This window comes from Xiphias gladius, chromosome 21 (genome assembly GCF_016859285.1).
Source record: "Xiphias gladius isolate SHS-SW01 ecotype Sanya breed wild chromosome 21, ASM1685928v1, whole genome shotgun sequence".
NCBI classification, from domain to species: domain Eukaryota; kingdom Metazoa; phylum Chordata; class Actinopteri; order Istiophoriformes; family Xiphiidae; genus Xiphias; species Xiphias gladius.
Genome location: NC_053420.1, coordinates 4,443,438 through 4,496,629, shown reverse-complemented (window position 1 = coordinate 4,496,629; position 53,192 = coordinate 4,443,438). Strand labels below are relative to the sequence as shown.

The 53,192-nt window shown below is 42.0% G+C and overlaps 1 protein-coding gene across 1 annotated transcript; it reads right to left on the bottom strand.

Moving 5' to 3' along the window:
• Positions 1 to 4,026: 4,026 nt before the first annotated feature.
• ywhaba (tyrosine 3-monooxygenase/tryptophan 5-monooxygenase activation protein, beta polypeptide a) lies at positions 4,027 to 28,604 on the bottom strand. Its single transcript, XM_040159088.1, has 7 exons — positions 28,472 to 28,604; positions 20,107 to 20,267; positions 18,667 to 18,807; positions 12,844 to 12,967; positions 9,802 to 9,965; positions 9,175 to 9,270; positions 4,027 to 6,745 (listed from the first exon to the last, which is right to left on the bottom strand). Exons 2-7 carry the CDS (start codon positions 20,257 to 20,259, stop codon positions 6,689 to 6,691), a joined length of 735 nt encoding a protein of 244 aa, XP_040015022.1. The 5' UTR covers positions 20,260 to 20,267; positions 28,472 to 28,604; the 3' UTR covers positions 4,027 to 6,688.
• Positions 28,605 to 53,192: the final 24,588 nt, after the last annotated feature.

Sequence of the window (53,192 nt, the reverse complement as noted above, 5' to 3'; positions counted from 1 at the left end):
TTCCCAAACTGCTGAACTGTTCCCTGATCGGAGAATAAAGACTGACACAGACTCGGAGCAAACATTCACGCCCTGCTTTCAGTACTAAACAGTCTGATACGAACACGTTTCAGCTGAGACCAGGTTCCACACCCAGTCCAAACACACATTTGACAACAATACGTTTGTAGTAACTTTTATACCTGAAAACGAAAGCAACACAGCGGTCGAGATGCAGCCTCTGCTTCGAGGACATTTCGGCAGGTACGGATGCCTGAACCCTCCGACCGTCCCTGGGATAGTCGAGTCCCAAAACCTACTATCCCAGGGACAGTACGGGGGGGGGGGGGGCGGAAAAAAAAGACCCTTCACCGCTTCTCAGCTGCACATGCAGACAGCTTCAAGACGAAAGCACAATGAAGAAACTGAGATAAGTTTTGTTTGGGTTGGCGGCACACTCAGACATTACTCTTTTCCCAGATGCGGTCCAATTCAAACGGGGGGGGGGGGCCAAACAACTTCATTCTTAAGGAGAAAGCACTTATGAAGGAGACATTCAGGGCACAATTACAACATAGTGTCTACAGTTACAACTACAGTTGAAGTTGAACCAGCGAGATATTTTGTTGGTTAAACGCTAAGTATGAGACTTTGAAATTAAATCGGAACTGGTTTTCCCACAGAAGATTGTTTAGCCTCTATATGGGATCTAAAATAACCCTTAACTCAACACACATTACCCTCTGGTATTTCCTGTATGTTCTAGATAAAAGAGAAGTGACTGTTCACATCGTCGCTCACTGGTCAGCAGCGAGTAGACTTTAGAGTTCTGCACATGCCCAAAATCTCGCCCGAGATCCGACCAGGTTTTAACACTGGCCCTGCCTCTGACTCTCCCGTACGCACAAAGGCAGGCGCCCGCATGCCAGAATAGTCACAGACTACATGACACGTACAAATAAACACCTCTCCCCGCTGACTGTGTTTGCCCTGAAACATTAGGATGGACAGATATATCAAAGTCAACTCACCGAGTTGGCCTTGACATGAGAGGGACCCGGAGACAGTGAGAGCTCAAACCGCTAAACACGCAAAGAACAGAACCTCCAGGGCCTGACAAATGAGGGCGAGTTCTGCTGCCTGACAACGTGGGGTGCTCAAATCGTTGTCAAGAATACACGTACTGTAGCTTCCTGCCCAAAGACAAACCCTCAAAACTTGAATGTAAACAAGAACATAGGAGTGGAGGCGGCTCCGAGCAGCATGGTTATGTCAAGTCGTTCTCCAACCTTGGAGCCAACGAGCTCCATCAGCAGGGTTTATTTCAGCCACTTACTGCACCGGGGACGTGCAAAGCGTTTTATTTTCCGTCTCCTGGATCACTAGAATCAGTTCATTAGAAAGATTTGTTCACCGACTCGTTGAGTGCCTGACCGGAGCTCTGGCCGTGTAGTCCCCACTCACTGAACTGAAACGTGCCCAGCTGGTGTGCGCTCCGCATGAGCCCAGGCTCCTGGAACTGGACGTGCAGTCCCCTTTGACGAACGCGCCAAACTCCGTCAATAAATCTTCATATTTTAAAAGTGTACTCGCTGAACATCGGAGACGAACGGTGCTTTTTAATGACTTAAGTCTTTTTAACTGAGCTACAGTTCCGCATTACTCTTAAAAAATCCCTGCGAACGCGATTTGTTCGCAAGGGATACTCACACCCACGGATTGAGTGATGAGGGCTGTCAACAAGTAGTCTAAATTCAGTTATATAATCCAATACGATTATCTGTTCAAAACGGAACAGATTCAATTGTGAAAATTAATATTTTTTGTAATATTGATGCTATGGCCTCGTGAGTTCCTGTGGGCCTGGACTCTTGCAGGCCCTGAATGCACCGCACGACGGACAAGGGGTCACACAACGTCCCTTTCACCGGCTGAGAGCGAAACGCAGGTCAAGCTGAAACAGGCGAACAATTCAACAACCGCGTGGTAATGACGGCAGAGTTCACAACCCAACTTGGCCGCGGAGAAAGGGATTTGCAGTCCGATGGGTCTAAAAAGTCCGTTTGGAAATACTTCGGATTTCCGGACAGCTCAGCTAAACAAAACGCAAATGCAATTTAGAGACCAGAGGGGTATGCTCGAGACCAACTAGTTCCTACAACAACCGCATCGAAAAGATAAAAGCGTTTCGTGTTTCCGAACTCAAAGGGCAGGGCGGAAAGCCTGCGTTCATGAGTCAGATGTGCGCAAATTTAAACCAGATTTCCAGAAGAAAAAAAGAAAAAAAAAGCTAAAGAAAAAAGGAAACAAATGCGCGTTTCCATTCCACTGCCATTATGTGAATATTGGGAGTAGGGCGCATTAAAAAAAACAGTTAGTGGTGCTAATACTCCAGTTGGGTTCCATTAAAAATCATTGCAGACGACGACGCAACAAGATGTAATTAATAAAACATCAAAACCACATGGAACAAGATGGAAATTACATTTATGTTTATGTTTATTTCATGTGTTAATTTTTTCGTCTGACGCCATTTTTCGTCCCTTAAGCAGAGCAAAAGCTTATGTGACAAATAAGTCACGTGGTCCATGTACCTCAGGATTTATTCTCCATTTGTATCGCACTGTCGCTTTCGGTTTTCAAAATCGATAAACCAGCTTTTCCGCTTCACCAAGGTGTAAACATTTGGTGACATTTGGCCTTTTTTTCACAGCCGCTAAGATTTTTGTTCTGCACAAACTGAAAATGAACGCGAGAACTGGTGGATGGAAAAAAAAAAAAAGCACGCGTGGAGAAGGGTGAGACACGGTAATCATTCAAAAGGAGTTCGGGGGGGCACACGTGAACGATCTTTCCCCAGACATATTCAAAGCGTTGCACTCGTTTATACAGAAGTAGTTGTTTGTCGAATGGAAAAAAAAAAAAAAAAGCTTGAGAGGTTTGGTTAACTTAAGCGAGTTCATACATTTCACTGATAAACCCTAGTTTTACAATTACACCGAATCTAATAACATTTGCGTTCCACCTCTTTCTTTCACTGAGTACGCTCGCTCGCTCGGGCTCGTCACTTGGGGAGTAGGTCAAATTAAGTTTCAACACCGGTATTAAATGATCTCTGATTTCCAAACGAAGCGGCAGCTCGCCCGCATCTGACCCGCGTCTAAACCTTGGTCAAGAAGCAGGATCAGCTGCTGGGCGTTCGCCTCTTCGGGTAGCCTGCCGAGGTGCCGCTCTGCTGGTCTGAGCGGAGTATTAAGGTCCTTCTCGTACGCACAACTGGACCTTCTCATTCCGCTGTTGTGTCCTCCGACCAAATGAGGACAAAAGAAAAATTTGCATCCATCTGCATTTGCATACAACGGTTTTGAAACCAGACCCCGCAACCTTCCGTTATCCTGTTGAATATTTGCATTTTTGCCCCAAATGTCACAACTTATTTCAAACCTAAAATCATATATATATTTGTAGCTTTGTCGTCCGTACTTCCCAGACAGGCTTAGACAACCCCGCATACCACGTGTCTTCGATCAGAAAAAACAGGCTAGTGGTGATAATAAACAGAACAGTGCTGATTCAGAACTGATAAAACCTTTATTTCACTTTAAATTGTCTTTTACATTTTGTCCTGTTTATAACATGTAAGGTGAAACTAGAGCTGGAATTTTTTTTTAATTTTTTTTTTTAAAAGACATACACAAATCTAGTATTACGTCAATAACCAGGGTGGGAGGGGGTGTATTGGGGTTTGGGTTTTTTTTTTTTTGTCATTTTCTCATTTTTATTGGTGTCCTTAAGCTAAGTCTAAAATTTCACAACCACGTGCTCGCTAAGCAATAAAACCGTCACAGAAGCAAACTTTTTTTTTTTTTGTTGTTTTTTTTTTTTGGGTTAATTTTTTTTTTTTTCCTTTTTATTTTAAGCAGAATACTGGTCAGTAAAAACAAAATGATTTGAGATACCAGATATACAGACAGGCTCGGTGCCACATTCACTACTGCATGGGATCATTTTTTTCCTTATAAGGCGGAGAATAACTGCCTTTTTTTGTTCAGCTAACGAGAAAAAGAGCGGCAGGGAGGAATTTTTTTTTTTTTTTTTTTTACCTTTTAAACTTCAGTGCATGAAAACATTTGTCCCCAGCAAAAGAAAAAAAACAAAACAAAACATTGAGACACATGACTTTTCTACACCTACAGAGTGGAATGTTGAGATGGTTGACGACAAGGTTATTGTGACACTGAGTGGAGGAGAAAAGAAAAGAGAAAAAAAATTACTTTACTACTTCTTATGAGGAAAAAAAGGGGCTTTTGACAGACTGCTGGGTCTGCATTCTGGTCGGCTGACACCTGCCAATATTTCTCAAAGTTTGGGACTAAAGGTTTGTCTAGTTTGGGATCCGCATCGTAAACCACGACACCGGGACGAAAACCACATGGGTCCTAATATTTTTTAGCGATTTACCATAATTACGCTTGTAAATATCATAAAGGGTCAGATCTGAATGATGAGCCCGACAATGTACCGTTAGCTGCTGATTGTTTTCTCTTTTCTACAAGATCATCTGAGGGTCACCTTGACACGTATGCATGTTTACGAACTCCAGCCTGAATACAAAAACCATGATCCAAACTGCAGGTTCTCACTTCCACAAACAGATGACTGGCTGATCAGCTGCCGGGAGATTTGGCTCCCTTCAACGCACGTACCTGTTGTGGACTTGAACTGCGCCAAAGGTGACACTGAAAATCACTGCTTCCTTGTTTTGTTTGTTTTTTTTATTATTACAAATCAAATTGTTTTGATTCGGGGATCAGATCCTTTCTGACAGATAATGTTAACTCTAGGTCCACTTACTCGCTACTGAGTGAACCTTGAGTTAAGATTGTTCAGCCTGTTTCCGAGGCCAAGAATAAACTTTGACGCTCAACTGTTGCATTTTTTTTTTTTTTTTTTTTTAAAGAGTTAGCTGATAGTCTAAACCCGATCAGCTTAGACAGACCGATCAGGTTGCAGGATCAGTACCAGACCCTCGCCTCCACAACTGCCGTTCGTATTTTGCAAACGAGGTAGCAGCAAGTTTACCAGTCAGTCCACAGAGTGTAAAATTCCCCATTGGATTTCTGTGGTAGATTTACAGGGTGATAAATGAAGGCATGCATTCTTGTTGGCAGATCACACCATTCAGCAGTGAGTGGAAACTCAGGACTTTTCTAGACTTGTCGGTACAAGTGCCGTGAAGGGGCATACGAGGGGGGGGGGGTAACCAAAAAAAAAAAAAAAGAAAAAGATCTGGTCAAAAATGCCAAAGCATACAACAGCAGCTGACTGTAACGGCTTCAAGGTTTCTTTGCAAGCAGGTGTTAACGAACAATATCGACAAACCGTTTTGTTTTCCAAAAGACAGATTTACAGTTAAGCTCTAAAAATGTTTTACAATTTTACAGTTTTCAAAAAAACAAAGTTTGATTTGTTATTCACACACATTTAAAAAAAAAAAAAAAAAAAAAAAAGCAACCGCAAAGGGAAATGAACACACAGTATGGGGGTTAAGGAATTAACTTTAGGGACAGTAGTACTGATGTTCAGCAGCACCTTGACAGGAGGTGGATCCAAGGAAGCAGGCAGGTCCCATTTGTTGCGAAGGAGGTCTAAAATCTTCTTAAACGTTAGGATGGAATGTATGCCTTTTTGTGTTTAATAGTCATTTTTAAGTTGTTTTTTTTTTTAGTAATGATTTTATTTGATGCTTTTTCCGAACTGGAAATGTGCAGAATGGCGTTGAATAAAACCCCGGGTCCCGCTTAGAAAGGAAAAATAAAACTGAAAAACAGTGAATGTTTGATTACACAGCAGGTAAAACACTTTTGTTTTTAGATTTGTCAGTGTCACAATACAGCCTTGTGGGAGGACCCTTCTGTATAAACCTCAGCAGAATTGCACTGCTGTTCAAACACACCCTCTCTCAGCGGAATATCGGTTTTGCCGTCAAAGGAGGGTCTGGTGGTACGGTGGAGGAAAAACTAAGCATCACAGTGTTTGTTGAAAATAAACGGACAGTTTAATAACCTTTTTTCGTTTTGTTTAAAGTGGAATAAAACCAGCCATTTTGCCAGTACACTAAGAAAAGCCAAAAGAGAAGGGATTGACAACTATATAAATGCATTAACTCGCTAGAGAGAGGAGGGGAGGAAGAGGGTGAGAGAACGTACTGAGATGTTAGGAAGGAGGCAAGAGGAGCGAGGAAGAATGGAAGGAATGGAGGAGAAAGATTAAACGAGGAGGCTAAAAACGGGGCGATGTGGACTCTAAAAACATTAAATTATTTTGTGGTTTCGGATAAAAATCCTCCCTGCGTGCTATAAGACTAGACCGGCCAGTGGCTTGAGCCCGCTGGCCTGCCTTGGAGTGCCATGATCACGGGAGGGAGGGAGGGAGGAGGGAGGGAGGGATGGAGGGATGGAGGGATCTTGGGGTGATGGAACAGTTAATGTCTTTCCCCCCTCCTTTTTTTAAAACTCATTTGTGAAGGTCAGGTACTATTCATGCTGTTGGTTATACAGAAGGGAAGTCGGGAGGCTGGGCTTGAACAAGTGGGACGAGGGAATGAATGGGCTGTTTATGTGTACGAAGAGAGGAAGAAGAGAAGAAAGAGGAAGAGAGGTAAAAGGAAGAGGAGGAGAGTGGGGATGGGTTAACAGTGAAGTGCGCTCTAGTTCTCTCCATCGCCGGTTTCGCCCTCATCTCCCTGGTTTTCTGATGTCCACAGCTACAGGAAGAGAGAGACAACATATCTGTCAGTCAACCTGTGAGCAAGACGCCTCAAAATGTCACCATTCATTTCATTTCATTTCATTTCTAAAAACAGCAGGACGAAGTAGCCCTGACAACTTCCCCAGACCAAAGTTTATGTCAAGAGCAAGTCAATTACATAATCTTTTATTACCATGGACACACAAACACACACACACACAGGTTTATTGCAACTCAGTCCCACACACGCCGTCCTGCTGGTACAAATACACACTAGAGCAAAAAATGTGTTTTGATCCGCTGCTGAAAATAGTCCCCGACCAATGCACCATTTCCTCTTGTTTGAGTAACGTTGGCTATAAACTACAGCAAAGATGGAAATTTAGGAAATTACTGAGCCTGTGTTAAAAATGAAACCTGACATTAATGACCCATTAGAAATCAATGAGCTTGGAGCTGAGGCACACATTTAGGGTAGGGAGGTTGGAAAGCATTAAGCAACAGACGAACACTGTCAGTTTTGGTCTTTTCATTGCATTCGTTGGCAATAAAAAAAGCCTTATCCTATAATTTATATAACATTAAACTTTATAGAATTATATTTTATTCTGCATAATAAAACAACACAGGCCTGCCTGGTTTCTGAGAGTATGCAGTTCAACACTAAACATAAACCATGATTGCCGATTCAAAAATAAATAAATAAATAAAAGACAGGATATCGGCTCAACACCAACAGCCCTTCACAGATTCAGAGAAAAATGTGAATTGTTTGTGAACTCAGTCTGACTCCTGGTGTCTGGTGTGGTGTGCAGGAACTGATCTGTCAGACCTCATGTACGAATGGTTACTGTCAGTGCAAAAAAAAAAAAAAATTGCAGGAAAAAAAAAAAAAAGCCAAACGTCTGTCGCCAACTGCTTTGGATCGCTGAACATTTTTCTATTAAACTTCATTCTTAATGACTCCGTTCATTCCAAAAAAACACTTCTGATTAACACGATTTTGAAGCATGTTTACATGTACACCCACACACTGATCACTAGAGGTGATCAGCTCAAGAGGATGTGCGATATAACTTTGGACGTGTTTTGACGTTAACGCCTGGTTTCTCTACTACTACTTAAATGTCATCAACTTTAAACGGGAGTTTACTGACCACTCCTCTGCAGCATGCGGTTTCCAGCTGGAACAATTAGCCAATCAACAGAAAACTAACATTACAGTCATTTTTTAACTAGTTGGTAACTGTTGGTTGGACGACAAAACAAAATAAACCGAAGGCATCACTGTTTGCTCCGAACAACTGTGAATGGGATATTTTTTAACAATTAACGGACTAACCAATCGAGAAAACAAACGGCAGGTTAATCAATAATGAAAATAATTGTTGGTTGCAACCCTGGCGTGGTTTGTCGTGTAAATACAGCTGAGCTGCAGCAGCTTGTTAAGTTAAGAATTTGGTTTGGACAAAAGAAAGCATGTGTGAACCTAAACACATGACTTAATAATGGACAGGGATTCAGGCAGGTGTGTTAAAGGAGTTTAAAAAGCGATAGAAGTATTTGTAGTGGTAGTGGTAGTATCAGTAGTATGGGATGTTGATTTCTCAAGCATTTCTGAATAAGGATTTGTTCTACACTGGGTGTGGAACCTTTACATGCTTCAGTTCTGTCGACACAACCAGTGGACACAGGAGAGAGATGACAAATATTTACTGGATCTCAACTACTTGGTGTGTTTTGTGGCTGTGGTTGGTCAAGCTGTTAAACACTGAATAAAACAATGCACAAATACACTGTAATTACGGCAAAATGTATGAATGAAAAAACTATTCAGGTCCACACATTTTAATAATCAGCAGTTAAATGCTGATCAGTATTAAATGTATACACTCTGCGTTTCTGTGATTGTGATAATAGGATTCAAACAGTCATCTACACTGTTCTTCAGTATCTGTTCGGCACGGGGGAAAAGAATAGACCGAAACCGTGGCAAGCGCCTGCAAGCTGGACACAGCTGCCGTGTTCCCGCTTGTTGGCCGACACGTACATAAATACACAGCAAGATTCCCTACGAGGACGCTGCACGTCTGATGCATTTTGCAGCCTGTTTATAGTGAAACACTGAGGGGAACAAATCTGCTTTCTTTAGTTTTGGTTGGGATCTATTCCAACCATATCTGACGGGAATTATACCCATGATTATGTGTGTGTAATGTGTGTGTAGCTTAACACAGCAGTCTGCAATGATTAAATGTGCAGTCAAAACAATCACGTCACAGTAATATTTTACAGACAACTCTCACAAGTGAAGTAGTCCTAGAAACTCATCGCCCACATTTTCACCTGCTTTACCTTACGGTCAACTTTAGGACATAAGACAGAAAACTCAGATTATTCCAGGTAAATCCTGGAGTAAAGACGTGAGTCAGAGCGTGTACTCACAGTGAGGTTGTCCCTTAGTAGCTGCATGATCAGCGTGCTGTCTTTGTACGAGTCCTCGTTCAAGGTGTCGAGCTCGGCGATCGCCTCGTCGAAAGCCTGCAGGGACAAAGGGAGAAGTTCGCCGATGTAAATCCTTCTGAAGGCGTAAGTACACACAGATTACCAGGTTTGACTCCGTTAATGAGTTCAATTCCCCCCCCCCTCCTTTGAGTGTTCTCACAGAGTAAAGTTTGAGATCCGTGACATGTAGCTACCTTTTGAGCCACTTCAGCTTTAGTCTTGGCTTTTGTTAGATCAAGCTGGATCAACTTTAAGCTTTCATTTCAGACGTACTTGACTTTTGTTTGTGACGTCCAGACTGTGGGCACAGCCTGTGCATTTGAGCTACGCCTTTTTCAAAACAGGCCTCATGGGTATGATTTTTGACAATCATGCCCCGAAAATGGCCGTCAGATGCCTCGAGGACTGCAGGTCTGCCAGCAGCTAGCGAGACACCGCTCCATCTTCACTGCTAACTGGCGGACTGTTCTGTGGAGGAGGGGCCACCTGTCCATAACCTGGCATTACCATGAAACATTCTTAGATTCAGAGCCCTTACATGAATAAAACAAAGTGAAGTGCACCCACCTGCTTGGCCAGAGAGCAGGCCTGCTCGGGGGAGTTGAGGATTTCGTAGTAGAAGACGGAGAAGTTGAGGGCCAGGCCCAGCCGGATGGGGTGTGTTGGCTGCATGTCCTTCTTGCTGATGTCGAAGGCGTTCTGGTAGGCCTGCTGAGAGTTCTCCACCGTATCTGCACAACACAAATAACCACAAGTCACTTATTTTGCTACGCACTGTGATCCTGAACCATAGTCTCAGTGACACCTCTTACGTATCAAACTTTGTTGAAAGACCGTCTTCACAAGAGGACCCCGTTTAGTGGGACGTGCGCTGAATATGTAACAGGAACCAGCAACTTTGTGTTACATGGTAACAAACAAGACTAAGAGTACTCAGGCACAGAGGTGCTTTGAGCTAAGTCTTACATGTCTACGATGGCTTTGTTAACAGGCTGATGCTTAGCAGATGTAATGTTTAGCATGTTAACATTTGCTAATTAGCACAAAACACCGTACAGGTGGGGCTGGTGGAAATGTCAGTAGTTTTGCAGGTATTTGGTGATAAACCAAAGAATTGGACACATTTAGAGCTGAAACAGTTAGCTGATTAATCGATTAGTCGATTGAGAAAAATTGGTCACTAATTGTTTAAGCAATGTCATTGTGAACTCAGAATCTTTAGGTTCTAGACAATTGGTCAGACAAAACAAGAAATCCGAAGCCTCAGATTGAGAGAAACTTGGAAATTCTTCTCTGTTTTCTGACATTTTAGAGACTAAACGATCAATCTAGACAATAATCAGCAGATTAATTGATAATGTAAATAACTCTTAGTTGTAGCCCTAGACAAATTAAAATTTTGTTCTGATGCTTCTGCGAAATGTCAGGAGATCACCAAAGTGATTATATTTGATCCTGTGTGGGCCAAATTTTTTTGCCACTGGATATTTGCTTTGACTTTGTTGCTCCTGCCTTATAAAAGAAAAACACAGGGGATCACCTAAGCTTTATTGATTCATCTTCTTGGGAGCATGAATGTTGGTACAAAATTTCACAGTAATCAGACAATTATTTGTTGACATAATTCAGTCTGGACCAAAGTGACGAACCAACCAAAGAGGACTAGCGCTCTCCCAGTAAGCCATTAAATCCATGTTAGACTTTAAGAATTTACTGTATGCGGGGTTTCTGCAGGGTTCATCGAGTTAAATTTACTATGTTGAAAGGACCTTTTTAATACCACACAGAATGATATTTAATACGTTTCATCCTCATACTGTCCAAACAATGAAGGAAAACCAGTAGAGATGACGTTGATTACAATTATTTATTATTAAATCATATCTCTCTAGTGCCTCCAAGCAGTACATAACAGTAATTCCTAGTGACATAACTAATTAAATTAATCCAATCTGGACCTGGATAAGCAGCAGAATGGATAGATGGATGGATTAACCTAATACAAATGATTATCTGTTTTCAGAGCGACGATTAGTTGATTAATCAATTAGTCCGTCGAAAGAAAATATGCAACTATTTTGATAATCAATTAATCGTTTCAGTCTTTTTTTCAACCAAGAATGACAAACATTTGCTGTTTTTAGCTCTAAAATAGAATTTACAATAGTAAATTAAATATTTGAGTTTTGGACTAATGAACAGACAAAATGGGGGGAAAAGTAGGAAGGAGAACTATTAAGGATATTAAATGTATATTAAATTTAAAAGGTTAATACCTTTTTAGGGCCCTTTTTTTTTTAAAAAAGACAAAAAATTCAAAACCTTTTAAGGCTTTTCAAGATCTGCAGATACCCTGTGTAAAAACAAAACCCAGTAGAGAGGAGTGAGTCCTTTCCCAACTTTGTCACCCCCTAGTCACAACTAGTCACTAAACAATGGATTTCTTTGGCTTACTGCCATGACAATCAATGGGATGACCGATAACCTTGGCAACAAACCAGTATGGGTTACTGTCTCTTGGCAACAGTCTGAATGAGTCTGTCTCACCATTAACAACAGGAGCTTTAGCAAAGGATATAAATAGATGACAAAAGAATTGTCTAATCAAATGACTGGGTCATTTTTCTGTAATCCCCATCTGATGATTTGTACGTGTCCTTCTGAAGGTGTAACAAGTATAATTTTCAAATATCAGTATCGCTGTCAGTGACTTGAGAAAGACTGCCATGACTAATGTGAACAAATGACATCATGGCCGAGGCTGATCCCGTAAACCCTGATGCTTCATGTGTCCTGTAACCCCTCCCTGGCATCTCTCTCTTTACTGAAAAGGACAGACGTGTTGAAAATGATTTCTCATTCTGTTCTTTCATTTCCCCTTACCATCTGCAATTGCGAGAAAAAGCTGCAACATTTCTCTCAGTTTGTGCCTTAAAGTAGTCTGGCAAATTATCCAAAATATCCAGGCTTTTGGCACACACTGTAAAATGCTAGGTAGAGACTGCAACAAATAGACAATCTCCTCTCTGATGCTTCTATTTAAAATCCTTTACACAACAACTTTAAAAACATTTCTATGCTATTTTGGAGAATTGAAGCGTCTACCACTGATGATGGCTGGTACACGCTGTAATATCACTAAGTCAGCATTTAAACAGAGCTTCTAGCTTTTTTTCCGAGCAATAAAAGACTCTTTACTGCAAGCAGTAACAAAGTCTTACTATATTCTGTTCATTGAAAAGGAGTATTTATTCTGAACACCACAGCAAACAGTAAGTGACTTTTGTTTAAGCAATAAGAAGGATGTTCTGGTTAGGATCTGGCTGGCACACTATGTAAGGAATCCTCCTTTTAACTGGGGTCAGGCCCCCGAGTCAACAAACATCACTCTGCTCAACTGTGCTTTAACAAGACACTGAATCCCCTTCAGCTTCAAGTCTGCTGCACTGTAGCTCAACTTGAACGGAGTATACCTAAAGGACGATAAACAGTGTAACTTTATCTAATTTCTCCTCATCTAATAACACCCTGCTTCTTTCCCTGATGAAATCAGACTGAAAGAGTAATGAGAAATTTAAGTTTTTTAGTGGCTCAAGCCCAGATACTCACCCTTCTTTGAGTCCCCAGAGGCCACCTCTGACAGGTATCTGAAGTAGTCTCCTTTCATTTTGAGGTAGAACACCTTGCTCTCCGCCTGAGATGCATTGGGAATGAGGAATTTGTCGAGCAGATTCTGAAACAGACAGATGACCAGAACGGTTTATAAACATTCTCTATTTAGAAAACTGTCAGTGGACAAGATAAATGGCGACATGATTACAGATGGTTTTACTATTTCTGGTCATTATGCAGCAGCCTTTGACAAAACCAAACCTGCGACCAGTACAAACAACAACAAACGTTTTTGTACACCCTCGAATTTTGTGGAGTTTTGTGTGAAGGTGGCATTGAGGCTGTGCGATGACGTGGAGGGTATGGGGACACGGGACAGTGATCGACCTAACTGCCAAGTGTAATTTGCATGGTTAGTTTGTACACCTGCAGCGCCGATACTCAGAGCTAACCAGTGATAAGCAGCCACTGATGGGCTTCAGAGTCTCTGGTGGAAAGGCCAGGAAGATGGTGGTCTTTTGGTAGTCATTGCACACATATTTGTGCCCCTACAGAGTGTCACTGAGTGGGTATCTGTGTTGTTGCTAGACTCCTAAGGGAGGCTCTTCTCGTGTGTGCGAGGAGGCCAGTGCATAGTCATAGCCATGATGTTTATAGTGGTCAACGGTATTTGTCAGCCCTGAATATCTAACGAAGCTCAGGATATAGCAAAGTTACTGGCATCTCTCAAGGCTTGCTGAAGTTATCAGTTAAAACACTGTTGCGAGTCAGTTGCACCAGCCGTTTGTAAATTCAAACTTAGCCTCTTTATAACCCAATTGGAATTTTTACGCAGCACTGAATTAAAACACGTTGCTCCACACAAACTAGGTCTTGCGTGGAGTTTAGTTGTTACTAAATATCTACACCCACTAACTGGCAGGTGTTAACTGTTGTGTAGCTAACTGAACCAAATGGCAAAGCTAATGTTAGCCTGCTAACATCTGACCCGTTTAGAGTGAAATGTGTAAGATATAATATGTAATATGGTCAACATGTTTAACCGGAAACTTGATGAATGCTGTTTAATCATGAAGTATATCTTGAAACATTTAAATTTCATTTCACAAAAAACAACATAGACCCCTTCAATTTATGAAATGTTATCCCAACTTTGGCTAAATGAGTAAATAACGTCAGGTTAGAATAATCAGATAGTTCCCTCATTATACAGTGACCTGTCTTAACACTAACTCTGAGACACAGTTTTGTCATTGTACGCACACATAAATAAAACAAGAAAATACTAATTAAAATAAAATGGCTACCTATTTATCTTTGGTGCCTCTAAAACTGTAATTTTTGGAAGTTATGCTAGCTTGTGATGTGACAATGACTTCCTACTCACAAAGTTGATTGTTCTCGATTTGACAGCGCTACAAATGTTTCCTAGCAAACGATTCATACATTCCGTAAGTCTTTACTAATCTATTTTTAAAGTTTTAATGGCGCAACCCGATTTAGTTTGAAACTGGCTAGTAGCTACTAAAAACTTAGGCACGTTCAAACTTAGTGATGGATGAATGAATAGCTGGTGCAACCCAATCCAGGTCTCCAAACACAGTTAGGAGCAGCAGTTCTGGAAATGTAACAACACAGAAGCCACTCAGAGCTGAATAATGATGAATTAAGAACAGCAATCATAGGCTTCAAGCTGTAAATGATCAACTCAATGCTTAAAATCAGATCCCGCCTAGTATGAAATTTAAAAATAAGAGCAGTTTGAGATCTTGATTTTGAAAGCCACACCTTCATCAATCTGCTTTTATGCTGACCATAATACTGTCGGATAGCCTCTCTTTTTTTTAAAAAAATATATAAACAAACATCTCAGAGAGTATTCCTGGTAAAGTATTCCGGGTGGGGGTTTGAGCCAGATTTTGAGGTGAACATTTCCACCAGCACTGTTGACAAAATGACTAGAACTTTTAGAACTATTCTGTGTGAAAAGAAAAACAACAAAGTTTGCTCTGTGTGTTTTATAAATGGATCTGACAGAAAAGATTTTTTTAATAGTTATATACCCTCACTGCCCTGAGCTACCTGATCAATGTGTTCTTATATTATTTGTTTGATAAGGAGGAAAATAAGTCCGGTTTGCTGATGGGTTGTCACTAACTTACAGCATGTGTCCTTCTTGTTCCCTCTGCTGCTGTTGTCCTCATCTGATCGTTCAAAGAAAGCTTTTTAACAGATCATGTGATCGGGCTGACTTTACCCCAGAGCATCTCCTCACTGAGACCAGCTTTGTTTCAGTGGTTACATTTAGACCTTTCAACCACCGAGAAGTCTGATGTGATCTGCTGACTCCAGTAACCTGGCCTGGAAATGTCATGTAGACATCTAAAGCTAACCCAGACTGAAATCACCGGATTAACAACCAAGTCATCAGTGAAATTTTACAGTATGGGTGACAAAGCAGCAGATTATCAGCAGAGAAACTGCTTATGTGAAATAAGACGGCTAGGGATAATTATTTATAACATTGCAGCAAAGGGGGACGACAGACCTCCATTAAAGGAAAAATAAATAGACAATTTCTGTGAATTACAATCAGCCGTTTGCACAACAAAAACAACCCTTTTGTAATTATAGCTAGTTATATTGACAAATAATTTAATTCCAATAGCCATTTGAGTTCAAGGTTCTGAAATCATGTGATCGGTATTTTATAGTGTTATTTTAACTGGTAATAAACTTGACGTTATCTATGTCTGTGCATCAGTGTTTTTGACTTCTGAGTGATTAAAATCAAGCAATGCTAATGTTTTCCATTTGATCTCCGCTAAATTTTTTAAGTTTATCTTCTCAGGTCATTTCATCTAATTCAGCTGTTCAGTAGTTCACAACAAAAAGAAAAACAAAATCAAATTCCCAGGAATGATTAACATTATTACTGAAGTGAAAATGAAAATGAGCAAAAACTTTGAGAGAAAAGTATAAGTTTGTATTAAAAATGTTATTCTTTTCCTTAATGATCTTTAGCCTCATCAGATTTATCAAACATCTCCCAGTTTGGGAAGGACTTTATTAGACCATTGTAGACGACGCTGTAAACCAACAAGCAGGTCTGATTTTCTCACTATATTATATATATATATATATATATATATCTCATCTATTTATATCTATATATATATATCTCTAGAGATATATATATATAGATATAAATAGATATCTATAAAATCTATACGTATAATATCTATATAATATATATATATAATATATAAGATAGATATGTGTACATCTATATATATAGATGTACACATATCTATCCATCTATCGATATCTAGACTTTCTACCCGTGTTGAGTGCTGCTCATTTGTCAAGTTTGTCAAACTGATTCACAAACATTTTTTCTAGAATTTTACCAAACCCTATTCCTTCAACTGTCAAAGTTGCCCGCTCAGCACGACAAGATGGGCAGTCAGAAGTCTGCAGCTGCTAACACGCCGACCAACAGTGCAGTGTACTTGATGTATCCTGCCAACATCCTGGGTCAGTTGTTAAATATGGCAACCATTATAAAATACGCCTGGTTGATATTTTTCCCATTTACTATGTTGACAGCAAATGTACCTAATTTTCAATTGCTGTTTTTATTTTTAGCTTTATAATGAAACATGGTGCTCTTTGTGAACAACAGAAAAACATCAACCCATTTCAATATGGAACAAATAACACATGCTGGGGAATCAATTTAGTTTTTTCTATTGGTCTGATCAAATTGTAATATCTTTTAGGTCAAGGTCACTGACTTATTTTCTGACCTGTGGATGCATCAAGGCCTTCCCTTTCCAGGATTCCTGCTGCTGTAAGGACAGCATGTCTCCACCCGTCCTTCCCTCCCTTCATTCCTAACGCACCACATCACTGCAGAGGCTTCCAGTTTGACCTTGAAGATATTATTAGAAGGCTGCTCAGGCGGTAAAAATTTAACTCTGGTTTGACCTTGAGCAATTTCTGTTCCAACTGAGTCAGGACCTGACAGTGTGGGTGTTTTTCAGGAGGCCTGAATCATATCCAAGGTCTGAACTGTTTAAAGACTGTAGATAATGTATGTCCCAATGTAGTGTTTTATATATAATGTATGGTAATATATGGCATTTTGTGAGTCTCTTAACTGAGTCTAGCTCGAATCTTTCAGGTCATATTAGGTTCAGGCACAATTATAGAGCTTTACTTCGGCCATTCTTTAAATGATGCTCTTAGCTAGAGGGACTGACCATAAACCAAAAGATGTGGATGAAGTCACAATTGGGGTTGTGACCAGTTTATTGGTTGCAAAACATCACCACCGACATCTCTTTCCTGCTTCTCAACTTCAAGTCACTGTATTTCTCCTTACTGTATTTCCCCCAGAAGGTCTGGCTTCGACTTAAAAAGCACGTCAGCAGCATTAAAGCAGCGCGTGGCAAGATCATCAGTGTTCACATTCATTTTTTTGTCGCATGTCTCATTCACTCACTGATTAAAAACGTTTCTTACCAGGTACACAATCTAACACACAATCCCATACTTGGGTTTTTAAAGTATCAAAAAAAAGAAACACACTTTAGGGAAAATGCTTCAGGCTGCACACATGAAGTTGTGTGTTAACCTGTGTGGAGCTTAGGCATACAAATGTGTGGGTCAGTTTGGTTTTGTTCCGACAGATGGATGACTAAAGATATAGCAGAGTCATATCCAAATTAATCAGCCAAGATAAGGGATGGCTGAGCATTTAGTTAAAAGACAACAGTATTAAAGACGTGGGGCGTCCTGGTGGCCTAGGTCAACTATTTTAATAATCAATTCATCCATTCAATTCAATTATTCAAAAAAAATAATATTTGGAATTTTTAAGCAAAAATGCCACATTTTAATGGATTTTTGGTTCTCAAATTTGGGAATTTGATGATTTTCTTTGTCTTACGTGATATCTAACTCGAATAATTCAAATGAATGATTGATTTGAATCCAAAAAAAATGATTTTTTTTTTTTTTTTTTTTTTAAACCCAGCCCTATTATAAACCACTGGGCAGTGTTTTGTCATCTGATAAGCTTTCAAACTCATGGATGTATTACTCAAACTTCTTTTTTTGATACTACTCCCACTTGTACCTGTAGAAACACTCCCACACCAATACAGCTCATTGTTTTTTGTTTTTGTGTTTTTTTTAATGCAGTGCTATTTTCAGTTTGAACACCTGTTCAGGCCTCAGCTGACAGAGGCCACCTCAAAAAACAAGAATTAGTAGTAACAAAAGAGTTATGAATTGTATCCATGTTCAAACACCCTATGTATTCTTAGATTTCTGTATCTACATACACGCAATCCATCTACTCCTCTGTGCGCACACAGATTGTGGGGAATTTCTCATGACTTGACGCAGTGTTGTCTTTCCTGTCAAGCACTTTTTGCTTCTGCAACAAGTAAATACAAAAAAAATTGAAGCCAAGATGCCCAAGTGGGGTAGCAAGGCAAAAAACCGAGAAGAAAATAAAGCTTTGTTTGACAACTCTTTCAACAGCTGCCAGTGCTGCTGCTAGCAACAATATCACTGTTTCCACGAGTAACAACATGTGACTGTTCTTCTCTCATCAGCCAGGAGGGATCGGCTCTAGTGAGCCTTCTTCCACTGTCTCTCTCTCTTCCTCCACTGCTCCCTCTTTATACCTTCTGTCCAACTCCTCCCATTCCTCCCGCCCATCACCCCCCCACGTCTTGTCTTTTCTCCCTCTCCATCTTCACACCCCCCCCTCACTCTTTCCCTGCCCTCTCCCATCCCTCTCCATACCAGCACGTCGTGGCAAATTTCTTGGAGTTCAGACTCGATTTTCACACGGTAATCGCGGGACATCTGCTGTTTCTTCTCGTTCCCCTCCGTCTTCTGCTCGATGCTGGAGATCACGCGCCAGGATGAACGACGGGCCCCCACCTGATGGCAACAAAAACAACGTCAACCTAACTGACTGACATTAAAAGACAAAATCTTTTATAAAATAATGGTTAAACACAACTGAAATAATACATAGAGTGTGAAAGACTAACCATGATTAAAAACAATTATTCAGTGTTGATTTTGGACAAAGTTATTTTACTACATACTTTAAATTGCACCAGTATCATGATTTTTAGATAAATCAACAATATACAAGGACAGTACTGTAACTTGGGTAAATACTTGAGGGATATTTGGCGGTTCCCTCATTATTATAATGACATAAAACATGACTATGCTGAAATGATTTTGAGCAATGAAACACTGGGAAGCTAAAATTTAAGTTGCAGAGTTGCAACTCTTAGTTGATTAATCGATTAGTTGATCAACAGAAACTATTTTGACAGTCAATTAATTGTCTGAGACATTTGCTTTCTGTTGTCATAAGTGACAACAAACTGAACACCTTTGGGTTTTGGAGTTTTGGTCAAATAAAACAAGCAATCTGAATATGTCACCAATAGCACGTAGCAGCAATTATAACGGACATTTCACTATTTTTGGCCATTTAATAGACAAAACAATTCATCAAGAAAATAACTGATAATGAAAATAGTTGTTAGTTGCAGCCCTAATTGAAATCTTCCACAAGTATTGAGGGATTTTATAAGTTTGAAATTAATTAGAATTCATCAATATGTCACTAAGCTTGTAATTCAAGATGAACTTTCAACTAAATTGGCTCTTTACGACAAATGGTAGCATCAGAACATTTAACTGTGCATGAAGGTCTGCTTCCATATCATGTGAGACAACTGTGGCTTATCCTCTTTCCTATGTCCCATCTAAACATACCACAGCAGTGACTCACACTATTGTCCTGGTGTGGTTACAGCTAGTACTGAAACATGCAACAGCAAAGCACTGACTGGTATTCAATGCTGGCAAGCTTTAAAAAAAAAAAAAAAAAAACATAAGTAAACCTCAATAATAAATAGAGCAGCAGTGCTGGAAAACCTGGGGCTGCTCTTACATAATTTGTGTTTTCAAAGTTGGACTATAAAATCTTCATGGAAAAACAAAAAAAAAATTGATTGCAGCACAGCAAGTGAAAGTGAGAGGAGTTTTTGCCTTGGACCAAATGAAGTTTCTGATTATGCCACCTCAAAAATTTTGTTTTGCATTGTAATATCCAACTGTACAACAACATTAATCAAATTTCCTTTCATAATTGCGATTTGTGGTGAACTAAGGTGTTTATTAAGAAATAAGTGAGCCATTAGACGGATGCCATACCACATTCTTGTAGGCGACAGAGAGCAGGTTGCGCTCCTCATTGCTGAGTTCTAGGCCCTGCTCCGTCACGGCCTTCATGGCAGCCGCCATGTCGTCATAGCGCTCAGCCTGCTCTGACAGCTTGGCTTTCTGCACCAGGTCGTTCTTATCCATCTTTTAGGCTGCAAGGAGAAGCACAGGGGACAGAAAGAATGAATCAGCATTTGGACTTCCCATCCACCAGCTTGGACAGGCAAAAAAAGGAAGACAGACTTTGAAAGAGCGAGAGGGGCGATGATACATTAGAAATACAAGTGTGAGAGATATGGTTGTGAGAGATCTGTCGGACCATGAAATAAGCATGTCGAAGAATGGAAACAAGTAACTGGAAGGGAACGCTATTAGCCTGAGATAGAAATTTTTAGAGTAACATTTTAAACCTGAAACATGTATAAAGATATTTGATCGTTCATTAATCAAATCACTAGCAATGGTTTGGCAAAAGTTAATTAATAAACTGAATAGATCCTATTATCACATACAAAAAAAGTACTAAATATACCAGCAAAGACATTACAGCACCTCAAAGTATCAAAAACCCTTTCAGTTCAAGTTAAATGGCTGCTCCCAGTTACTTCATCCTCTAGGGCTTTCTCTCCAGATGACTCTGTAGGTCTAAGTAGGCCACAGCCTCATCGCCATCTCCTTTATATCTACATATCACATCATAAACCCTCCGCAGTCGGCTTTGACCAGCTTTAAGCAATCACATTTGCATATCTAACTTGTGAATACCTTCTTCCTACATTTAAACTCCTAAAGAATAAACTTACACACTATCACGCTAGAATATATTAATAAACTCAGAGCGGAAACCAGTTTTACCCCCACATCTGCACACTGATAAGTTTAATAACTATCCATTCTGGGTGCTTAACCTAATGACTACCCATCCACCAGAGGGAAAATCAAACACAACTCTGTTGTGTTCAAGTAACCTTGAAGCTTACCTGACCTCTAACCCCCCTGTGTAATTAGGGGGATGAGGAAGAAGTTTCCCTAAAGTGGGCAAAAGAGGTATAAGCTATGAAAAATACAACAATAAAGTATTATCATTTCTTAGACTTGTGTAGTTCAACTCATATCTTTATTTCTCTCAATCAGTTAAAAATGGCTTTTCAACCAAAGGTTTTTTTTAAGTGTGAGTTTTTTCCAGGGGATTTCAGTTGCAGATATTAGATTTAACTAGAAATGTTTCAATGAACATGGTCTCCAGTCTAATACGAGTTATTTAATGTTGAGTTGCCACAGACATCAAGTTCTGAGTTAATACTATGAGCATTACTGTGATCGATAGAGATCTAAAAACATGAAAAATGAAACCAAGCCAAATCTAATTTATAAGACAACATAACTGATTGTTTAAGTATTCAACCCCTTCAAGTCAACATTTAGTCAAAGTACCTTTGGCAGGAATTACAGTCAGCATTTCAAATCAGGACAATGCTATTTTTTCCCCTTACTACGCTCTTGTTCTTCATTTGTCTCTCTGAAAAAGCATTATTCAAGTCTTGCCACAAATTCTTGATTGGACCGATGTCTACCATAACCACTGGAGGACATCTCTTGCTTGAAAAATAAATCTTTTAAGTCAGAGTTTTACTCGAGGAAGTCTGTTTTATTGCACTCATGTTCATGTCTCTACTTTTACAAGCAGCATCGTCACAGCATGACATGATAGAACTAGGCTTCATGCTGATGTGTAGCGTACGGCTGCAACTAACAACTAACTTATTTTTATTATCAGTTAATTGATGAATTGAGAAAATATTTCTTTAACAGTTTGATCTACAAAACTTAAAAGAATCAAAAATGCCCATCACAGTTTTATGAATCCCATGGTGATGTCCTCAAATATATTTGTCCCACCGAGAGTCAAAAATCCAAAAGATATCCAATTCCCAATAATGCACAGATGTACAGCTGTGCCATATTATCGCATTTTCTTTATGATTACTCTTAATGCAGTTAAAAGTATACTTGAGGCCTTGGAAAATTTCTTGTATCCTTCCCCTGATTGATAATTTTCAATAACCTTGTCTCTTTTTTTTTTTTATGTAAAATGTTTCCTTCTTCTCTGACATAGGCTATGGTTGGATAAAGGTGTATATTAACCTAAAATTAGAAGTCACTATGTATGTTGAAAAAAAAACAAAAAACTCTTTGGTCCAAAATGATCACTTTATTTCTTTTAGTTTTTTTAGGTTATAATCTGTATATAAAACTCACCTTCATCACGAAGTTTACTTCAATGCCACCATATGGCACTGAGACATCCATTGCAACTAAAACCGCTCCCCATTTAGTGATGGTGTACTTCACATGACGCAGTTATTCCTCATCGTGACATTTGAAAGTTGTTCAGTTGTGGTTTGAAGTTCTCATCCAATTAATCGATGGTGTTAGATAACTTTGCAGAATTCTTTCTGAGCAGAAACACTACTTTGTCAGTTTAGCTGTTCATGCTTGTGAGCCACTGATTATTATTAATAAATCAATAATTGGTCCCAGCCTTACCTAAAATCTCTTTTCACTCTGGGGTTTGGCAATGACAATATTTACTATTACTACTACATGATGATGATTTTGTCACACGGTTATAACCATGGTAGCTATGACTTTAATATCTCTAGTTGTGTTAGGCCATCATAGGCAATATTATAAATTAATCAGCAGGACTCCTTTAGAGCTGTATTCGATTTTTTGTTTAAACTTTGTATTTATGTAATGAAGTACCTGTATTTGTCAGGTACTTAACTTGAATTAACCAAAAAACAGACATTCATGCCTGATTATTGTATCTGGTTAGTAAAAAGTTACTCAATTGTTTTTCCAGAAAATTTGCTAAATTTTGATATGCACTGATACTGTGAAAAAAATTTAAAAAATACATATACAGTTAGCTACATAAGTATTTGAAGACTGACAAATTTTTTGTAATTCTGCCTCTTTACAATACCATAGTGAATTGAAAGGAACCCATCAAGATGCAATTGAAGTGTAGACTTTCAGCTTTAATTCAAGGGGTTTAACAAAAATATTGCATTAGCTGTTTAGGAATTACAGCCATTTTTATACATAGTCCATTCATTTTAAGATGCTCAAAAGTATTTGGAAAAACCATCTTATTCTAAATATGATTTTTTTTCATATTTGGATGAAAATCATTTGCAGTCAATGATTGCCTGAAGTCTGGAACCCATGGACACCACCAAATGCTGAGTTTCCTCCCTTGAAACGCTTTGCCAGGCCTTTACTGCAGCTGATTTCAGTTGCTTCTCTTTTGTGGGTCTTTATCCCCTTGGTTTTGTCTTCAGTAAGCGAAAAGCATGTTCCATTGGGTTGAGGTCAGGTGACTGACTTGCCCATTGAAGAATGTTCCATTTCGTTGCCTTGAGAAACTCTTGGGTTGCTTTCGCAGTATGTTTTTGATCCTTATCTATCTGTACTTTGAAGCACCGTCCCATCGGTTTTGCAGCATTTGGCTGAATCTGAGAAGATAGTATAGCCCTATATACTTCAGAATTCATCCTGTTACTTCTATCAACAGTCACATCATCAATAAACACCAGTGACGTGGTTCCACTGGCAGTCATACATGGGCCCATGCCATAACACTGCCTCCACCATGACTGACAGATGATGTGGTTGCTTTGGATCATGAGCCATTCCTTTCCTTCTCCACACTCTTCTTTTCCCATCATTCTGGTACAAGTTACTCTTGGTCTCATCTGTCCAAAGAATCTTGTTCCAGAAAGGGGCAGGCTTTTTTTCTTCTTGTTTTTTGGAGGTTGTCTTGCAAATTCTTATCTGGCCTTTCAGTTCTTGGGTGTTACCAGTGGTTTGCACCTTGTGGTCAACCCTCTGTGTTTACATTCAAGACTTTGACCATGATACACCTGCCTTGACCGTGCTAGATGTTGTTAAAGTGATGGCCTCCTTCATTTGCATCAACACCTCTTTGGACGGCCTCTTGAGAATTCCCATGAACAGCTACCAAATGCAAATTTAACACTTGGAATCAAGTCCAGACCTTTTATCTGCTTTATTTATCATTAAATATTGAGGAACAGGCCACACCTGGCCACAAAACTGATTGTCAGTCAATTATCCAATTACTTTTGAGCCTCTGAAAATTAGGTACTATGTATAAAAACGTCTGTTATTCCTAAACGTTTAATATAATATTTTCATTAAACCCCTTGAATTAAAGATGCAATTCCACACTTCAAATCTTGATGGCTTTGTTTCCAATTCATTGTTGTGGTGTATAGATGCATTAAAAAAATCGTGTGTTCAAATACTGATGTACCAATCTGTACCATGATAGAGATTTAATCCATATCATCCATTCCTTTTTCACACCTTGATTCTACATGCAAGCAATCTTTATTCAATTTTGACTTTAAAGGCAACTAGGATTTGTTCTTAAATTAGGTAAATTTGTAGAATTCTCACTCTTTGAAATATTATTAAAAAACCTTAATTACATCCAGTGTAATTCAGCCTCAGAAAATTGAAAAAAATGTCCAAGGAGGTGAATACTAATAGGCGGTTTATTAAAAACGGCTGCACAATGTATTTTGACCAACTATTTTTGTCCAGCCTTTGCATCTTGGTATCGCTAACCTGCTTAATCTATATTTTATTTCAAAGTGTCTATTTTGACTGACAAGACTGTTCAGATTAACAGATTACATAATGAGAGTAGTTAAATAGAGTCAAAGTACTGTGAAAATTAACATTTCCTTTATGGAAGCTTAAAGGGATATTAAGATTGAAGAATGGAGAGAAATTTCTGTAAAAAGGGATTTCAATAAACAAAACTATGTCCTGATTATCAACTATTTGTTTTCAAGTAGTTTAAATTTTAGAAAAAAAATTCAGGAGTATAATATGAATGCAACAAAACTGAAAATAAGAGGTCAATAAAACCTCTTTGACCTGAGGTGTTAAATATTTTACAGCTATTGAGATTATATATGTGATGTTTACTTCCTAACTTCTGTGCCTCCATAAGAAAAATGGAATAGAATAATATTACTAGAATCAGTATTAAGTGTCATTTTGAATTGGACCACATTTGCTCAATGTAAGGTATGATAATTATTTAATGTAAGACCGTTGGAAAACTAATGGTTAAGTGTGAAGCAAAAGCATGAAAGCAGAGCTCACAATTGAGTTGAGAGATGCCGGGGGAAAAAAAATTCAAAAACTTTGTTATTCACAATGTTTGATCCTGCTGCCACTCTTATGCATTTCCTATGGTCTGTAATTATTATCAGCCGGGAGCACGCCCGTGGCTCATTCCCAGTGCTGATTCTGAGGGCTGAATCCTAAAATCAATTTATCTGCTGATATTGAGTGCAGTTCCATTAGTTTACTGGAAAAAAAAAAAAAAAAAAAAAAAAAAAAATTGTGAGCTCATTAGTGTATGGGATCACTTTAAATTCAGAAACCCATTTCCTCCAGAATACTCATCCAGAAGAAACCTGAGATCCCTCTAAATTCACTAGTGTTGCGTATTGACCACACCCCCAACATCAGTATCACTACATGGTCAGTTTGACTTCTTTATCTGAGACTGTGACGGGTTTTAGGAGCGCCTTTTGTCACATTAGTTTCAAGAGGAAATTGAAAAATATTACGTGATAATGAGCTACATTCTCTATGTCTTGATAATCATACATATAAAATCATTAAAGACAGATTTTGTATTGAAATACAAAAGCAGTTTTAATAATAATTACGGCGAAGGCGGCATTTACAACTCGCACATAAACCTAAAAATAATAATAAACCATAAAATAAGCTAAGTATTGCCACCTCTTCATGTAATTTAGATTTTGAACATCAGTCGAATAAACGATTGGCAGAAGATTCAGCAAATCTTTGATAATTATTTAAGTCACTTGCCAAGCAAAAATGCAAAACATTTGGTTATTTGCCAACTTTAAAGTAAAAAATAGAAAAAAAGTAATTAAACAAATCTTAAACAAGAAATAATTCATGGAAAGTACTATGTAATTGTGTTTTGAAAGCCATATTAAAAAAATTCTATCATCATCATCATCATCAGCATTATATGATTATATGATAGTATACTGAATATCTAGCCTGAGCTGGACAAAACAAGCAATCTGAATATAAATCAATTTGGGTTCTGGGAAACTGTGGGTATTTACCACCATTTTCTAGAACAAATTATAAATTAACCAATTAAATAACCATAAATTGGCGCCCTACTATGTTGACAGTTTTTGTTTATTAGGTGAGGGATTTTATCTCCCAGCAGCCCCTTTTAATGGCAGATCATATTATTTTAGGGAATTGTAAGATAAGGGATTGCAAGGTATTGTACTCGCTGCTGCCAACATCCACCTGGCTTGTAAGCTTTTAATGTGTGAGACACATTACAGTAATCTGGCAGATGCTTTTATCCAAAGCAACCCACAGTAAGTGCTTTCAGACCCTGAAGAATACCTAGACATCATCCAAAACTGAAAGTGTAACCCTTCTAAACAAATGACTGAATACATGTTCAGTACTACAGTACAAGTGCTTACAAGTTGTTGGGGTTTTTTTTGTTTTAAAAAAAAAGGGAGACATAAGTAACTTCTAAAACTTGTTTAAATTAACAACCAGAGGTTGGTCAGATAGTGTTTGATTTTGAATTTAAATACCACAAGGTGGCTTATTTAATTAGACCAAGCATTATTTTAATAGTCAGACTTTTTTTTTTGGGTGGTTTCAGGTGTGTATACACACACGCGCACACACACACACACACACACACACACACACACACACACACACACAGTTACATTTCTTTACAAAAATTACGTCTTTTTATTTACATCTTTTGGCGTTCTCGCTGATTTCCCCGCTCAAGGGTTTTTCGGTACAAGGATGCAATTAATAGAAAAATATTTACAGAGTTGAGGTTAAAGTGAGTCTTCGGGCTGCATGTGGCATTCACACATTGCTGTCATTAAGACAACCGTGTAATACCTTCGAAGCTAACCTGTCTCATTTTAGCATTTAGCATTAGGGGAAAATGCCGCTTATCACGGTTACAAGCGCATTAATGAAGTGTTAATTAACCGCTGCAGTGACCCACACATCAGTTAAAATCGATCCAACCTGGCCTCTTCGGTCGGCTACAATCATCTGGCACGCCACCAACACACTCAACATTAGCAATGCTGTTGTTACCCAACCACCTAGCTCCGTGTTAAGGTTAACAGGCTTATGCGCACCGAAAAAAAAAAAATGGGGAACACCATCTTCAACAGCAGACCAACATACATTGAACGGCTTTAATAAAACATATAAAACAAAAAAAAATCGCCCCTGCAAACGTTTTAACGCGAATGCTTAACAACAACCCCCCCGCAGGTCAAGAATATTTAGTTGTAGCGTTTAGTTGGCCTGCTAGCAGCTACGCCCTCCTTGTCGCATTCCCCTGCGGAATTTTAAGATGGAGAGATAGATTACCGCCAGCTAGCTAGCATGCTAACTGAACGTCACGGCACGGCCGTTGGCTTTAACTGTTAGCTTAGCCGCTAACCAGACCTGACCCAGTTCAGTCTGAATGGCGATACGGTATGGGCCGACACTGAGCGGCGAGCTGAAATGGCTAAACGGTGAAATACAGCGTCGGAATTACCGCTGCCCCCTGACCGTTATATTTTAATGAGAGACAAGGTTTTTAAAACTGAAATCTCATTTTAGGGGAAACTCCCGGGAAACAGGGAGGGTGTGTTAGCTTCCATATCGTTTCACTACGCCATGACGGAGCTCAGCTAGAGACATCGAGAATTACGCTGTTCTGCGAATAACGAGGCCAATTGTGCCGGTTGTCCCGTTTGTCCAGCAGCTCAGTGCTGGTCTTACGTTATCCCCCGCGAAATTTAGTTAGCACTTGCGGCCAAAATGTCTCGGCTGCTCTCACGACGGCCGCGGTACGGCTGCTGCTAAGCTGTCAAAATGGCCAAACTTGGTTTCTGCTTCTCCCTCCCTACACAGGCGCAGCGCACCACGCATGGCACGGACCGGAGCCGGGGCCTTCAAAAATCAACGAATTTCAGCACATTCGACAGCACAAAGAGCACCGGTAACCTAATGCCAGGTAATTTCTGGGTTATTTTTCGCTATTTGGCCACAAGTCTCGGCCTAAATCCTCGCACCCAGCCCCAAACCACAATAGGCACCTTCCGCCGCAGATGCAGGGAAAGGGGCCACCGCTGGGGCTGCTTTTCCCCCCGCAAGACTCCCCTTATCCTATATATAAGATAATAATCGAGTGATATGCAAGTGAACTCACATTTAGAGCGTACTTGGAATCCCGATTTTTTTCTCTGAACGATGGGAGTTTATCAAGCCGTCCTCCGCTCGCTGCTCAGGGTATTCAGGGCAGTACCACTTCCGCCTGCTCTGACACTTCCGCTTCCTCTAAACCCCACCCCTCCCCCCGCCAGTATCCATGGCGACCGCGCCAGGGGGTTTCCTAAGCATCTTGCGAGGGGCTTTGACGTCAGGAGGAGACCATGGCAACCGCTACAGGATGACGTGCGCCGGTCCCCGTGGCAACTGTCTCCAAGAGGCCGCTGCCGTCGTATCTGAGTTCACCATCGTGTCAGCTGCTTTGTGTGGGTTACACTGATTTCATTTCTTTTTATTATCATTTTTTAATTATTTTTTTTTACAAGTGTTCATACTTCATAACAAGCAGGCTTGTTTCTCCCACCACACCACCTACACAGCCATCGCAAAACCCTGACACATACAGCCCCATCAAAAACCACTGTTTTATCTCTACAACACATTTCGTACCAATTTATCATTCAAACCATTAAGAAGACACTAACAGATGTGACAAGACAGAGGCTGTGTCTGAAATCCCCTTCCTCTTCCCTATCCATTAAACACGCAGTCGTTTACGCTGCAGCATGGGTCTCAGACTACCGGCCCACGGGCCAGATCCATCTAAAAGGAAAATCTATTTATAATCTATCTAAGACCTCGATTTTTACCCCAATCTTTATTTTCAAGTAACCATTACATTTTCTGGCAAGGCTGCAAATTGACAGCATAACAAATGCTTCTTACATTGAACAAAGCAAGCAACACCTAACTAAGCAACCTGTCGTCAACATAAAACGATTTAGCTTTCTATTCATTTATTTATTTATTTATTTTTTGAAGGCACAGTGTTCAGACGGTCCCTCGGAGATTGTGACCCTTGCGCTGATAGTGATCGGTACAATACTTGTGAATGATCAACACTTTTTTGTTCATCACCGACAACTAGAGTGTTGAGACCCAGTCACACAGCCGAAATACAATTTTCACACCTATCCAATTAAATGCTTTGCATTTTTCTAAAAAGTACTGCACATGCAATGGAAACATCTTTTTTTTTTTTTTTCCCATTGGTGACAGTTTTCGCCACATTATGGAGAACTTTAACTCTCAGAATTCAGACAAATAAAATGGTGGAAATCTTAGTGCACTATATAGTAAATGAGGAGTGATTTTGGATACAGCCCCAAAATTGCAATTAATTCTCTGTGGAACATGAATGTCTGCACAGATTTCTATGGAAATCCGTCTGATATTTGTCCACGCATTTCACTTTGAGCCCAAATTAGGGCGAATCAGGATTCCCAATGTGGGAAACCACCTCAGTCGGTGAGTTCCTCAGTTTGAACCAAAACAGAACTCACCGACCACACGACAGATTTCCACCCTCGGAGCCACTACACTAGTGTTTTCGACATCAGGTACCTGGAGTTACGTGACTTGTTTAAACAACAAAGACTGGAAAGTGATGTTGAGGAACATTGTGTGTTTCCTTCAGTTGTTTAAATGATGCACATTTTCCATCTTGAGTTGGTGAGTCCTCTATCGTTTCCGGCACAGGCGCACTTTATCCATATAAGAGAATTAATGATTTCTGCAAACTGGAGAACAAGCTGTATGAAAAAACTGTGTGCGTTGCTCCTCCAAATACGATTGAAGATTGACAAGATGCATTCTGTGTGTAACATAGGGTCCCCTTTAGGAAGGCATATAAAATAGGCAACCTTGTACCACAGACGGTTGAGTCAGCTAATTTTCTTTTTAACGAAAGACAGCGTCAGAGCCGAAACCGCTGGTAATCTGAGCACTTCTTGATAATTCCCCACAGTGAAACTAATCATTTTAATGAGTTTACTTTGTAATAAGCGGTAAATTAGACATTTTGTCTGCTCAATGCAGTTCAGTTTGTACTAAATCAGTGGAGCTCATCACGCTCAGCTGAACTGGAATCACCATTACCCGAACGCATTCGGTCAAATACACCAGTTAATCAGCCTGTAAATCCATCAGCCCCTTTAGCTCCCAGTAGATGAATTTATTCCTTCATTCATTCATCAGGTCAATAAAAGCGTATGTCAGTCATCATTTGGTCAGTCGTGCAAAGTAATCAACCAAGACGGCTAGAAATTAGTCAAATATTGTAAACAAATTCATTCATGAATGCTCAGTCAGTGAGTTGGTCAAGCAAGCAACCAGGGAATCAATCATCAAATCAGTTAAACAAACAGTAAATCGATAAATCAAATCAGTCGGTAATTCGCTGATTGAAAGCCAAATGTCTCCGTGTATCTGAACTGTAACAGAGTGAACTGACTGCTTGTTTTTATTTGGTGTTGCGTTGCTGAGGGTGTGTTTGATGTGACTGGAGGTACAGGTGTGTAAATACAGTCAAAACCAGGGAATGCGTCTACCCCCATCTGCACTTTTACACCGAGCATGAATGGAATAGTGAAAGGGCCTCGGTCTGAAGTGACTGGAAACATGTCTAGTCGGAAAGTCACGGAACAAGTTTATGTGAAAGTGTGGATGTCCCGATCGTGCCTTTTGCCTCCTGGTCCCGAACCGGAAGGCTGCAAAGAGACGCAAGTAAGCTACAAAGAGATGCTAGGCGACTACACGGACACCAAAAACCACGGCAAAGAGATGCAAAATAACTACAGAGTCACACAATACATCTTCAAAGAGACAAGAAAAGACAACAGAGATGCAAAGCCACCACACAAAGAGATACAAAGCAACACGGAGGAACTACAAACAGATGCAAAGCAACTGCACAAAGAGACACAAAATGACTACAAATGACACAGCCGTGTGTCTGTTTTATGAAATTTTTTAGCCACGCATACCCACGTGTGGGTCGTGGAACGATGGGCTGCTCGGCACACGTCTAAAAGACGCCCCACCCCTCCTACACAGACCCCAGACCGGTGGCGCAGTCTGATTGCCGTTCGCTCCCAGTTCATTTCCACGTGGAGCGGGGCGAGACGCATTTTCTTCTGGTCGTGAATCGACCCACCTGCTTCACCTCGCGCAGAATTGAACCCGACTGACCTCTGACACGCGAAATCGCCGGGCTCTCCAGCGTCCGGTGGGTCTGAGAGAGGGGGGGGGGGTGGACCGACCTGTCATTCAGGTCCTTCGAGTGTTTGTTGATACTGGTCTTTCATTACCGCATGGCGGAATAATACAAGCGGGAGAGACGAGGGAATGTGGCTTGTCAGCGACAGTGATTAATGACAGTACAATGTTTGATGTATAATTGAAAACTTTGCAGGCTGCAGTCGTTTGCATTGTTGACGTGTTGAATTTGCGGTGTCTGACTCACTACACCACCTGGTTGTTCAGCACCGGGTAACTGCGACTGAACACCGTCAGTTTGGAGTAGCAACTCGATGCCTCTGACACACAGCAAGCAGGGATCAGAGACTGGTCGATGACGATACGTATTTCCCTGAGCGGTCGTGTATATTTAAACTTCCAGTATGGCCTATATGGTGATACGGTAAAGAGGGTTCGTCAGAAGACAATTAAAAATAAAAACCAAAGCAAAACAGGGGGGAGTAGAAATGTTTCTCAGAGAATCAAGCTAAACAATTCTCGAGAGACACGTCTCTTACTTATTTTCACTCTGACAAGTCCTGAGGCTGAACCAAGTGTGGTGCTGCTTCTCTGTGCTGCACATCGCTGCAGTAACCACCAGATGGCAGGAAAGACTGTAGTTTGGAAGTGGTTCAGCCTGATCTGAGGTGGCATCTTAAAGTTCGAAAACGCTCACAGTGAATTGAGGGAATTAACTGAAAATTATGCAGTTTCATTGTTGAAAGGATATTATACATACACTGCATGTTCTACTGTTCTGTCCTACTGTTCACTGGTTCCTTTTGTCACAAACCTGCAGATGCTGCATACGTGTTCTGGTTGTCACTTCTCCGACAGCTTAACCAGTCTGCTGTGACCCAGAAGCGTTTTAAATTTAGACCATCGTCGTCCTCCGCAGGAAGTGTTTAATCTGAAGATGTTCCCTTTTGCAGAGGTCGGTCCGGCTGAAAATTCGTTCGTCAACATCTGGTTCAAGTGGTGCACTTCCTGCTCTTAAAGCTGTTGATATTTTGTCAGTCAAGGTTTTAGGATTGAGTCACAGCTCCAACCGAAAGCGTAACGTTTGTGTTAACTTTAGAGGAGACTTGTGCTGGGGATGGTGCAGACCAGTGGTCTTTAACAGTAAAAGAGTTATCTACGCACTGTTATTGGGATACCACTATATGCAGCCCTTTGACGCAGAGCAAAGTACAGCATCAATCCAGACCTTGTATATATGTGAATGCATGATTTCTGAATATCTCCTCAGTCGGTATATCGATTATATTACTAATAATCAATACAGTTATACAGTAGGATATGCGTACAATGATATGTAACCCTTTGTGAACACAAGTGGTCCACAATGGGCGTACCCTTTTCTTAGTTTAAATTTCATTTTTCGTTTCATTCATTTATTTTTATTTTCAAATACTTATTCATCTTGTTCTGTTGTAATTATTTATGACTTTGAGTTTTATTTTATTTGATAAGGACGATGCAGTTTAACATAGTTCCAATAGAGATCTTGAGACCGATGTTCTGCACAGAGAGTTTGTAGCTATGGCTAATTTTGAACTCTCAGTCCCTAGTTGGGCTTTTACAAATACACAGCTTTCATTCTCATAAAACCACAACACGCTACTGAATGGAAATACAATGAAATACAAAACTAACAAACAAAAAGAATAATGTAGAGTTCAATGAGCTAAAAATGGCTACAGCTCTGGATTGTTTTTAGCCAGCCCTTAACCTGTGTTGTGAACGATCTTATACCTGGAATTAATTTGATTTCAGTGGGCAATGTGTTCCAGAGCTGACAGCGCTTCATGGAGGAAGCTGAGGATCATGAAATCGTGATTTGCATCAAAACACAGTCTGGACGATCACAGACAGCAGGACGACACGGAGCAGAAGTTTTAGAAGATTTCACTGTTAACTGATCGTTCAGGTGTTTCGATGCGGACGGAGATGTGCAGACCTAAGTGTGGACGCAGCGAAACTCAGGGGACAGATAGAAACGTACACGTCTGCTTTGACGCTGTTAAACTGAGTGTGTCGTCAACCACGGACTGCAGACTTCCTCTTTATCTCTTGGAGGAGGGGGTGGGATTGTACTGCCGCAGACACTTGGTAGAGTTCTTTGAGAAGGGCAAATGATTTAGACGAAATTATTAGGGGGGGCCCGGATTCTTGTCTCCCCACAAAAATTACACCTCCGACTTCAGCACTAAGTGACGCAGTCCACAGTGATTGAGAGTGAAATTTTATGACACCAGTCGTTTTTATGGGAGTAGGTGTCAAGTTTAGTTTTGATTTACTAAAATTCTAGTTTTAATTTAATCCCTCTGCAACAGCTCTGTTCTGTACTTCTGACATTTACAGAGCAGATAAACCTGTGTTTGGGTGTGTGTGTGTGTGTGTGTGTGTGTCTCTTCAGGTAGCCTTAGAGACATGAAATAAGGACGGCTACGCTTAGCCGACCTTTCAGGTCACTTACGCGCCGACGCGAAAACTGTGAAACGTCACAACAGCCTCTGGATGAAGGGTAATCCATCCATCCATCCAGCAGTCGCCGTGATATTTCAGTCTGGACCAAAGTGGTGGGCCGACGGGCTGACATTAGCATCCGCAGAGCCGTGCCACTGGTAAGGCTAAAAAAAGCAAAGGGTAAAACATAAAACCTGCTGAAAGTAAAAAAAATGAATGAATACATGAAACAAAATTCATTAAAACAAAATAAAAAGATCAATCAAATAAAATCAATATGTATTCCATTAAATGCAGCCTGTGTTTTAAGATGACATTAAGACAGATGGCACTAGCTCACGCAGCATTGGTATCTCTGGCCATTTCTCAGGTCATCCCAGAGCCAGGCTCCAAATTCCTAAATCCTATGAAGGTCTCATCTGAATGTTTCCTTAGTTTTCTAATGTCTCCTACAGGGTTCCACCTCCTTCATTAGACTAGATAATGGTACTGATAAAACCCTAGAGAAGAGTCATCATGTCAGAAATGACCAAGTAAAGTCAGTTACACATCGACATACATCTGAGGTATGCTAATTAGCTAGCAATTAGCCAGCCACCCCTGAGCCCCCCGTTCATACCGGACCAGATAAGGCTGTAGCTGCGACATCCCTGAGCGTGCCGAACTGAAAAACTCTGCCTTCTACGGTTCTGGAATTCAGCTCTTCATTTGCGAGAGGAAGCACGTTATTGCTCATTTCAAAAGTTACGTGGTGTCACTTTAGACGCTTTGAATTCTGCTTGTTTCAACACTTCATTGAGGATATTGTGTATCGTTTAATGTATATCAAATGAAAATATTCTCGATGTCCTGTGCACAGGATTGGGCGATAATTCAATATTACCTTATATCAACTTTGGATGAACTGTATCATGACACGATTCCAAGCAACTAAACTAAAAACTAAAAACAAAACAACTTATTGAACTTTTTGCTTGGCATGTGTGAGGACGTCTGTCTGATGCGCTGAATGTCAATTTGATTATTTTACCGAAAATTTACATATATTTTCCATATTTTACTACGTGTCAGTATCTGAAAAGATATTATTAATTTCCTCCATATTCCTAAATCCGACTTGTGCATCATTTAACTTATTTCATTTAATCAGCAATGATTATCAATAATAATAATATTAATAATAATTTTAAGTAAAGCTCTGAGGTTAGTGATTGATCACAATTCATTTGTAATCTCGGACCAACAAGTGGATGTTTGAGTGTTGAAGACGTTACACTAAGACTGTAAATGTCCCGCTGTAGGCTACGCACTGCCTCATAATTAGACGTCATCCAGAAGAGTGACTGAGAGCTGACTAAACTTGATGTAGGAGTCCAGTCTCTGCAGTCTTCAGTCAATCTGACAATCTGCGTTTTTAATCAATACGTTTTGAAGTCCTATAACTCAGGTCTTGCTGTGGGGCTCCAAGCAGAAGAAAGATCTACTGAAAATCAATCGGGGGGGGGGTCACCATTTCCCAGCACAGCCATTTGGTCCGAAGGTGACGGCTTCGGAAAACAACCGGAACCAAAGCGAGAGGGATAGGTGGAGAGATACAGGAGGGGGAGAGACGGGCGGAAAGAGAGACAGGTGAAAACAAAAGAGACCAGACAGGAAGACACGGAGGAACTTTTGCGCGGGCACAACCTGAACACGGGACAACAAAAGCAAAAGTGTTGCAAAAACGAACAAATATAAAAATCAACGAGTACTACGCACAAATGTTGCATGAATATAACATTAAAGAGAGATGACACTGATCAGGGGATGTGTTTTGGGTAAATGCTACACTGTACCTACAGAAACTGAGAGTGTGTACGTGTGTGTGTGTATGTCGTAAACGAGTTATTTCTCGGTTCTGGTCTCAATACGCTGCCGCAGACTGAATCCCAGTCACATACTGGGAAAGTCCCGGGAGAGCGCAGGTTCCATTCCTCGTACCAGTCTCTTGTCTGCACGTCATTCACTATGAGAGGGAGAGTTGAGAGACGTGTATGTGGGTTTTTCTGTGTATACTGTATGTGTACAGATTTTGTGCATGTCTGCAGATCAAATCAATACTACACACTAATTCTAAGCAGATCTTGATTCTGTAGTGTATTCATGCAGTAAAAGTTAAAAACATAGTATAGTATACATAGTATACTCAAAACAGTCACTAAACAGTCATAAAAACTATCTTTGAGTACGCTTGCTAGCCCTGTTAGCTTCATCACTAACAGGACAATAGGTGTCAGGTTTTTCAAAGGATGTTTTTGTGCCAACGACGTCTGCAAACCACGTCTCTTTGATGAAGCAGTTCACACCCCAACAGAGCGGGTTAAATGAAAGTACGTGGTGCAACACAGGCTAATGACGCTGCATTCGTGTAACGTCATCGGAACGGGAAGAACCGGAAAAGCTCCCATTATTCCCGTTAGCACTCGGGAGTGTTCGTGCATGAGTCCAAGATGAGCGCCCCCACTGGTAGACCTGTGGTCACATCATTTGAAGAAGCTAAATCAGCTACTTCTTCTGTGCCTCGTGTTTGAGGCTGACGCGTCAAACCGGACACAAGCAAACTTGTAGTTTATTTTAAATGAGTTGAGTTGATAGTGTTGTGTTAGATTTAGATGCAACTGCCAGATATTGAGGCCTCCCTGCCGTTTTTGTGCGGCTTCGTTGACAGTTGCCTACTTCTTTTTCACCAGGTGTGAGATACAGAATTGACAAATCAGAGGTCAGTTGATGTGAACCCTTCGTCTGAGTCAGTTACTCGTAATTACAGTCTGAAGGATATGATGTGATTGCAGCCCAGGCGTAAACGCGCTGCTCTCTTCCCGCAAAGTTCACCGCCATCAAGACAGTTTACTGGTATTGGTCAACGGAGCGAATTTACGATGCAGAGGTCACTAAAAATGTGCATCCGCCTATGGGCAAGTTTCATTCACAAAAGAATGTCACTTATGGGCCAGAATGAGCTAAATCCTGCTGTTGGTAATTTAGTGTCAGCTGTGGTGCTAGTCGAGCCAGAACAATTACAAAAATATCGATAGCACTGCTTCCAAAGACGTGTGATCAGAGCAGCGGCGTACGTTTCGTTTCCATTTTAGCGTGTGGATCGTCAGCACATCATTTATCATCGCATTTGTTGCCTGTACCAACCACTGCGGCACTTAGAGTCGGGGGCGCATCCTGATAACAGCACACAGTGAACAGAAGGAGGGGGCGCGTGCTGCCGCTACTTCCCCAGCCGACGAGGTGCTCGAGTAACAAAGGAACAAATGTGAGACAGCAGCTCGGCTCAGACTAAGAATCTTCTTCACTTCCTCGGCGCGGGGCCTTCATCGGGCTGATTTACCAGTGATCAGAAAACCTGGTTACATCGCCACAGCATTTCCGTCTCGGGTTTCTCAAAACCGGGATAGTGCCTAACCGGGTTACCGAAACAAGGACGTGCTCCAATAACCTGCTCATAACCAACCAGTACTAGTGTGCATGAGAACGCACCCACCGATGTAAAACATTTAAAGAATGCAGGAAATGAGCCGAAGCCCCAGTGGAGCAGGAGCTGTCCTCTGAGCAGATCCTGCCTCTGTCTTTACGGCTCCCACATGCTTCCTCAGATTAACGAGAACAGAGCAGTTATTTATAGAGCGTGCAGAACAGGGGGATTGGCGCTGTTCCTGTTGTGTTTTGGATGTTCATGCTCTTTCGATGACTCAAGGTGTGGAAGTGTGTACGCACGCTGCGTGTCTACAGCATGTGCACAACGAACGCTCTGTCTTCCTCCGACACAGCTCCCTTCATCACACTGCTGTCAATGAGAATGCATTGTGTTTTTCTGCTCCCTCTACGAGTCTGTAGGATCTGTAGTATTCATATGTGGGGGAGTGTGTGTTTGTGTTTACAAGAGCATTTATGCGCTGTGAATGTGCATTTCTGTTCATGTATGTATGTATAATCAAAATTATGTGTAATTGCATAGGTTGTATTTATTTTTGTGATTACATATACTATATGTCCTTTACCCGTATGCAAACAAACAAAAAGAAACACGCAAGCCATGTTTGAATTTCGCTGCAGTTTTCTGTCACCATGAAGCTTTTTTTTTTTTTTTGTTTGTTTTTTTTGGATGACTCAAACAAGCAGCAGGTTCCTGTTTATTTTGGGACTGGCTGTATACAGAAACAGGACAGGATATTAAAGAACCCACAGGGGGGCGGTTGTGGTGGCAGATTGTGTGTGTTTAAGTGTGTGTGTGTGTGTGTGTGTGTGTGTGTGTGTGTGTGTGTGTTTGTGTGTGCGTAGAGACGCGTTTCTTCTCAAAATAACACAGATGTAATGACACAGGGCGATGTCAGTGGGTGAAATTCACGATGACCCACGTGCAGCAAAACGTCTTTCTGCCGACGAGCTAAAAAACAAGCTATAAATATGCAAAGCTTACGTTAATTTGAAGAGAAGTTCCAGTTGTTGTGGAAAATGTTAAATTGTTTTTGGTTTTTTGGGGGTTTTTTTTGCTACTTCCTCTTGTAGAAAGCCCACGACCAGACTGGCTGGGTGGTTTAACATAACTGCGCTGTACCAAGTTTGCTGACGTCAACATGTGGTCTCAGTAATTCTTAAAATTCAAACCTCCTCCTGGCATTTGTAGGCGCTCATGTGTACCACTGCCTGAAGTACAGGACTTTGACTCCATTAGACATCGTCCCATTTACAGAGGGTCTGAATGACTGGCTACACTCCAGCAACTTTCTCCCCTGGAAATGATCTTTACATGCAACTTATTTGCAACGGCACATACGTTCTGATAGAAATGTCATTTCTATCGATGTCAACCTAATGAGGAAACGTTTTTATTCAACATAACTGAAAGAGGAGACCGTCCTCCGGTAAAAAAACAAACAAACGAGCCTCTCGGCCGTCTGTACAAGCAGCTCATAACGACTCACAATTACGTTTTTATTGTTAATCGACCTTTAGTCACCGTAGTAACCATGACGTGAGCAAAGGAGGAAGTCAGGTGATGTAGTCTAAAGAGAGACAAAGCCCACATTAAGAGGAGGTTGGGGTGGATGAATGGTTCGACAGAACACAGGACTTTGTTTCCTTCATCCATGACTGTTCCGCAACCTTAACTTTGTTTATTATTGTAACTATGATGACGAAGTAGCGATTTTTAACCCAAACCGGGATCTTCTCCCTAAACCTGACCCAGTAGTTTTTCTGCCTGGACCGTGACGGTTCCATGAGGTACGGTGCGCCTGCTGCCATTGGTGCTACTTCAGGAGACGCCGCCGTCAGTCGTATCAGAGGGTAGACGCAAACAGCCTCTGTGGTGGTTTCGGGTTGGAGGACTCGATGCTGAAAGCTTGCCAAGCCTCTAGCCCCCGGTAGAGACAAACAGCGGGCCGCAGACGTCTGCTAATCTCACTTCTTTTCAAACTCCAGACCCCCAGACTTTTTTTTTTTCTCATTTTCACACTTGTGAATTAGGCTTTATGAAACTTTCTTTTTCACGTGTGCAGCGCTACTGTCCCCCAAGACCCGTAAACGGACTGTAAAATCAGCAGAGTACCCCTTTAAGACCGGAGCGAGACAGATCCTGCAGAGTCCGAGCACGAGACATGACGTGTTTACTTTATTTAAAGGGCACTCCAACAATTTGACACATCACCATCAGTTTACTCATGATAACGAATACTACTCAGCCTGTGGAAACAAACAAATTAAAAAAAAATAAAATGTGGGAACCCTGTGATGTCAAGGTCCCGGGCTTTGTACACCTGCTGTCCAGCCCTCTCACCGACTTCTGGCGCAAGGAAAGATGGTAGCTCTTCCTGAACAGGAAACTGAATTTCACCGCAAAACATGTTTGACAAAAAAACAATTACTAGTAAATAAACACAGTTTCTAAGAGACAGGATTGAGTTCCGATTTGGTTTTCTGAACCAAACCGTAGGGAACGACAAAGACGGGCAACCAAAATCTTTATCAGACAGGGTTCCAAGATCTGATGCACATGCAGATATGGTTGCTGGAAAAAAACCCAATTTTTTCCACGTCAGCTGTTCCCCCCCGTATGGTTACATCAGAACATGCACGTTGTTGCAGGGAGACGAGCAGAAAGTCTCAACTACATCTGAGACACTGGGACGGACGTGGTTTCAAAGGTACCGCATACAGTGTATTCCCAAACAGTGACTAAAGTCTCGGCGCATAGATCCATGGACTAAAGAGAGAGATGTGGCATCAGAACTTCAAAATTTGTTTCACCTCAGGTAAAATTCAAATGGGTTCACAGCATATGGCTGCTGCAACATTAATTTAGCTATGAAGCTGTGGGAGCCCTGACTCTCATCTTGCGGTTCACCGATACAAACCCAGGCACGGATCCTCTTCATGTGAAGCTATTGAGAAGGTTTTTTAGGCATCTGATCCTTAGCTGGACGTGAACAGTCAGTTAATTGGTCAGAAAAGTGAATCAACAACAGTTTTGATAATATACTAATTGTTCTCGATCAAGCAAAGACACCAAACTTTTACTGGTTCTAGTTGTAGTTCTAGGTTCTAGCCCCAGTGTAATGTAATGAAATATGTTTTGAACCTCCTTGATTTTAAAAGACCAATTTGTTGTCTTCATGTTTAATCCTTCTCGTTAAGATCGCATTATTCCTCTCAGCGTCTGTGAGTGCAGAAGAAAGGAAGCAGTAACTGCTCTGGCTGTGTCCCCACTTCTCCCCGTGAGACAGCTGGATCTCATGGGGGAGCTTCTTAATCTCAGGACCATGTCAGCGGCCTTCTGGGAAATCTGCAGGGCGGACGGGACACGGAGCTGATGCCCTGTTGACTCAGCAGAAAACACAATGAAGTCCTGGAGAGGAGGAGCAGATGGAGGAGTGGGACAGTCAGCTGAGGACTGTGCGTGTGTGTGTGTGTGTGTGTGTGTGTGTGTGTGTGTGTGTGTGTGTGTGTGTGTGTGTGTGCGTGTGCTGATTAGTCATAGATATTGACCTCACCACTTACTGCTGCTTTCCCAGAAAAGGCATCTTGGCCTGCTCATAACAAACAGAGAGACGGACTTTAAAAGTACCAGCCATGTAACATGCATGTCAATGAAATGAAATTTGACAGAAGCCGAGGGATCCTGTGTTGGACCATCCCCGGCGTCGACCGCGCCGGTCCGGACTGAAATGTCTCAACGACTGCTGGATCGATTGCCATGAAATTAGGTACAGACATTCGTGTCCCTCTCGGGATGGACTGTAATCACCTTGGCGTTCCCCCGGATTTGGTTGATTTAAAGCTGATTTAACGTTAGCGTTTTTGATCAAAGCTCCGCATAAGTGGACTCTCGCAGACCCGCTGGTGTGGCTATAGACTGTTAAGCTTGTTTCAAACATGACCCATGTCCTCGTGCACGAAAGAAGTTTGTCATACCACCGTGTTTTTAGACGGTGGTTTCCACGTTTCCTCATAGACTCTCGGGTTTTTCTCCGTCTCAGAGCAGGATAAGTCAAGGACGTCAAGGTCTTAAACGAAATGTGATCCTGCTTCAGGGTTTACCCCTCAGCCTCCAGCAAAATCCCACAGAGATTCCAGATAAGTGCAAACTCATGACGTTTTACAATGCGTGTGCATATTTTTAAAAATTGTCTCACCCATCTTTTTTTTTTCTCTTCTCCCACTCCTGTGGAGCTTGTCCGTCAGTCGCATCCTCACACACTCTCCCGTCAGGATCTTGAAGCGGTCAGAATAATTTTCCCTGACTATAAACATTTTCTGTCAGCTCACTTCAAGAAGTGAAGACGCCAAGACTGAATTTCCTCTGTGGCGGCAAAACAGGGTAAACTCAGCACTTTCAGGGCAGACTGGCTCTAAAAGGCCAACTACAAATGGACCTGAAGGAACCCACTAGCCCAGCAACATTAAGGCCGTACAACCTAAAAAACAACCCATAATGCAACACTCTCTGGATAATTGGCACTCTAGAATATCTAATGCTGTGAAAACCTAATTGTCTAGTCCTCAAAAATAATACGACACTTTTTCAAACATTATTTTTGGAAGAAATGTTTCATCATAAAATATAGTTTTGGAAAAAAAACAAACAAATCAACAAAAAAACAAAAAACCTCCAGCTGTGAAGAAGTAAACAGTAAAGTTAATGGTTGGAAGAAGCTGGAGTCTACAACTGACTAGACAACTGACTAGTGTTGGCCCAAAATGAACAACCCAGTATTTTCTACTGGTAGTTTTGAACCCAGTTGACTTCACACTGCTGCGTACACTGCCTCCAGCAATTAGCCACATGCTCAGGCTCTAAAATCCGACACCGACGAAAGCCCTCACCTTCTCCCACCTACTCGGCTTTCATATGTCATCAAACTACCTGCCAGACTTATGAATAAGCGGAAGCATCACAAGCTTAAACGGTGTCACACGCTCGCCTGAGTTCAGTTTGACAAAGTCTGGCTTCCGGCAGCGCAGGTGGTGACCGACTGAAACGCGCTTTCCCCTCGGGGGGGCCTTGCCGTAGCTGTGTGCGCTTGCTGTGGGGAGACTGACCCACACAAACCCACATGCCCGACTCGGCCGCTGCTCGACCCGGCCCCTTGTACGCACTCGCAGCCCTCACAGACGCCTCCTGCACCGGTACGCCAAAGGGAAGGCTCGGGGGCTTCGTTCACGTACAGGAGTCGAAGAGAAGACTCGCTGCTCGTTCGCCTGTAGATATAACCCCTGATTTCCTGCGGCCCGCGGACTCGCTGCTGCAGCTTGGTTACACGTATCGATAATTGTTTTACATTTTAGTACTGTTATCATCGGCAGGTTATTATTATGCTACAGCACACATGCAAATAGGTACATTTGTAGCGTGTAGCATTGACCCAATTATAACAGTAAGTTAGGTAAAAACCCTTCTTGTCTTCATATGCTATCGACTCTATGTAGTAATATATTGTGGATAATGAAGCATATTGTTTAATTTCCACTCGATGCCAGCATGTCGTGTCACCGTGCCCCGCGCTCTTTGTGGCCTGCGAAAAACTGGACCGCTATAGGCCTATACTGAGAGGGAAAAAAAAACACTTGAACATCCCGGCACTAAAACTGACAGGATGGATAAGGATGTCAAAGAATAATCTAAGGCACAAACCGTCATGGTTGTTTGTACAGACGGATATGTGGACAGAGGGAGAGGTTTGCGTAGAAAAATGTTCGGCCAGATGAAGAGAGGGAACGAGGGGGAGAGAGAGAGGACGAAGAGGTGACAAGTCTGAGCTCTAGTTTCTAGTTTCTATATAAACTGTCTGTCTGAGGCTGCGTCCCACTTTCTCTCCAAACTAGGCTGAAATGTCCTGACAAGAATTGACTGCTGCACTCCAGACAGACGAGCCAAATACTCGACTTTTAGCAGTCTGACACACACACACACACACACACACACACACATAGTACCGTTACACCTCTGAGGCCACTCTACGCTGTGGCACATTCACCAGTCCGCAACCACAACTTTCACCGTCACAGCTGCATGCATAATCCCAGCACTTCACTTAACGCAGAACATGATTTGTCTTAAATGAACTGAACCTTAACCGGGGCTTTTAACCATTAGCTAAACTTTGCACTTGTGTAGTGTTGATTTTGTAAAAGCCTGCATGCAGATTAATAAATCAAGTTTACCGCGAGCGAGGTAGTACCTCCCTCTGCCTGTCGAGACTCCTACGTAAACTCATTTCTGACTTGTCCTATAAAATAAAAGACTAGAATCAGAAGCACAACCAGGCAAAAAACTTCAAGCCCAGATCTTCGACTCTTTGTGAGGACGGACAAACTCATTTTTTGCAGCGGACCCCAGACTCACAGTTAGAGGTCCATCTCTGCGAGGAGCCGCCTGCGGGCAGGAAGGATTTTAATGGGACAGAGCCACCAAAATTAGAAATACCTCATGATCAAAATATTGAAGCAGCATTTCCCCAGACTGCAGCCCTTTCCTGAATTTAGTCCATGTTTGCAATCTAAATCTGAAGAACCCCATGAGTGGTATTTTAGTGATTTAAACAGATACGCACACACACACACACACACACACACACACACACACACACACACACACACACACACACACACACACACACACAAACACAGAAGCTTCTACAAGTCACATCCTTCCAGGTAAAAGTATGTTAACAGAAAAGCAAAAGTTGATCATCACTCACACACGACGAGGAACACAGTGATCAGAAAAACCGAACGTGTAATGTAATGCAATCGTAATTGTTATAATTACTGCTATGAGCTAACAAGATAAACTAATATACTAATAATAAGGTAAGCATGTTCGCATTGGCATTGTGAAAATATTATAGCACGGTCATAGTCACAGTCACCTCATCAGAGGTGCAGTTTATCGCTCGTTAATGAGACTCATTCACTTCCCGCACAGAAGTTTCAACATTAAAAACCTTCCTGCAGCTCAGCTGGCAGAATTCCTCCCTTTTTCCGATGGGCTTTTAATTTTAAAGCTCTCCAGGAGGTGTTGCGTTTCATCGACGGTACCTTAACTGTGCCTGAAAAGGAAAGGCAAGGGAGAAGCAACTAGTGTCACTAAGTGAACGCAGAACTCATGAAATGACTCCGCTGATGGAATCAGTGCCGCGGAAATGTACGTTATGCTGGATTTGAAATGTCAGCTTTTATTTGATGTGCACAATCAGCAAAAAAAAAATGACACATTTTAAATTTCTCATCCAGTCGCACCCGGACACATTGCCTTACAGGTCTGCGAAGCCCAAAATGCTCTGACCTCAACTGCGCGGCGCCTGGAGGACTTCCAGCCTCACGTGCACGCACGACGATGCAAAGAGACAGAGCCCGGGATCAGGAAGCAGTAATGCGGGCAAACATAGGTTTAAGCGAATAGTCACAGCAGCAACACATCTCCACACGTGGACACACAGCAGCGTGATTAATGAAGTCTGATTTTTAAGAAGCGTAACCACAGGCGATGACACAGGAACGGCGAAGCACAACATGGCCTCGGCTATGGAAGGAATGCATCCTGTAACATCTGCAACGTCTAACCTTTAAGACGAAAATGTCACACCAACCAACGACGACGGCCTTCGAGCTATTTATGGTGCAGAGCCAGAGCCACGTGCACTGTTTCACCCACCCGGGGATGATCCTCACCTGTGGAGAGGATATTTATATTCACAAAGAAACACTGACATTAAGGAGCCGGGAACACGGCGGAAGCTCGAAGAAGTGGCTTCGGTGTGGCGGCCTCATTCGGCGAAGCCTTGTAAAGTAAGCTTGGGGTCGTGTGGTGCAAGTAATGAGCTAAGTGCTTAAAAAAAACAACTCCCTGCTATTAGAAAGATTATGTGAGGAGTCGAGCAGAAACAGGAAGTGGTGTGACACTGAAACGGCTTGGTGGAAAGAAAAGTTAAAGGGGTCGGGGGGCGGCAGATGGGAGGAGGACTTTATCTTCATCCTGGGTTCGGCTCACAGCTCCGCTTTGACAAGAAATTTTCTGCTGACACTCATAATTTCTAATCTTATTTCTGACACAATCTTTAAACCAATCCTTTCTTTCTCCCCAAGCAGTTTTAGTTTTTTCTTTTAGTCATGTGAACACCACAAAGAAACAATAAAAAAAGCAGAAGGAAACAAGGAAAGAAGGAAACAACCTTCAGGACCTTCTGTCCTGAAGGTTCAGAGATCGAGAAAGAAAAGTCCCTTTGACAATAGATTAACACTCTCTCACGGCTGGGGGGTGGCCTCCCAAAAAGAGGCCACTTTTGATCAATCTTATCCTACACAGTGGAGGTGAATGGTGCGATGTCTGAGGTACTAAGCTTAAAAACTGAAAATTACATTTAGAAAATTTTACTTGATACAGATTAACTTGTTACCGGAGACCCCATTTTTTTTGCGCAAGCCCGAAAATAATTCTTCTTGTTTTTAAACCCTGGTCTTAAATCCTATGAAGACCGGAGTTACAGAGGCTCACACATGGTCGGTGTTTGTGTTGCTTTACCTCGCCCATTTTTGGGCATAAAACAGGGACCGTGAGGCCTGCAGTAGGACCTTTTGGATGGAAAACACAAATTCTGTGTCAACAGCTGTCGCAGTGATATGGGGAATCTGAAATACTTTGCACGGACATAATCGGGAGACTTGGAGCTTTCAAACAACGTGTCATTTTCTCAGATTCTTCGGTGTCGTGTTTAGAGCGCCCTCTGCTGGATCGCAAGGAAAACTTCTTCGGATGGTCTGTTGCGGTTATCGACTGTAAATTTTGAATCGTAACGGGTCACTGCAGTTCGAGTACTAACTTCGAACGTTCGAAAGACGGAGTCTGGTACAGACGCTACCAAAGCAAAAGCGTCCCAAGGTTGGGACCGACTATTTTGCTTAATTGGTCCCTTTTGAAAAACCTGACACGAGAACTCTCTGCATCATCAGATGCCACTAGAGGTAAGTGAGAAATTTTTACCGTACTTTGGATTAACTGAACCTTTGACACGACAACACCCGGTGACAGTAGTTAAGGTCTGCGACTGCACTAACCAACAGAACATAATCATCTCATCAAATTGTCATTTTCTCAATTTGCGCTCATTTAACGAACATTTGTGAGACTGTGTCGGATGTAGAGTTGTTGCTCAGATTGCGTCTCTTCAACGTCTCTGGGAATCTCACACAATAGCTCCGTCGCAATTTTGCAGGACACGCTGCGACTCGCTGTCAGTGGTTTACACAATGTATTAAATAGTTCAGTATTGTGGAGGGGATAAGTGTAGTGAGCTTACATTTGGTGTTTGAAACTGAACACACATTCAAGAGGACAAGCCGGCAAGCGGGTAAAGCTCAAAGCGGTTTTCCTGAGGCGCCGCGTCCTTGTACATCCAGTGACGAGGTACTGCACATCAAACGCTGACATTTCAGAGCAGTGTTCAGCATCCCAGCTGCTCATTCCTTGAAACTTTTCATGGTAATGTGCTTTAGCTCTGTGTGTCGACAGAGAGGAAATATGAAGGGTTTTTGTTTTTCGTATAGCTGCTTGAGAAATTAAAATGTTTTGGTGAATTTAGACCTGAAGTTTCTTCTCCATCACCATGGGGAACCGGTCGAATGCTCAAAAGCTAAAACGGTTTCTGTGGTGATAAAACTGTTCATTAAAATCCGCTGCGCTTGTTCAAACTGACGTCTGTTCCTGATTCAATACTACTTCTTACACCAATCTTTGCCGCACCTTTCAAAATAAAGCCGCAAAGTTATTTTTACAAAAGGCAAGAGTTCAAAATGGAGGAAAGAGCAGGGAAGAGGTCAGAACAAAAATGACGAAAACAACAGAACGTTTTACAACAAATGCATCTAATGCTTGTTGAGTCACTTTTATTTGGAACTAAAACCTGGAAACTCACCTTGGCGCTAAAGGAAAAGTCAGGGGATCACCAAAGTCACCAGGATTCATCCTCCGGGGAACCATAAGCGTCTGTACAAACTTTCATGGCGAACAATTCGACACCTGTTGAGATAACACAGTTTGGACCAAAGCGTGGACCGGCCGACACTGCCATCCCTAGAGCCACACACTGCCAGCATGACTGACAGCAGGCAGGAGTAATTAACTGGCAGCCAAGCAAGAGAAGAGGCCGGACTGCTGTGGGGGCACGGCGGACACTCCGGCACAGAACTGCACAGGTGCGCCGGCGGGTGAAGGTTAGGGGGCACATCTCAGTTCCCTTAAGCGCATCCACGTTTCCCTCCGTGCCCATCCGTGTGTGTGTGTATGGAAGGAAATACATTTAGCTGAATCAAATACTGCAGATTTACGTAGTGTTAGGGACACTAGATCACAGTAACGCTGCCTACACGCACACACACACACAACCTCAGACACACACACACACACACACACACACACACACTCAGGGCTGCAGGTTGAATGTGTATGAAACGTGTAGTGCGCCGGTTGGGCGGCAGGTGACTGATGATCCCTGGGAGCTTACAGAGGCTCAGAACCCCACCGCGTCCTGTTGCCGTGTAACTCAGGTGCCGGATTGCGAGCGACCAACGGGAGAACAACATACAAACAGTAATGATGATACAGAAAATCAAATCAAATAAAGAGAAGTCGTTATACAGCTGGAATAATTACACTTGTGAGAAATAGAACATGGGTGGTTCCCAAACGCTTTGGCTGATGACCCCATAAAGACAAAGCAGCGTCCGCGTGCACCTCCGTGCATACGTCATATGAGTTGTGGGAATTATAGCCAGAGAAGACGATAATGTTTAAGAGAGCGAACGGGGCAAAATTATCCAGTTTCTCTCAAAAGAAAAGCAAAAAGGTTAAAGAAAAGTCAGAAGAAAAGAAAGACATAACTTTGTGTAGCAGAAATATTTTCTCGACCTTTCCTTTTATGTTAATATTCTGGCAACCAGTAAGATTTATCTAAGGGGGAACCACTGCAGAGTCCTGCCCCACACACACACACACACACACACACACACACACACACACACACACACACACACACACACACATTGCAGTGGAGCAGGTAAGAACTCATAACTTTTATTTCAATGATTTTTTTCCCTCCTCATCTCTGGCTGCATCTCTTGTCAGTCTGTTTTTCTTTTTTTTCACTTAGGTTTGCCTCGCTTCATTTTCTGTCAGCTCGGCCCAACTTCGTCCACTTTAATTCCGTTCAAAAGATTCAAAAGAATGCGATCTAATGCACAATAACGTAACAGTGTGCCTGGAGGAAATCCACAGGAAGCCAGCGAGGCGCCACGCGCGTGGACCCTTTTTGTCCCGGTCTTGCGGGCCCACTGCACGTCAGACTGTGCGAGATGGCGCTGCTGAAATTTTTACCTGCAGGCCCGTGCCGGACTGCATTATCACATGATCGCGTTATCGGTTTGCACATCAGACTGTGCGACGAATTGCAGCGCTAGAGTGCAAAGAGAAAAAAAAAAAAAAATCCAAGCAGAGCGAACTCTTCACACTCACATCTTCAATCTGCGAGGCTCGTGTTTTGAATATGTAGCTGAAAACAGAAAACAGGCTTTGGACATCCTGCAGACAGCTCGCGCCCTCTCTCGTTATCATCCACTTCTTCCTGGCTTCTTGTCTCCCAGGTCTCTAAATTTCACCTCCGCTCTGTCGGTCTCTGCTTCCTCCTCCACTAACCCCTCGTTATCTCTCAGCCCTTTGATCGTGCTGTTTGATGACAATGTAAAAGGCTGAGCCGACAGTGTAAAGATAGAAAATACTATAAAAGCTCGGGTCCCATTTCGTGAGGATCTTTTAAGATTGTAACTGTAATATTATTCATATTCCCCTGCTCATTTTCACTGAAATTACCCCGGAGCGGTTGTCACACAGTAACGCCTGGAGCTTTGGTCCCTCATTTCATTTACTTTGTATCAGGGCCACCGTGTTGATGCAAGCAGGGGTCCCGACGCAGATGGCTTATGGCAAATGATGCCGTGTCATCGCGGGCCCCTGGAGTTCTGAGGCCCCAGGGCAACTGCCTGTTGTTCCCAGCTGGTAATCCAGCCTCGTAGGCACCTGGGTAACCGGCCTCCGCCTCCGCTTTACGCGGAGAGCGACTGCATGTGTTAACATACGCTCGCAGTCTGGTCGTCTGAATATGTTTTGTGCTTTGTGCTCTGTCTCTGTTATGCGTCAGGTCGGCTCTTGGTCTTTCATTTTTCCTGGCCTCTGGACTAACCCAGATCCAGCACCACCACTCCCCGCTTCACAGTCCCGGAGAGGTGTTACAATAACTAGAGCCTGAACGTTTCAGTTGCTCACTGGGTCGTACGGATATTAACGGAAATCACATCTATATTGGATTGAGTTGTGGTTTTTTTTGTTGCCTTACGCCCACCTGACAGTTTTTCCCCCTGCGTGACAAAAATATTCGGACAGGGGGAATTCAGGCTTTTCCAGTCACTCAGACAGTCTCAGCAATCCAAGGCCGTCATACTATCGGCCGCCAGCCCGGCTATTGGTCGGTCTGCGCCGATTTTGCATCAGTAAATCAGTCGACTGACCAGCTGACCAGCGTCACCGTCCGCGGGTCTCACTGCATAAACGGATTGTCTCCTTTAAATGGTGAGCAAAGGTAAAGGAAACAAGAGAATGAAATGAATCAATAGTGAAACGGCCGAAGAGACGGCATCCTGTGTGTGTGTGTGTGTGTGTGTGTGTGTGTGTGTGTGTGTGTGTGTGTGTGTGTGTGTGTGTGTTTGTGTGTGTGTGTGTGTGTGTGTGTGTGTGTGTGCAACAGTTGGTCAGCATCTGTGTCCTTGACAAGATGGTATGTTCCCCTCTCTGTCCCCACAGGACCTGCCGTCCCTTTGTACCTGCAGTACAGTACAAACACTCATTAACTGAACAAGAGGACAGGAACACACACACACACACACACACGCGCTCGTGCATTACTGTTCACCTGGAATGTGTGTTCTTTGGAGATCTGTTAATTAATGACTGGTGTGTCGGCGTATGAGGGGGATCAGATGCTGTGTGTGCCTGACCACTGTCACAGAAAGGCCGAAGGGAGTTCGTCTCCTGGGCGGCCGAATTTGATACGAAACATCTCGTCTCAGTGCTCAGGAATAATGTGTGTGTGACCTTCACAAAATAAATGCATTCAGTGATTTTGTGTTTTCTTTTGCTTTGTTGATCTGAAAATATTTTTGTATCATTTGCCCTCTGCAGAGTTAGACCAACAGACAACGCGTTCACAGCCCAGACTGTGAGTACTTGGACAGTTTACACATTCCTTTGTTCTTCAGCACATTCCAATTAATATAAAATAATGGATGCTGCATTAAAGTGCCGAGTCTCAGCTTTTATTTACATCGACATAGAAGGGGTTCAGAAGTAATTGGACACCTGGCTACCACATGTTTTCTTAGGCAGCTCTGCGCCCTCTCAAGGTCAGTTCATTCACCCGTGGCTCGGAGTTGACTGAGGGCTGAGAACTGCCATTTGGATTGAGGTGGAGTTGTCTGTCAGTGAGAGGAGGGAAGAGGTGACCATGCAAGTGAAGAAGAGAATAATGAGGCTAAAAAAAAAAAAAAAAAAAAGCAGAGACCAGAGCAAAGACCAGACAAGCTCTGGGAGATAAGTGCTGATCTCTGTGGGTCAAAGACTTCAGGCGGTCCCTCAGCTTTGGGCACTATGTGTTACAGGGGCCGTGCCTCCCACGCAGATCTTTCTACACTGACGTGAACCTGCTCAGTTCAAAGCCGAGACTCGGAACCTCAACGTAGAATCCATGATTTTACCTCAGACTGCGTTCGCCGAAGCGCAGAACCTGAACCACAGGCTGCTTGACGCTTCGGTTGTATCCTTACATTCGGAGACGCTGTCGTTTGCCGTTGGAAACTGGCAGTCGATAGTCACACAAATACATCGTGTGATTGGCTGCTCTGTGTTCACTAAAACTCTTATTCTTCTTGTGATTTTGCCACTTTAGCCACATTACTTGGGAGACGGCAATTCCGATTCCAATGTCCAACAAAGACTTTTTCTCTACCGCCACCGTGAGGCCGTCGTTTGTGATTTTAAGTGGAATGTCTCAACGATAATTGGGTGGACTGCCATTAAATTGGACACGCACCTTCACCTTCCCCTAACTGCACTATCTTTGGTGATCTTCTGACTTTTTTTTCCCTCTAGCGCCACCATCAGCTCACAACGCTTTGGTTTATTACACGGTACCTGTAAAACCAATGACATTCCCCTCAGCCTTAGCGGTGCGTGATGTTACCATGCTAACCTGCTAGACTAAGATGACGGACGTGGTGAGCAGCATTTCTGCTTAGCAACGGCATGTTAGCATCGTCATTAACAAACCTGCGGGGGGGAGAAACCAGCAGCGTTAAGTCCACCGCCCTTTACGTGGCCACGACTGTCAGGCACCAGCCGGTGAAGAGTCACTTCGTCGGTGTCACGCTGGCCGTTGCACACTGGGCTCACTAGGTTGAATTCGTAGCACTGTTAAAGTCTATTTAATGTCTGCCAAAAAAAAAAAAAAGAGGCTTCTGCCACAAGCAAAGCAAACAAACACTCTGGTCTCTTCCTCTGCTCCATCTGTGCCTGCATCCCCTGCCCCCCCCCCGACTGAAAAGAGATCACACATGCTCTTTTTGTCTCTTTAAATATCTCACACACAGTGAAAGCGTCTCCGTGATGTCATACATGTGATGTGTGGGCTGGGTCAAGCTGCTGTGTCAGAAGTGTCATTTTTGTGTTTTTCTTTCGTTTTTGTTTTTTTCCCTTTGCGGATCAAATGAGCTCAGAGGGTGGAAAAAATCTCCAAAGGGACATTTTCCGTTAGCATCACTGCACTGGCTGCCTGTAAAATCCAGACTAGAATCTAAAATCCTCCTCCTCGCCTACGGAGCCCTCAATGGTCAGGCCCCATCACATCTTAAAGAGCTCATAGTACCCTATTACCCCACTAGAACACTGCGTTCCCAGAACTCAGGTCCGCTTGTGGTACCCAGAATCCTCAAAAGTAGAATGGGATCCTGATAACCGAAGGATCCTCTACCGTGGAACCATCTTCCAGGTTATGGAGGCAGACACCCTCTCTACGTGTTAGAGTAGGCTTCAAACCTTCCTTTTTGATAAAGTCTATGGTTAGGGCCGACTCAGGAGAGTCCTGAACCACCCCCTAGTTATGCTGCTATAGGCCTAGACTGCCGGGTGACTTCCCATGATGCACCGAGCTCCTCTCCCTCTCCAACTGTGCGCGTTCATATAATGCTTGTTACTAACTTGACTTCTTTTCTCTCCCGTAGCTTTGTCCTTCCTCGTCTCTCTCCTCTCTCCTCCTGTCGCTTTCTGCAGGTATTTCTGCCCCTGGTGCTGCAGAGTCTGGATCTGACTGCAAACCACCGACCAGCCCCATGATCCTGCTCAACACCCACTGCCTCCATTATTATGACTATTCTTATATTTAGTCTCAGTATTATTGTTCTTATTAGTCTTATTTTTAAACGTATTAATATTGAAGTTATTAGTTTTATTATTAGTCTTATTATTATAC

What these genes read in the sequence shown, in the direction of transcription:
- ywhaba (XM_040159088.1), bottom strand. Translation starts at nt 20,259, where the DNA reads ATGGATAAGAACGACCTGGTGCAGAAAGCCAAGCTGTCAGAGCAGGCT. An exon ending in AAATTTGCCACGACGTGCTG is followed by an intron (nt 12,968 to 18,666) that starts GTATGGAGAGGG and finishes TGTCTGTTTCAG; the next exon opens with AATCTGCTCGACAAATTCCT. An exon ending in CTCTGGGGACTCAAAGAAGG is followed by an intron (nt 9,966 to 12,843) that starts GTGAGTATCTGG and finishes TGTGTTGTGCAG; the next exon opens with ATACGGTGGAGAACTCTCAG.